The 72,089-nt window shown below is 44.2% G+C and overlaps 1 protein-coding gene and 1 long non-coding RNA gene across 2 annotated transcripts; one reads left to right on the plus strand and one right to left on the minus strand.

Annotated features, from left to right (window-relative positions):
• Positions 1 to 3,107: 3,107 nt before the first annotated feature.
• Positions 3,108 to 12,227, minus strand: LOC128411402 (uncharacterized). The gene is made up of 4 exons (XR_008329789.1): positions 12,203 to 12,227; positions 11,715 to 11,796; positions 5,322 to 5,448; positions 3,108 to 3,277 (listed from the first exon to the last, which is right to left on the minus strand). It is a non-coding gene; the product is annotated as an uncharacterized LOC128411402 (long non-coding RNA).
• Positions 12,228 to 15,992: 3,765 nt separating this feature from the next.
• On the plus strand, positions 15,993 to 30,496 carry LOC128411596 (uncharacterized). Its single transcript, XM_053384033.1, has 6 exons — positions 15,993 to 16,005; positions 17,089 to 17,178; positions 22,475 to 22,625; positions 27,990 to 28,100; positions 28,664 to 28,722; positions 30,264 to 30,496. The coding sequence occupies exons 1-6, from the start codon at positions 15,993 to 15,995 to the stop codon at positions 30,494 to 30,496; spliced, it is 657 nt and encodes a 218-aa protein (XP_053240008.1).
• Positions 30,497 to 72,089: the final 41,593 nt, after the last annotated feature.

The following is a 72,089-nucleotide window of genomic DNA, read 5'->3' on the forward strand; positions in this document are numbered from 1 at the left end:
AACAACAATTTTATCCTAAATTCATTCTCAATTGCATAATTCACCTCCTCTTCCTGCAGGTTTAGCCATCCTGCTAATTCCACAATCAATCTGGTCTTAATGAACTCTCCTGCAACTTCCAGTACTGCTCTAAATCTCAAATTAAGTTCTTTTTGCCTCACTTCCATTATCGCTAAAGAATCTCAGGTCTCCTCTTGTAATTTGGCCAATTCTGCAACTTCTGCTTTAACCTTCTCACCATCTTTTCTCATCTCTTTCACTTCTTTTTGTGTTTTTCTAATGGCATCATCCAGAGCTTGCATTTATATCTTAACATCTTGTACAGCTTTCCCTAATTCCAATGATTTAGTTGACAGTTCTCTAATTTGTCCCATCAAATCTGCCACTGAAGTCAAAATGAAGTCTCTTTGGCTGCTTCTATATGTGCCTAATGCACAAAAAAAGAAAGAAAGAAAGAAAGGAAAAAGAAAGGGGGGAGGGAAGCAAAACTTTCCACTGATTTAAAAAACAAACATTGAGAGGACAATTCACACACAATACGAAATCTACTTTCAATTTCTTTGTTAAACTGACTTCAGGGCATAGAAAAACAAAAGTGCCAGCTCAATACAAAATCTCTTTGGCCGCTTCTTTATTTGCCTAATGCACCGGAAAAAGAAGGGGGGGCAGAAACACCCACCAATGTAAAGGGCAAACAAAGGGGGGGAGGTGGTAGGAAAAATTGAATATATCCAAGAGAGCCCAAAGTCACAGTCTACCAATTACTTCAACCTAATCCGATTGATCAAAGGACTTTAAGATGCAAATTGGAAAAAGCTCTGTGTGTCACCCCACTCTCTAATCTCGGTGCAGCCTCCCCAAGGATGGAAGAGAAGCTGCCCCAGTTTCTGATTTGATTCCAGAATGTCCCACTTTTCCTTAGGATGTCCCTATTTTCATCGGAGAAATGTTGGAGGGTATTGAGTTATTGTGATCCAGCAGCAAGCAGCTATGACTCTCTGCAGCTTGTTTCTTTCCTTCTCCCCACTTGCATCACACCAAACTAGCTACACAAAGATTCTGCCTACAATATCTTCCTCTTTTAAAGCAATCCAAGTTGGTCGCCATGACTGCCTCTTATGGCAGCTAATGTCGTAGTTTAATTATGAGTTGTGCAGGGGTGACAACTTGAATAAAACATTCTGAGGGCCCCACATAATCAATCACATGATTCAGTGCACACATACCATTTGAATGGGAATGACCATCAACTTTGGGGGGCCCAGCCCCCTCAAATATTTTACTGTGGGGGCTGAAGCCCTCACAGCCCCTAGAAGTTGACTCCTATGGAGCTGTGTGAGGAAGTACTTTGTTGTGTATGTCCTGAATCTTCCATTGTTCAGCTTCATTGGACATCCTTGACTTTTGGGAGAAAAACTCTTTTCCACAACTTGAACTATTTTATAAACCTCTGCCATCAAGACCTCTCTAATTCCTCAAATTAGATGTTGCAACAAAAAGCCTCAGATGTTGCAACATTTCCTCATGAGGGACTTGCTCCTATTGCTCCTATTGCAATATTGTGCAGCTTGAAGCAGTTGGATGCATAAAAACTGACTGCTTTTGGAATAAAACATTGTCCAGACCCATAAGTTTAATTCAAAGCTTTAGTTGCAGAAGTGTTTTCAGAACAGAACAAAAAACACTAATTGATACATCCAAACGGTTCTATAAGACCTAGTGCATGTCCAGCACTGGCTCAACATTGTATAAGAAATTACTGTTCTTCTTCCAGAAATCAAAACTCTTTCTTTCTCCTATTCCAGCCTGCAATAGCCCACATCCTGCCTAGGGCTATGTAAGTTCCCTGGAAAGCTTCATTATCACATCTTACTGGCTGGGAACAAAAGACCCATATGATGATTTGCAAATGAATACCTTAATCACCTGATCTAACCCCCACATGCTAGCTAGCAGAGAACAATAACAGTTAATTTATCAACACATCTAGGTGCTCAGAAAGCTCTTCTTGATCTTCTTTAGCTTCAAGGGAATCTTCCAGTTAAACCCTTTCAGCAATACATGCCAGCATTCTCTATGGCGCTGTGGGTTAAACCACAGAGCCTAGGACTTGCTGATCAGAAGGTCGGCGGTTCGAATCCCTGTGACAGGGTGAGCTCCCATTGCTCGGTCCCTGGTCCTGCCAACCTAGCAGTTCAAAAGCACGTCAAAGTGCAAGTAGATAAATAGGTACCGCTCCAGCGGGAAGGTAAACGGCATTTCCGTGCGCTGCTCTGGTTCACCAGAAGTGGCTTAGTCATGCTGGCCACATGACTCGGAAGCTGTCTGCGGACAAACGCTGGCTCCCTTGGTCCATAGAGTGAGATGAGCGCCGCAACCCCAGAGTCGGTCACGACTGGACCTAATGGTCAGGGGTACCTTTACCTTTACCTTTAATACTAAATTATATGTAACAGCTCCACCCCTTGATCATTCTGGTTGCCATTTTCCAAACATTTCCCACCTCTACAATACCCTTTTTGAGGTGAAGAACTGTACACTGTATTCCAATTGTGGTCTCACTATAGATTTGTATGCCAGCATTATGATATTGGTGGCTTTCTTTTCAGACCCTTTCCTAATGATCCCTGGCATGGAAATCTCTCTCTGCCCAGCTTCCATATGACTTCATGAGCTACAAACTGGGTAACCAACTTCCCACTTCCTTCCACAATTTCCATTAAATGGGCAAACCTACCTTTCGAGTATTAAATCCCAGCTTTGTACCTGCAACTGCCCCCCCTCAATATATATATTGGGAGACGTAAAGTATCCCTATGTGAGAGAATCCCTGCACCTATTGTTGGCAGATTTCGTCCCCTCAGAAACTCCATCCATTTTTGGCAGAAAATTAGAGACTTTGCCTTTTCCTCCTTGGTTAATCTCCGCAACTACCCTGTGAGGTCAGATGAGAGACAGTGACAGGCCCAAGATTACCCAGTGAGTTTGATGGCCAAGAGAGGCCATCAATCCTTGTCACCCAGGTCCCAGTCCAATTCTCGAACCAGTACATGAAACCGGCTCTTATTTATTTATTTATTTATTTATTTATTTATTTATTTATTTACATCTTTAGTAACAGGATGGTGGAAAATGCTGCAGCAATGGAGGAAACTAACAGTGACCACAAGGGAGAGGAGGACTCTGTAAGGGCTTAGTGATGAATCTCATTCTTATTCTTGTCTCAGAAGAAAGTGTCCAGAGCTTCAGGAAATCATAGTGGTCCTTTTATCTGTAACTGACAGATGGAAACAGACATTAGAGAGCTCAACAAAACCCAGGGAACTCTGGTAGGGATGGTCTGGAGGTGGAGATGACTGTGTTCCTTTAACATTTCCTTCCTTGTCTGAGTCCAAGGTAATGACTATTGTGAAAGGAGTTCAGCTCTCTCTTTGTACCTGAAGCAATGGCTGTGGTGAGAATACACCTGTCAGGAGGCTGTCTGTGGCTTTCAGCTGATTGCCCAGGAAATTATAAAGACAAGGAAAAGTTTCTTACTGTCCTTTTTTATTTCAGTCTTTGCAGAGAGGCTATAGAACCCAGCCTCTTGCATAATGCCATTGTCCTAAGTGAATCTCCACCCCGTCTCTCCCACTTCCTCATTCATCATTCTCATCATCTCTCCTATGGGTGCTGCTACATGCCCTCTGTCTTTGAGCTTTTTGCTCTCCTATTTTTAAGGCTTGCCAGGTTCTGGGAAATGGAGGGTCTGGAATGCTTTCTAGTGACGTGTCAGCCAGGTGTTGCTCTGACTCTCCCATGATTTCCCAACTTTCCCTCTCACCTTCCTCTGAGCTGCGACCTCCCTCAAACCCCTGTTGTAAATCTATACTGTCTTCCTCTTCCTCCTCCCTGGAAGGGTCAGGCTGGGGAGGCAGTCTCCACCACTCCTCCTCTGCCCAGTCCCTGACAATACTATAGGGTAGAAGAAGACGAAGAGTTTGGATTTGATATCCCTCTTTATCACTACCCTAAGGAGTCTCAAAGCAGCTAACATTCTCCTTTCCCTTCCTCCCTCACAACAAACACTCTGTGAGGTGAGCGAGGCTGAGAGACTTCAGAGAAGTGTGACTAGCCCAAGGTCACCCAGCAGCTGCAGGTGCAGGAGCAGGGAAGCACACCCAGTTTAACAGATTACAAGTTCACTGCTCTTAACCACTACACCACACTCGCTCCCGTGTGAACATATATGACCACCACTGTTGGCTTATAAAGATTCGGATCGCCAATGTTTTTGTGTGGCTGCAGCATGTCCTCAAAGTGTCTTGGTTGTTGGGATGGGGAACAGAAATGGGGTGGTGTGATTGAGTGTAGGTAGTGAGAGAAAGTAAAAAATGCATTCACTGTTCCGCCCACTTTTGCCTTTGGCATCACCCAATACTGGTTTGTCTCCCTAGGATGGTTGCCCAGAAGGGAAGGTTGGTTTTGGACTGAGGAAGCTTCCCCAGCCCTGACCTAATGGTCAGGCCAGCTCTAGATGATCACCCCCCCACACACAGATACATCATTTTGGAGAAATGAGGGAGCGAAAGATCACTTCCCTGCAAAAAAAGAAAGGGCTAACATTTGCATGGTACTCTCTGCCTCGGGAGATTGAAGGCAGCTAGAGTGAAATATCTTTATGCAAACTTCACATAGGTAGTGAAGGGTCTGGGGATTATTCTGATCACCCAGTATTTTTTTTCCCAAGGGCGATGTTTTCACTCTATACATGGTAAACAGAAAAGGGATGGTAAAGGTAAAGGGACCCCTGACCATTAGGTCCAGTCATGGCCGACTCTGGGGTTGCGGCGCTCATCTCACTTTATTGGCAGAGGGAGCTTCCGGGTCTTGTGGCCAGCATAACTAAGCTGCTTCTGGCGAACCAGAGCAGCGCATGGAAATGCCATTTACCTTCCCGCCAGAGTGGTACCTATTTATCTACTTGCACTTTGACATGCTTTTGAACTGCTAGGTTGGCAGGAGCAGGGACCAAACAACGGGAGCTCACCCCATCGCGGGGATTTGAACCACCGACCTTCTGATTGGCAAGCCCTAGGCTCTGTGGTCTAACCCACAGCGCCACCCACGTCCCTGAAAAGGGATGAAGCAGGGACGAATAATAGGGTGGGTGGGTGTGCATTTGATCCCAAGAATTCCCTACCCTTGTTTCAAGTGAAAAACATCATTGCTGAATCTAGTTTTAGTGTTTCAGAGCCATCTTCTTTCTGCTTCACCAGTTTGCAAGCAGCCTTAGCAAAGCATTCAAGTCAAGGGACAAACTTCCTTATTTCATTACATACTCTTTGCAGCAGTAAGTGTCCAGTAAACAGTGGCCGATCTTTTTGCCATAGGGCTGACAAGGCAAATGTCTGCATATCCCCCGAGCGACCATACACTCTGTGTCACCATGAAGATACCTGGTGAATCCTGCACAACCAGAAGAGGACAATAACTGATCAGTCTGAAAAAGAAAGAGGCACTTCAAACAGGAACTAGTTATAGAATCATAGAATTGTAGAGTTGGAAAGGATCCCAAGGGTCATCTAGTCCAACCCCCTACAATGCAGGAATCTCAGCTGAAGCATCCCTGACAGATAGCCATCCAACCTCTGCTTAGAAATCTCCAAGGAAGGAGAGTCCACATCCTCCGGAGGGGGGGTGTTGAACTGTTGAACAGTTCTTCACGATGTTTAGTGGGAAGCTCCTTTCTTGTAACTTGAAGCTGCTGGTTCAAGTCCTACCCTCCAGAGCAAGAAAAAAGCTTGTTTCCTCTTCCATCATTTCCCTAGTCCATCGTTTCTCTAGCAAACTTGCAGAGGATTTCATTCTCTTCTCCCCTTGCCTGCCTGGGGAATAAAGGGTGGAAAAGTAAATGTTGTCCTCCACTGGGCCTCTCTGTTCAAGTTCTTTATGTGTCTGGCTACCTGTATTGGATTTAATTTATAGTCCAATATGACTCCCCTCAGCTCCAGAAAGCACAATCAATGGTGAGGGGTGATGAGAGCCACAGCTCAGCAACTTTTGGATCCCCACACCTGCTGTAGAGCACAGTCTGATGGACGCCAATATTAAACAAAACTAATATTTTATTGACTCTACTCCCTATCACATGGGGTTATTGTCTGTTCCTTTGAACACCATGGAGAATGCTCAGAAATATCCAGCAGCCTGTAAATCATATCAACAGCACAGGATCTATGACATCTTTAAAGGTAAAGGTAAAGGGACAGGGACCCCTGACCATTAGGTCCAGTCGTGGCCGACTCTGGGGTTGCGGCACTCATCTCGCTTTACTGGCCGAGGGAGCCGGCGTACAGCTCCCGGGTCATGTGGCCAAAATGACTAAGTTGCTTCTGATGAACCAGAACAGTGCACGGAAACGCCATTTACCTTCCCGCTGGAGCGGTCCCTATTTATCTGCTTGCACTTGGACGTGCTTTCAAACTGCTAGGTTGGCAGGAGCAGGGACTGAGCAATGGGAGCTCACCCCGTCCTAGGCTCTGTGGTTTAACCCACAGCACCACCCGCGTCCCATGACATCTTTACTCTCCCACAAACATTATTTTAATTTGTTTCCATTAAGTTTCCACATGGCCTACCTGGAGCAACCCAGAAAGCAATGTATAAGTTGCAACACTGGAGTCATTTCCAGGGGCCCTAGGGGGCCCAAGGACTCACCAAATTTTCCCTGTGGGTTCCCAGCTGCCGGCCCCTGCTGCCAGCCACTGCCTTCCCTCTGGCTCTCCAGGACCACAGTGGTGACTGGGCCTCTGACACGGGGCCTATGTTGGAGCACACTCTGGCCACAGACATGCTTCTGGGGTACGCCTGTGTCCGTGCTGGGCCTTGGTGGAAGCCTCGAAGCTGAGCCTCAGACGGGTCCAAGGCCTCTGTCACAACATGACACCATGACACTTTGAGGCAGCAATGCTTCTGAACAGCAGTTGCTGAAAACCACAGGAGGGGAGATTGTTCTTGTGCTCAAATCTTGCGTGTGAACTTCCCCCAGGCATCTGGCTGGCCACTGTGAGAACAGGATGCTGGACTTGATGGGCCATCAGCCTCATCCCGTAGAGCTCCTCTTAGGTGCAACAGGCTTTTGTGGTGCTCCAGAAGCCCCCACAAAACCTGTTTGATCACCCATAAGTATGTGATGCTCATGGAAATGAATGTCTACTGTATTGCCATTATCTCTGGAAAGCTCCTGTCCCAAGTGCTGATACAGAAGGAGCATTATGTTCCGAACTGTGTAACTCAAATAAGCCCCCACCCCAAGGCTGTATGATACCATGTTTACATCACATGGAACAAAATGCTTCCTTTTTATATTTTGCATTGCTTCTCTAAATTTGGACCTGGGTGGTGACATGTGAAGGCCAAATTAGGAAGCCTTGGATGCAACCACACCAGACATGATTGTGCAGGTTCACCATGTCCATGAACTCATGGATGGAATTAAATTTCTATAAAGAAACCATAGGCTCCCCCCACATACACCGTCTTTTGCACCGAATGAAGTCTTTTCTCAAGTTCAAACCTTAATGACCATACAGCATGGCTCAACTTCAGTGGCTGGCTCCTCCAAAGCCATTGACCTCCTCCAGACAGCCCACTGAATCCCGAATATTTCATCAGGTTAATGCACTGTTCGGTATTTCCTTGCTTTGGTACAATGTGTCTTCTTGAGTGGTTGCAGTCATGGACCACAATACCCAAAGCAGGAAATAATATATAGACAGAAACTTTAAAAAAAAAAAAGTGCTATAGAACCGCTGAGCTATGAGTGCACATCATGCTTAACGACATGAATTTTACTTCCTGATCTTTGAATATTATGGCTTTCTGAAGAATAATGTGCGACATATACGGTAATTAACTTTATTGGGTTCCTCTTGGTGAATAGATTTTGTCATCATGTCTTTCATGCCAGTTCATCCATGAAGGGGGCTTACGTGTCAGTATATCACGAATCCCTATAAATAGTTGGGCATTCAGAAGACACAGAACTCCCACCAGAGCATTCTGTTTCACTCTTGCTGCTCAACTTTGGATTATATAAGTGATGTGGTCCATGTCTACTACTGCTCAAGGAGACACAGTATACAGTACCAAATCAAGGAAGTGCTGATCAGTGCATTAACATTCATCATTCTGTGGGCTGTAAATTCAATTTCAGACCCTTTGCTTGGCAACTGAGTGCAATAATTAGGGAGGCTGCTGTCATATACAGGCCCACATGCCCTGGGTGCAGAAGTTCACTACTGAGGCAGAATACTTTGATTAATGTTCTGTGTCTTATGGAAGGCTGAATGCTGATCTATTGACGGGGTGTTGTAATGCACTGACATCTAAGCCCTATGAATGGATGATTCAAATGTACTGCTCGTGATGACATAAACTTAATCAAGGAGACAAAAAAAAGAGTTAATTGCCATATATTCTGTATTTTATTCATTGGGAAGCCATAATGTTCAAGGAGCAGACTGTAAAGTCCATGGCATTATCCATTATATTTATTCAGGGTTCTGGGGTTCAATAGCATCTACTGTTTAAAAAGTTTCTGCCTATATGTTATGTTCTGCTTCAGGCATTGCAGTCCATGCCTAGTATCCCTCAAGGAGACACAGTGAACCAAAGCAAGGAAATAATGATTTGACTAAATGCAATGTAGTTTCTTCTTGTTATGAAATCTCCCCCAGTTGCATTCAACCATATTGTGGATGCTCTCAAAGCACCAAAACAACATCTTTCCTACAGTCTCCTATGCAAACTGAGCACTTTTGCATTCAAGGCATTTGGTTCTGTGAAATCAGCCCTGAGTGCTCACTGGAAGGACAGATCCTGAAGCCGAGACTCCAATACTTTGGCCACCTCATGAGAAGACTTCCTGGAAAAGACCCTGATGTTGGGAAAGATTGAGGGCACAAGGAAAAGGGGACGACAGAGGACGATATGGTTGGACGGTGTTCTCAAAGCTACAAATATGAGTCTGACTAAACCGCGGGAGGCAGTGGAAGACAGGAGTGCCTGGTGTGCTCTGGTCCATGGGGTCACGAAGAGTGGGACACGACTAAACAACTAAACAACAACAACAATCACAACAGTTTTCTCAGATAATAATAATAATAATAATAATAATAATAATAATAATAATAATTATTATTATTATTATTATTATTATTATTATTATTTTATCATATATATCTTGCTCTTCTGGCTCAGCTGTCATCCAAAGGGTTATAAAATCAAATTTACAATGCACCGACTCCAGAAAACTTCCTTAAGTTAATGCACACTGTTCAGTATTTCCTTGCTTTGGTACTCCATGTTTCCTTGAGGAGCAACAACCATGAACCACAATACTGAAAGCAGGAAACTGTTAAAACAGTAGATGCCATTGAATCCTTGAACTCTTAAAATATTTCACGGTTAATGTCATGAATTTCACTTTATGTTCCTCTTTTGTATCCTTGATGAATAGTTCCTGTCATCATGTGCATCACATCCGGATTACCAATGCACAGAGCTTACGTGTCAGTATATCACAAAACCCTACAAATAGGTGGCTATTAAGCGGTCCAGGAGGCACAGAACGATCACCAGAGTATTCTGCCTCAGTAGTCTGCTCTTGCAGCTCAACTTGAGATCCGAGTAAAACTTCAGCAATGCGTTTGCGCTGGCTTTTCGTGGTTGCCCTTCTGTTTTCTGAGATGCTTCTGTTTTCTGCAGGTAAGACATGCACTGAAATTAAAAGCATAAATGACAAAAGAAAAAAAATGGGGCTGGAAGCATGTACTACTCCTGGTCCCCTCCAGTGTGGTGTAGTGGTTAAGAGCGGTAGTCTCATAATCTGGGGAACCGGGTTCGCATCTCCGCTCCTCCACATGCAGTTGCTGGGTGACCTTGGGCCAGTCACACTTCTTTGAAGTCTCTCAGCCCCTCTCACCTCACAGAGTGTTTGTTGTGGGGGAGGAAGGGAAAGGAGAATGTTAGCCGCTTTGAGACTCCTTAAAGGGAGTGAAAGGCGGGATATCAAATCCAAACTCTTCTTCTTCTCTTCTTCTCCATGAGACAGGCTGATGTTGGTGCCTCAGGTGGCATAATTCAAGGGGCCCCTCTGTGGGCACCTCCACAGTTGCCTCCTGTGCCAATGGAGAAACGAGCACAAATGGCTGAGGAGGCTTCTGGTTTCCATAGAGATCTCATGGGAGCCCCTTGAGATCTCACTGGCTTATGGAAGCCACAACTGCACAATCCAGGTTAGCTAGGCTTTGGTGGGGGCGCACAGCACGGGATGCCATCTTCCCTTTTCGCCTCAGGTGGTGAAACAGTATGGGCCACCCCTGTACATAGACATAGACAGTGGTACCTCAGGTTAAATACACTTCAGGTTACAGATGATTCAGGTTACAGACTCCGCTAGCCCAGAAATAGTACTGTGGGTTAAGAACTTTGCTTCAGGATGAGAACAGAAATCACGCAGTGGCAGCGGGAGGCTCCATTAGCTAAAGTGGAGCTTCAGGTTAAGAACAGTTTCAGGTTAAGAACGGACCTCTAGAACGAATTGAATATTTAACCCGAGGTACCACTGTATTATAAATTCCTGTAACATCAGTTTAAAAGTTATTCCGAATATCTTGCGCTGCCATTATGCAATGGTTATATTGAACCTGGGACATTGAACCTTAAAGAGAGAACTTTGTTCATTAGAAATCCACATCCCAATGCTCTGGCACTGAGCTATGGCCCTTCCTTATTATGTGTGGTAAACTGAGGGGCTTTATTGGAGCCTCTCCCTTCGGTAACAGAAGAGTTCGGCAACAGTCCTTCTCTCAACGACTCATATCTGCTCATATGCACACGCAAACAGCAGAGTAAACGAAAGCTTGGCTGCAGAAGTATGTAGTATCACTAATTTTATTGCTGTACATCAAATCAAACCAAATTTAAGCAAACCATAGTAAAGAAAATAACAACATTGTGAGGAGAAGCTCATGCAAACATCCTGTCTGTCCAGGAGACAGAACAAAGAGCCCAGAAACAAAAGCCCATAGTATGGAAGTGTTGGGATACAGCCAAGGAAACGGGGGCAATTTGCAAGCCCCCAGCTGGCGCCAGCCTACCGGCCAATGTGCCAGGTGATCTCCAGTCCTTGGTCCAGTGTCAGTGACCCCAGCTTTAGAAGCTGGAACATGCTCTAATCAGCAGAGTAAACTCTATGCAACAGAGGTGGCAGAGAGGCTGCGATGAGCATATTTATAAGCAGTTATTCAGCATAAAGTAAAGGGACCCCAGACCATTAGGTCCAGTCGTGACCGACTCTGGGGTTGCAGCACTCATCTCGCTTTATTGGCCAAGGGAGCCGGCGTACAGCTTCCGGGTCATGTGGCCAGCAGGACTAAGCCGCTTCTGGTGAACCAGAGCAGTGCACAGAAACGCCGTTTACCTTCCTGCCAGAGCAGCACCTATTTATCTACTTGCACTTTGATGTGCTTTCAAACTGCTAGGTTGGCAGGAGCAGGGGCCAAGCAATGGGAGCTCACTCCGTTGCGGGGATTCAAACCGCCGACCTTCTGATCGGCAAGTCCTAGGCTCGGTGGTTTAACCCACAGCGCCACCCGTGTCCCATGACATCTTTACTCTCCCACAAACGTTATTTTAATTTGTTTCCATTAAGGTTCCACATGGCCTACCTGGAGCAACCATGAGTGCTATAAACAGCATCAAGGAGAAGGCGCAAAAAATCTTCATGGCAAAGTGCTGACTCTGGTATCACTATGAGAAAAGAGACAGCAGTGGCATGAAGGGGTTAATACAACCTGGCTGATTGTAAGCATGCTGGGCTTTGAGCTAAGTTATAGACCAGGATAGCAAGCCTGTGGCTGGATTGCAACTCCTATCAGCCCTGACCATTGTAGTGGATATAGATAATAAGCCTTTTCCAGGAATATCTGCAGTTGCTTCACAACCTTAAATCAATAAATCCATACATAAATGTATCTTAATCCCTGGCAGATGTTCATATATAGTTAACTTCCATCAGAATTCTAGAATTACACCATTAAAGGACTCTTATCCCTACAACATTGATGGAGTTGTTAAGAACATCTATCAGTTCCAAACTAACAAGGACATGGAGAAAAAATGGTTAAAGATAAAATATCATTCTACAGGTACTTACCAAGATGTTTGAACACTATGTCACCTTCCAGCCCAGATGGCTTGCTTATATTCTTTGTCTTCACTTATATTCACATGTCCAATTAGACACATCCTACCCTTTCAGGACAGATTGATCAACTTAGGTTAATAAATTGGGGATTTAACTTTGTGGAGGGATGGAGAGGTAATGTTTACCCATGTTCCTGGACCAGCTTGTACCCATGTCCTTCCTGCTCTTCTGCTCGATGTTCAGTTTATTCAAATAAAGGAACACCCCTGATTTTGTCCTGTGTACACAAGGTACCAAGAGTGAGAGGGGAAATGAAGCAATTGCTACCACTTGCGTGCCAAGCCCCCATGCCCTGTTGATTAAAAAGCACACAGACACGAGTATTTAGGATTATGGGCTAAAACAGGCCACAACTTTATTGGTTACAGATGTGAGTAGTTTGGCTTAGGCATTGGGTGAAACCAGGCTATATATTGACTCCCGCACGTCTGCAGGGAGTCAAACTAAGGGTAAAATACCAGAAGGGGAAACCCTATGACTTACATCAAATAGGGGCACCCCAAGGGGTTCCCACTGGGGTCACGGCATGGCCCTAGCTTAGAAACAGTACAACCCAATGGCACAGGAAAATAAAAAGGGAAGAAGCAACAGGCATCGAAAACAGAGTAACTGATTACTCTTAGGACAAAGAAAACCCAGACCAGGCAGCCGCAAGCGGCAAGTAAGGATCAGTGGATCACCCAAGCCAGATCACTGTGAGGGCATGGATGCCCAGTTACGACACTGCCCACTGTGAAAGGTGAATGGTCTTGTCCCCACCTACACATGTCAGGCACTATAAAGCTTCTACAGAAGGTTTATATGTGTCCTTAATACTTGTTTCCTGCCTTATTGTGAATCCCCCTTGTCAGGGAACTGCCATCGGAGCCTAGGGTGGAGGTAAGGCTCCCTGACGATGCAGGAGAAGGGACCAGCAGGGAGAGAGAGAAAGCTTACTTGGAGGAAGGAAATAGGAGGGACACCAGGAAGCAAGGGGAGACTGCGGAGAGAGGGCTCCGAGACTCTTCCACAGAGAGCAGCAGCGAGAGCCCAGGACCTCCGTTGGGCACGCCCACTCTGCGCAGGAGACTTCCGCGCAGAGAGGCTAGGCGGAGACTTGGAGTGAAGGAATTTTTATGTTGGAAGAAGTTCAGAAAACGCCCACTGACGGATTCTGCCAGTGACTGACACAGCCATGGAGAAAGGGCTGTCCAGCCAGGGAAAGGTTTATCCAGGCAACGTTGCCTAGAGTTGCAGCACCCTTTACGCACAAGCAACCCCCAATTCCCTTTACACCCCTTACTAGAAAATACTAGTCCAACATCCTGTTTTCACAGTGGACAACCAGATGCCCATGGGAAGCCCACAACTCAGACTTTAGCACAGCAGCACTATCCCCCCTTGTGGTTTCCAGGCGTATACTGACTCTGATCATGGAGGCAGAGTATAGCCATCGTGATTAGTAGCTACTGACATCCATATACCTTCATGAGATTGTCTAATTCAATATGAGCTGAAGAAATTAACAGATTGAAGAACGGGGCTCCAGCTAACAAAATGATTTACAATAGGGAGGTTCTCCACTTAGGCAGGAAGAACCATTGTACATTGAAACCATAGTGTCATTCTTGTGGCTCTTACGATCAGACAGTTGCAACCCCTCTCTTATACAGTGGTACCTCGGGTTACATACGCTTCAGGTTGCAGACTCCACTAACCCAGATATAGTACCTAGGGTTAAGAACTTTGCTCCAGGATGAGAACAGAAATCGTGCTCCAGCGGCACGGCAGCAGCAGGAGGCCTCATTAGCTAAAGTGGTACCTCTTAAGTTAAGAACACTTTCACGTTAAGAGCAGACCTCCGGAACGAATTAAGTTCTTAACCCGAGGTACCACTGTATATTTAAACAATTTTTATAGCACTTAACTACAATCTTCTTAGCTGTTTAGTCTGTCCCACTCAACAGCCTTTTTGCACCAGCAGTGCTTTGCACCAAATGGAGATCTGTGATAGATAGCATGCTTGGCATGGATTTTCAGTTGTCAGCTTAATGTACTGTACAGAATTTCCTCTCTTTTGCCCACTGTGTCTTATTAAGCAGCAACACACCAACAGTTCTGGTTGTCATGCTAACTGCACCAGGATTGTTAGAACGCAGGGCTTACGTGTCCTTGTATCACCAAGCAGGGAAAGAGCAGTGCAGTCTTTCATAACACAGAGTACCTTCACAGTGCTCTGTCTCAGTTTTGTCCAGCTGCTGTCCAGCTTGATCTCTTGGTCAGGCTTCATTTTAAAATGATATAACTATAGCATGCTAAGAAGAAGTTGGAGGCCATTTAGAAGAGAGATGTCAATGTGTCATCTATGTACAGGAGGCATCCTCTAAATTGATGTCACCTAGCTTTTTGCAGTCTTGCAAAATATAACAACAACTACAACAACAAGTGATAAAACATTAAACATTAAAAGCTTCCCTAAACGGGGCTGCCTTCAGGTATCTTCTAAAAGTCAGATAGTTGTTTATTTCCTTGACATCTGATGGAGGGGCGTTCCATAGGGCGGGCGCCTCTACCGAGAAGGCTCTCTGCCTGGTTCCCCATAGCTTCACTTCTCACAGTGAAGGAACCGCCAGAAGGCTGGGGAAACCCGGCCAGATCACTCCTGGCCGAGTAAGTTTGTCTTCCATAAACACAGTTTTAACAATGAGTCCATAAATGACCGTGGAGGCCAATTCTGGATCCACACGTCCTTCCACAGTAGGGACATTGGTTTCTGAGTGGGAGTTGATCATGGTGTGGATCTGCCAAGCGTGCCTTCCTCTTAGCATGTTTCTCCCTTGTGTCCTGAGTTCGAGTGTCTTCAAAGCCCATGACACCTTTGGTAAAGGCTGTTCTCCAACTGGAGCACTTGCAGGCCAGTATTTCCTAATTGTTGGTGTTTATTCTACATTTTTAAAGATTTGCCTTGAGAGAGTCTTTGATTCTCTTTTGTTGACCACCAGCATTACACTTTCCATTTTTAAGTTCGGAGTAGAGTAGTTGGTTTGGAAGATGATAACCAGGCATTCAAACAACATGACCAGTCCAATGAAATTGAGGTTGAAGAATAATTGCTTCAACACTGGTGATCTTTGCTACTTCTAGTACCCTGGTATTAGTTCGCCTGTCTTCCCAAGTGATGTGTAGAAATTTTCGGAGACACCGTTGATGGAATATTTCGAGGAGTCGGAGATGGCTTTTATAAGTGGTCCATGTTTCACATGCATACCGTAAGGTTAGTAGTACGATAGCTCTGTAAACAAGCATTTTGGTTTCCCTGCGAATATTGACCCATTGATCCCAGCCTTTCATAGGATGAATCAATCATTAATTTACAGAGCTATATTAAGGCTCTCCAGAAGTCAGAGGCAGAACCAAATGTTCCAGGAAATATTGCAAATTGGTAAAATCATATCTGTGTTCAAAGGAGCATAACCAAATGAATAAAAAAAAAAGCCAACATAAGAAGTTATTCCAGATTCGAAGGTGAGCTTTCACTGCTTCTTTGTAAGGAGGTAAGTTAAATCAAGTCTCTTCAGGCTTTGTCAGCAGCTTGGACTTTTGATGGTATATTCGGAACTTGTATTGTAAAGAATTACAGATCAGAATACAAATGATCTGTATGAGGACCTGTACGTAAATGCATTGTAACAGGCACAGTTGTGTGGGTGGTATTCAATGCTAGTCCTACTCAGGAGTAGACCCATTGTAGTCAATGGGCATGACTAACTTAGGTTTGTTAACATAAACGAGTCTACTTTGAGTAGGATTTAGCTGAATACAACCCTCAATATTTTATGACAAAAGTATGTGTAGATTTATCTCAATGCACACATTTCTAAACAGATGTTATCATAAAATATGCATTTTGCTTCATTTATTGAGCAAAATACAGATCATGTATGTATGTATGTATGTATGTATGTAACCAACATAGTTTGTACATCACTTAATCATAAAACCCCCTCTAAGTAGTTAAAATTATTGAAACTAGAGTTAAAACAAGCTAAGCTTTCTCTCTATGTAAAATAAGCAGTTAAATAAATGTACATATTGAAATAAATGTCAATGTGATAGATATTAGGCTGGAGTATATTAATTTGGACAGTTCATTTAAAAATATGGATCAAAACAAATTAATGTGCGTTTCCAAGAAACAATGAGCAACTGCTATTGCTGTTTTTCCTTTTGTTCCCCCTGTGAACAATGCCATGGCCTTTGGCTAGCGCAATAAAGTTTATGAATGAATGAACAAAAATATATATAATAGAGTTTAGAAAATTGTTTGAGATTGCAATCCTCTTCCGATTTATTTGTGTATTTCCACACATTGGAAATTTTATCCAGTGTAGATAATGAGAGAATTGCTCTAAGTCAACACTGGGCTGCTTACATTGGCAAACTTCTAAAAAGAAATTTCCATTGTTTTGATGGAAAGGTTGTGCCTCTTCAGATCTAACTTTAATATACTAAACACAGACACACCCAAACATCATATGCATGCATACAAACATGCAATTTCCATGGAGTTCAACGGAACTTGCTCTCAAGTATTTGGCATGACAGGTGTGAATTGTTTGGATCTGTACTAGTTTGCAATTTACATGTCTTGGAGCCATGTTCAATTAACTCAACACGCTAGCAGAAGGATTCCCGCTAGAGCTATGGGTCTTCCCCACCACTCCTCACCCCTTCTTGGGAGGGTTGGGAGAACCTCCAGAACAGCACATGGAGCTAGAACAAGGGAGATTATTCGGCTGGGCAAGCAGAAAAGCTATGTGTTGAATACAACTCTTGGTACCCTTTCTCTCTTTCAGTGACTTCAAGATATCGGACAACTTTTGCCATGGAAAAAGCTCACGGCTTTCTTTTTGTTCTTCTCTGCTTGGGAACCCTGAGAGAGTCAAGTAAGATCTGTTTAAAGATGTCAGCAGAATGATGTGGGAGAAAACTCCCTTGGGAAGTTTAGTATGGAGGCTTAAACTAATTCCCAGTTAGACTGTTAATTCAGTAATGCATTCAAAGACGGATTCCAAGAGAGTCTATGAGATGAGAGGATATCCATTATGAGACACACTCTGGACCATTCCATCATATAGCCAAACACTTCTGCTACTTTCCATCATCCTAGCAGCTCACTGTCTCTTCCTCCAAGCAAAGACCTTAGAAACAGTTATTCAACCCATGCTTTTTTTTGCTGTGTGTAGAGGCCTCCTTGCATCTTATATGGAGCTATTCTTCTTTCCAGCACACAGTGTTGGGCTCCTCCTAAAACTTGTTCTTACTAGTTTTGTTGTCCGGTGCTGGCCTTAGGATTTTGAGACTATCTACCTCAATGTAAAGTTCTGCACCTTAGCTGTTCATTTTACCTTCATGCTCCACCTGTTGCCTTAATAATACAGTGGTACCATTAGGTCCAGTCGCAGACGACTCTGGGGTTGCACGCTCATCTCGCATAACTGGCTGAGGGAGCCGCTGACAGTTTTTCCAGGTCATGTGGCCAGCATGACTAAGCCGCTTCTGGAAAAACCAGAGTGGCACACGGAAACACCATTTACCTTCCGGCCGGAGCGGTACCTATTTACTTGCACTTTGAAGTGCTTTCAAACTGCTAGGTGGGCAGGAGCTGGGACTGAGCAATTGGAGCTCACCCCATTGTGGGGATTTGAACCGCCGACCTTCTGATCGGCAAGCCCTAATGGTGAGGGGTACCTTTACCTTTATATATACTAGAGAGGTTCATAAAAAACTTTTTTGGGGGCTCTCCGACGATGGCCATGCGGCTTCACTCCACGGAAGCGGTAGATGGCTCTCAGCTCCGCGCCGCTCACCCCCGTCCCGCTCCGCAGCCTTTAAAAAGGCTCCTTCGCAGTGGGGGGGGGCGCAAATGGAGCCTGCCGAGCCTCCAAGTTCTCAGGCTTCACTGCCTGCGATTTCTTCGGGTCCCCGCTTCGCCAGAGCGGCAAGATCCTGGCCCGTGGAGCCGATTCCCTCCGGAGCTCAGAGGGAATCCGCCATTCGTCGCTGGCGCTGACCGGAAGTCTTTTGAGCTAAACAGTATAAACTGAGAGCATTTGCAGATGACCTAGTTTTGACGTTACAAGAGCCAGAATCTAGTACTAAAAGAGTTTTAGAACTAATTCAAGAATTTGGCCAGGTGGCAGGATTCAAATTGAACGAGTCAAAAACTAAGGTTTTAGAGAAAAACTTAACATTGACTGAAAGAGAGAAGTTTCAGAGTGAAACAGGTTTAACTGTGGTTAAGAAAGTGAAATACCTGGGGATTAACATGACAGCTAAAAATGGGAATTTGTTTAAAGACAACTATGAAAAATGTTGGATGGAAGTGAAAAAAGATTTAGAAATTTGGTCAAATTTGAAGCTTTCCTTGTTGGGTCGAATTGCAGCTATAAAGATGAATGTATTGCCTAGAATGTTGTTTTTGTTTCAAACATTGCAAATTGTGGACAAGATGGACTGTTTCAAGAAGTGGCAGAAAGACATTTCTAAATTTGTCTGGCAGGGCAAGAAGCCCCGAAAAAAATTTAAGATATTAACTGATGCAAAGGAAAGGGGTGTATTTGCCCTGCCAGACTTTAAACTTTACTATGAATCAGCAGCGTTCTGCTGGTTGAAAGACTGGTTGCTTCTTGAGAACACAGACATTTTGGATTTAGAAGGTTTCAACAATGTTTTTGGGTGGCATGCATATTTGTGGTATGACAAGGTTAAAGCACATAAAGCATTTAAAAACCATATTGTTAGGAAAGCATTGTTTAATGTTTGGATTAGATATAAAGATTTATTGGAAAATAAAACCCCAAGGTGGTTGTCACCAATGAAAGCGAAAGCTCAGAAAAAGCTCAATATGGAGGCCAGATGGCCGAAGTATTGGGAAATTTTGGAACAAGAAGGAGATAGACTGAAACTGCAGAGTTTTGAGAAATTGAAAAACAAAGTGCAAGACTGGCTTCATTATTATCAGATAATGGAGGCTTACAATTTGGATAAGAAAGTTGGCTTCCAGGTGGAAAAATCTAAATTGGAAACAGAACTGTTAGAACCCAAAACTAAGATTTTGTCAAAAATGTATAACTTGCTGCTGAAATGGAACACTCTGGATGAGACTGTCAAATCAGTTATGATTAAATGGGCACAAGATGTTGGACATAACATTATGTTTGCTGACTGGGAACAGTTGTGGACCACTGGGATGAAATTTATGGCATGTAATGCCTTAAGGGAAAATATTATGAAAATGATATACAGGTGGTACATGACCCCAGTCAAGCTTGCAAAAATTTACCATTTGCCCGATAATAAATGTTGGAAATGTAAAGAAAATGAAGGTACATTTTTTCACCTTTGGTGGACGTGCCCTAAGATCAAGGCTTTCTGGGAAATGATTTATAACGAATTGAAAAAGGTATTTAAATATACCTTCTTGAAGAAACCAGAGGCCTTTCTTTTGGGTATGGTCGGCCAGTTGGTGTCAAAAAAGGATAGAACTTTCTTTATGTATGCTACAACAGCAGCAAGAATACTTATTGCAAAGTACTGGAAGACGCAAGATTTACCCACTTTGGAAGAATGGCAGATGAAGTTGATTGACTGTATGGGATTGGCAGAAATGACTGGCAGAATCCGTGACCAGGGAGAAGAGTCGGCAGAAGAAGATTGGAAAAAATTTAAGGACTATTTACAGAAATATTGTAAAATTAAGGAACGTTGAATGATGTTGGATTGAAATTAAGTGGTTTTTAGCTGTAATGGTATAAAGGAATATGAAAAAATGGTTTTTATAAGTAAAAATTTAAGGTTATAATAACTTAAGATGTTGGATAGAAAATAAGGTGTTTTTATAAGCTGTAATGCTTTGAGATAAGGATTTGCTGAACAAATAATTTGAATTGGACTACAAGAAGGGGAGGTATGAGGAGGTCAGGGAAATATGTCATTGAAAATTAAGTATTGTGAACTATATGTGTTTTTAAATTTTTTTGTTTGTTTTTTGTTTGTATAAAAATTGAAAATTTTAATAAATATCTTTTTTTAAAAAATAAAAAACTTTTTTTGGAAAATGTCTGCTCCAAAGGTCTTCTCTTACCACACTAGGGATTATATAGCTATATCTGAAATTTCATGCATATCAGTTAATATCTTGACCCTCCTCCATGAAAATAGCTGTCTACTTGGCCGTTTGCCTATGTTGTGAAGGTTGAAATTTCAATTCAGTGGAGCAGGGTCAAGATATTAACTGATATGCATAAAATTTCAGATATAGCTACATAATCCCTAGTTTAGTAAGATAAGACCTTTGGAGCAGGCATTTTCAAAACGTTTTTTATGAACTGCCCTAATATACACCCCACTTGACTTTCCTGCCAATACTGAAAGCCAAACAAGCAAATTAAAAACACCACTTCAAAAATGGGACTCCCAGCAGTAGGGAGTAGGTGAAAAAGAGGAGGGGCTCCTTAGGGCTCCCCCCCCAAAAAAATCCTACTCATCCCCCAAACATGCAAGTAGCAAAGTCCATGCCACAAAGGAAGGGAAGGGATCACAAAGAGAAGAGTAAAGTGTTCGGGGGGAAGCCATCTTATAAAGCCTGGCTTCTTCCCCATCCTGATTGGCCTGTCAGCTCACCTGACCCTTCCCCAACTCCTCTGCAGGGCTAAACCATTTTGAGTCATCTTCCCAGGGGAATTGAGCTGTGGCAAATCCACTTGCGCTCAAGGATGGGAGTGGCACTCCCAGAGCGGCTTAACAGTCAGTTCCTCTTTCCAAGAAACTCTGGTAATGGTAGCTCTGTGGGGGGGAATAGGTATGTAGGTGGCCCACAATTGAAATCCTCCCCCCCCCAATTAATTTTTATTGATTCTCAAAAAAATTAACAAAATAATGCCTAGTTAATTCAAATTTAACATAAAATCCTGTTGTTGTTTAGTTGTTTAGTCGTGTCCGACTCTTCGTGACCCCATGAACCAGAGCACGCCAGGCACTCCTGTCTTCCACTGCCTCCCGCAGTTTGGCCAGACTTATGCTGGTAGCTTCAAGAACACTATCCAACCATCTCATCCTCTGTCGTCCCCTTCTCCTTGTGCCCTCCATCTTTCCCAGCATCAGGATCTTTTCCAGGGAGTCTTCTCTTCTCATGAGGTGGCCAAAGTATTGGAACCTCAGCTTCAGGATCTGTCCTTCCAGTGAGCTCTCAGGGCTGATTTCCTTCAGAATGGATATGTTTGATCTTCTTTCAGTCCATGGGACTCTCAAGAGTCTCCTCCAGCACCAGAATTCAAAAGCATCAATTCTTCAGCGATTAGCCTTCTTTATGGTCCAGCTCTCACTTCCATACATCACTACTGGGAAAACCATGGCTTTAACTATACGGACCTTTGGTGGCAAGGTGATGTCTCTGCTTTTTAATATGCTGTCTAGGTTTGTCATTGCTTTTCTCCCAAGAAGCAGGCGTCTTTTAATTTCGTGACTGCTGTCACCATCTGCAGTGAATAAAATCCTATGCAGGTGTCTTCAACAGTAAGCCCCACCATGTTCTCTTATAAAGGGATGGGAACCTGACATTGCTCTAAACACTGTCAGAGGAATAGGGCTGCAGAGGGAGCGGACCACCCCCGGCACCACTATTCAGGTAGGGTGCCATCGCTGTGGCCCCTCTGGACACGCGCCATGCACACATACGCACGTTGGGCGCCACACACCCGCAGGCGGCGCACCACACCCCCAGAACACACTCCATGCCCCCCAGGGTGCATGCCATTCCCCCGCCTGCTCTCCGCCCCCAGTAGCGGAGCATGCAGCTTCACCACTGGCTCTACAAAAGAAAAGAAGAAAGGTGCTCAGTTCCCTCACCTCCCCCAACCCTGGCAAGCAGGGAGCATTTTAATAGGCAACTTTCAATCCGCCCTAATTAAAAACAAGGAGTAGCTGAACTATAAGCCTCATGTTTATATTTTAATGCAGACCTCCAGTTCAGAAACAAGTCTTAGAAAATGCATCAGCTTTTTTGAGGTATTATTTGCTCCTCTCAGATTTCCTCAAATGTCCAACCTGTTTGGGAAACTCAGCATTTGTTTAAAAAAGGTAAATTTTTTTTAAAAAAGTAGCCATTGTAGGAGATTCAAGAGGAATTGAATGAGAAAGTGTCCAGTTATTTGATTCTGGTATATTATGTTTCTTGAACAGGTTTCGTGTACAGTTATGTAAAGCCTACACACATCAATCACCAAGACTGTTTAAAAAAGGGTGGCCGATGCTTCGGAAGAAATACCTGTGAAGTACAGTTTGTTTTCTATGGACACTGTCAGAATGGAAGCAGAGGCATATGCTGTAAAAGGTAAATCCATAATATTGCAGGTTACGTGGCAGAGTGGAGAGTATTATGGAGGTGAAATCAAAAATTTGTTGTTGTTTAGTCATTTAGTCATGTCTGACTCTTCGTGACCCCTTGGACCAGAGCACGCCAGGCACTCCTGTCTTCCACTGCCTCCCGCAGTTTGGTCAAACTCATGCTGGTAGCTTCGAGAACATTGTCCCACCATCTCGTCCTCTGTCTTCCCTTTCTCCTTGTGCCCTCAATCTTTCCCAACATCAGGGTCTTTTCCAGGGAGTTTTCTCTTCTCATGAGGTGGCCAAAGTGTTGGAGCCTCAGCTTCAGGATCTGTCCTTCCAATGAGCACTCAGGGCTGATTTCCTTCAGAATGGAGTGGTTTGATCTTCTTGCAGTCCATGGGACTCTCAAGAGTCTCCTCCAGCACCAGAATTCAAAAGCATCAATTCTTCAGCGATCAGCCTTCTTTATGTTCCAGCTCTCACTTCCATACATCACTACAAGGAAAACCATAGCTTTAACTATATGGACCTTTGTCGGCCAGGTGATGCCTCTGCTTTTTAAGATGCTGTCTAGGTTTGTCATTGCTTTTCTCCCAAGAAGCAGGCGTCTTTTAATTTCGTGACTGCTGTCACCATCTGCAGTGATCATGGAACCCAAGAAAGTAAAATCTCTCCCTGCCTCCATTTCTTCCCCTTCTATTTGCCAGGAGGTGATGGGCCCAGTGGCCATGATCTTTGGGGGTTTTTTTAATGTTGAGTTTCAGACCATATTTTGCGCTCTCCTCTTTCACCCTCATTAATCCCTCCTCACTTGCTGCCATCAAGGTTGTGTCATCTGCATATCTGAAGTTGTTGATATTTCTTCCGGCAATCTTAATTCCAGCTTGGGATTCATCCAGCCCAGCCTTTCGCATGATGAATTCTGCATATAAGTTAAATAAGCAGGGGGACAATATACAGCCTTGTCATACTCCTTTCCCAATTTTGAAGCAATCAGTTGTTCCATATCCAGTTCTAAATGTAGCTTCTTGTCCCACATAGAGATTTCTCAGGAGGCAGATGAGGTGATCAGGCACTCCCATTTCTTTAAGAACTTGTCATAGTTTGCTGTGGTCGACACAGTCCAATTAAAATTAAACGTGTGTATTAACGTGTGCTGGCAGGATCGTAGGAGAATACATGTCAATGAAGGAAAGGAGTGTGAATAATGTATCCCTGCAGCATGGTGACATGCTTGGGCTGGCTTTCCTGAATTCAGAAATCACTTAAGAAACATGTGGATTTACAGAAGTTCAGGATATTACAAAGGTGCTGGTTCTGTGGTGATTTTAAAGGGAATGAAAAGGGAGTAGGGAGCTTTGATCAGGAAGATCCAAGTGTGTTGGGATGGAGAAATTTCTAAGACCTAGCAACTCAACAAATTCCTGAGCCCAGTGCTCCCCAGCCTGATGCGTTTCAGATGCTTTGGACTAGAAGTTCTATGAGCCCCAGACAGCATGGCCGATAGCCAGAGATGGTGGGAATTGTAGTTCAAAACATCTGGAGCAAACTGGGTCAGGAAAGGCTGCTTTAAACTTTCAGAAGAGGGAACCCAATTACTCTAGCAAGATGGGCTCCTGCTATATCATTGTCATGCCTTGTGCTGAGGTGAGGCAAGGCAAGGCAAGATAGAAGCTAAGCTGGGTGCAGAGGGTGGTACCAGGCAGGTTGAGGGACTAAGCACATAAAGGTTATCAAAACAGGGGCACAGAGGTTTCTTCGGTAGGGAACATGTTGAGCCACAGTGCTACGCACAATAGTGAGGCCCAGTGGCGTAGCGTGGGTTGTCAGCACCCGGGGCAAGGCAAGTAATTTGCGCCCCCTAACCCATGGATTTTAGCACTCGAGTCTCTTCCACTAGATTAGCGCGCCCCCCCTCAGATGTTGCGCCCGGTGCGGCTGGCCACCCCTGCACCCCCCACGCTACGCGACTGGTGAGGCCCACTCAAAGTGAAAGGTCTTAACTTTGCATACAGCCTTCTCCATTAGTCTCTCACTGCAATGGAGAGGGGAGAATGGTTGCACTGATTCCCCCATGGAATGTCATATCTTCTGATTGAAGGGCCAATCGTCCTTCAGGCTAATAGAGTGGCAATGTTTCTGAGATGTGACCTTCCCTTTCTGCTTTTGTACTCCTTCATCCCCCTAGACCTGAGTTTTGCTATAAAGCGGATTCATAAGTAGTAGTGGTAGTGGTGGTAGTAGTAGTAGTAGTAGTAGTAGTAGTAGTAATAATAATAATAATAATAATAATAATAATTTATTTATACCCCACCCTCGGCTGGGCTTCCCCAGCCACTCTGGGCAATTCCCATCAGAATTAAAAGAACAATAGAGCATCAAACATTAAAAACATTCCCTAAACAGGGCTGCCTTCAGATGTCTTCTAAAAGTCAGATAGTTGTTTATTTCCTTGACATCTGATGGGAGGGTGTTCCACTACTGAGAAGGCCCTCTGCCTGGTTCCCTGTAATTGGCTTCTCACAGCGAGGGAGCCGCCAGAAGGCCCTCGGAGCTGGACCTCAGTGTCCGGGCTGAATGATGGGGGTGGAGTATACCTTCAGGTATACTGGGCCGAGGCCATTTAGGGATTTAAAGGTCAGCACCAGCACTTTGAATTGTGCTTGGAAAAGTACTGGGAGCCAATGTAGGTCTTTCAGGACCGGTGTTATATGGTCTCAGCAGCCACTCCCAGTCACCAGTCTAGCTGCCGGATTCTGGATTAGCTGTAGTTTCTGGGTCACCTTCAAAGGTAGCCCCATATGGAGCGCATTGCAGTAGTCCAAGCAGGAGATAACTAGAGCATGCACCACTCTAGCGAGACAGTCTGTGGTCAGGTAGGGTCTCAGCCTGCGTACCAGATAGAGCTGATAGACAGGTGCCCTGGAGACAGAATTGACCTGCATCTCCATGGACAGCTGTGAGTCAGGGGTACAGTTGCCCCATTCAGGACCAGGGAGTCCTCTACACCTGCCCACCCCCTGTCCCCCCCAAACAATACTTCGGTCTTGCCAGGATTCAACCTCAATCTGTTAGCCGCCATCAATCCTCCAACTGCCTCCAGACACTCACCCAGGACTTTCACCACCTTCACTGGTTCTTATTTAAAAGAGAGGTAGATCTGGGTTTCCTCAGCATATTACCAGCCAACATACAACTAGCCAAAACCCCCTGCTGATCTCTCCCAGCGGCTGCATATAGATGTTAAAAAGCATGGGGGAGAGGACGGAACCCTGAGGCACCCCACAAGTGAGAGCCCAGGGGTCTGAACACTCATCCTCCCCACACCACTTTCTGGACACGGCCCAGGAGGAAGAAGTGGAACTATTGTATAACAGTGCTCCCAGCTCCTCTAAATGGTCCAGAAGGATGTCATGGTTGATGGTATCAAAGGCTGCTGAGAGATCCAGCAGAACTAGGAAACAGATTTCACCTTTGTCCCTATCCCGCTGGAGATCATTGATCAGGGTGACCAAGGCAGTTTCAGTTCCATGTTGATGCCTGAATCCCGACTGGAAGGGATCCAAATTGTCCGCATCCTCCAGGCATGCCTGGAGTTGTTCAGCGACCACCTGCTCAATCACCTGGCCCAAGAATGGAAGATTTGAGACTGGGTGATAGCTGGCGAAATTGGCCGGATCTGGGAAGGCTCCCTCACAGAGAGAAGCATTCACCACCGTGCAGAGCCCATCGCCCAGCCCTTCTTGGTTCACTTTTATGAGCCAGGATGGGCAAGGATCAAGGAGACAGGTGGTCAGTTTCATTCATCCAAGCAGCCTGTCCATCTCCTCGGAGGTTAACAGATTGGAATTGATTCCACGCACCTTGACTAGACAGGGCTCTTGCACTCTCCCGCCCTGCCCCTGCTCCCATGGTGGATTCTTTCTGAATCTGAGTGACTTTATCTGCAAAAAAGACTTTGCAAAATCGTGGCAAGAGATCCTGGGGCCCTTACCAGGCCCTGATAGCACTGGTGGTTCTGTTAAATTGTGAACCACCTGAAAGAGTCTCCTGCTGCTGTTTTCTGCAGATGGAATAGAGGCGGTGAAGAAGGTCCTCTTCGCTATTGCTACCACCACTTGGTAGGCTCAACATTGAGCATTAACTCATGTCCAGTCAGATTCAGAATGAGTTTTTTACCACTGCCACTCTAGCCATCTCAGTGTTTGTTTCATTGCCCTCAGCTCCGGGGGAAACCACAGTGCTATCTGGGCTCCAAGGAATCAAAGAAGGCACATCAGAGCCAGATGGTCAATAGCCCTGGTTAACTCTGGAGTCTGGAGACCAAAGCTTATTGAGAGAGTTCAGTATGTTTAGGCTGGAGAAGAGGAGAATGAGAGTAGATAGCCATCTTCAAATATCTTAGGGGCTTTTACATGCAAGCTTGCTTTTTCCTGCTCCAGAGGGTAGGACCTGATCCAATGGATTAAACTTACAAGAAAGGAGATTCCAACTCAACATCTGGAAGAACCTTATGATGATAAGAGCTGTTCAACAGTGGAATGGACTCCCTCAGAAGGTGGCGGACTCTCCTCCATTGGAGGTCTTTTGAAGCAGAGGTTGGATGGCCATCTCCCTTCATTGCAGGGGGTTGGACTAGATGACCCTTGAAGTAACTTCTAACTCAACAATTCTATGATTCTGTGACTAGCTGTGAGATCATATACAGTGGATGCTCGGGTTGTGAATGTGATCAGTGTGGGATGCATGTTCGCAACCCGTAGCGTTTGCAACCCGTGTCTGCGCACGCGCGGCTTGCAATTTGACGCACATGCGCAAAGCGTGATTTAGCGCTTCTGCGCATGGGCGACTGCCGAAACCCGGAAATAACCCGTTCCGGTACTTTTGGGTTTCGGCGGTCCGCAACCCGAAAAAACACAACCTGAAGCGGCTGTAACCCGAGGTATGACTGTATATCTGGCCTGTACCTGCATATTGGGATGTACCTGGCCAATCCTGGTTGATTGCAGCATCCTCCCCCCCTCCCCCCAAAAGCTCAACAACCTTGGCTCATCCTCCCCCCCTAAAAAGCTCAACAACTTTGATGAAGCTTTCCCCCAAAAAAGCACAGCAACTCTGGTCAATCCAATGGGTAGATCACAGCCAGTTTTTTTTTAATAATGGGAGTAGATTGCAGTCTCTTGGAAGTTGGTCGTACCTGATATATATGTTTTAAATAGGTTTTGGATATATTCAATCATTTTTCTTGTGTTGTGTCTGTAGCCCTGGGTTCCTCTGAGCGGAAGAACTATCAATAATTTATCAAACAAACAAATAAATAAATAAATACTACCACCTTTTCACTTAATGTTTTTTTCTTCCTCTGCAGAGACCCAGACGAGTACTGCAAATGGCGGGGAGGTACATGCACTAAAAATAAATGTCCTCCAGATAGTTCTTCCATTCACAAGTGCGCTAAAAGGTTTTTCTGCTGCAGAAAGTGAGTTGCAAAGCTTGACAGATAAAATGCAAAAAGGAAAGAAGAAAAAAATCGTCCAGATGACTGCATATCCTTAGTGGGGTATCTTTAGCAAAGGGTAAATTGCATAGCAGGAGTGGGTTGTAGGAGATACACTGTAAATGGTTGGCTGAGGAAATAGGTTCAGCTGCAATCTCTTAAACCAATATCCTTGAAATGCTGTTGACCTGGTCTCAATGGTTGGGTTATCTCTTTATTTGCATGAGCAGCGAGTCATAAGAAGAACCTGCAGGATGAGGCCAATGGCTCTCCTGGCCCAGCATCCTGTTCCCACAGTGGCCAGGCAGATACCTATGGCGCAGAACATCAGTGCAACAGCACTCTGAACATTTGCCATTCCCAGCAGCTGGCATTCAGAGGCATACTGCCTATGAAGTGGAAGCAGAACATAGCCACTGTGGCTAGTAGCCATTTATACCTTTATCCTCCATTCATTTGTCTAAGCCTCATTTAAAGCCATTCAACCTGCAGGTCGTCACTGCCTCTTGTGTAAATCAGACCGTTGCTGGGATTGAATGCCAAAGAGGACCATCAGAGCTCAAGTGCCAGACCAGTGAGAGTGAGCTAAAATATGGGAGCAGATGTATGGAGACCACCAAGCCCTTTACCAAGGGCTATATTAAAGCTCTTTCCCCCCAGCTGTGTGTGAGGCCAGAGGTAAAATTTCACAGAGGAAAGGATGCAATTTTTACTTAATCACAGTGTTACATTTCACATCCAATAAACACACAAGACGTAACCGGATGTACGTTTGAAAAAATAATGTATGCTATTCATTGGATTGGACGCGGGTGGAGCTGTGGGTTAAACCACAGAGCCTAGGACTTCCTGATCAGAAGGTCGGTGGTTCGAATCCCCGCAATGGGGTGAGCTCCCATTGTTCGGTCCCAGCTCCTGCCAACCTAGCAGTTTGAAAGCACATCAAAGTGCAAGTAGATAAATAGGTACTGCTCCGGCGGGAAGGTAAACGGCGTTTCCGTGCGCTGCTCTGGTTCGCCAGAAGTGGCTTAGTCATGCTGGCCACATGTCCCGGAAGCTGTATGCCGGGTCCCTTGGCCAATAAAGCGAGATGAGCGCCGCAACCCCAGAGTCGGCCACTAATGGTCAGGGGTCCCTTTACCTTTACCTTTTATTCATTGTATTGAATTGTAGATTTCAACAGCTCATAAAGGTCAACGAAAAAAGTAGAAGTCCCGGTGGATCAGTTCATTCTCTAATCAGTTTATGCATAAAGTCCATATATGTGAAAGTGTCTGTTCCACCTGTCTGTTCATAGAGTCCAGCAATCCACACGAAAGGTTGTTGTAGTTCCACAGAATCCTTTCACAGAGTCTAAGACAAGGATTTCTGGAATATTAGCCTTGTTTCGCCGTCCTGGGCTTCATCAGTAGTACAAACTCATATATGATATCACAGGACAGTGGATCTTATAGCATAGTAGTTGAACGTTATGAGCTACTTCTGTTGAAATCTACAATTCAATACAATGAATAGTATATATTATTTTTCAAATGTACAGCCAGTTACCTCTTGTGTGTTTATTGAATATGTTTCACGTAACCAGAGGTTTGTTGTTGTTTTGCACATTTCACATCCATGCAAAGGCTTGAGTTTGCCACAAATCTCCTTTCCCACCCATTTGTCTGAAATTTGGTGGACTAGCCCCTCGCAAAAAGGGGCTACTGCATTTGGGCACATTTCATCAAATTCATCCAAACAACTTTAAAAAACAACAACCGCAAACCCACCAATGAGTATTTATTAATTATTCCATTATGGTCAATAGGAGAGACACCTGAGGCTTCAGAAGTTTAGGCAAGACAAGCTCTACTTCATATTTAAGGTGTGAAGCCTGATGTTAGCCCAGGTAACTGAATCAAGGAGATCTGCTGTCTGAATGAAGGGACCCCTCCCCCCCACATGTGCTTAGTTTTTCTATGTATAATCGTGACAATATACAGTAAATTGGTATGGTCTGATGATACATGGCTAATGAGCCATGTTTGATTAGGTGGCAGCTTTTTCAGAGCCAGGTCAAAGTTACCAGTTATTTGAGAGCAGTAGGTTTATAAGGTTTTCCTCAGTGTTTTCTATAGTCACAAATTTCCCTGTTTACTCTTTCAGGCGTCCGAAATAAAAACCAAAGCATTACTAATAGTAACTCTGATCGTGTTCCAGCAAACAACCTTGAGAGCTACAGAAGCAAGGAAATCAACAACTGTGTCTTCAAAGGGTCCACAAAACCATCAAATATGTCGCTGTGGAATACATACAAGAAACATTTAGCCATCTGTTTGCCTTATCCCTATCCTCACCTTTCTACACTGTTTGATATGAACGTTGATATGAATGTTTAGATGATTTCTCTTGGGTCTCCAAGCTGTCATCACGGCAGATGTCTTGTAATAATGATTGCAAGCGTTTAGTACTTCACAATCCATTGGAAACTATGTTTCTTATTGAATTTCTGCAATCTGCTTTGTAGGAGCCAATGTTTTTTATTATTACTATTATTATTATTATTACTAAGTCTTGCTGCACCACTCAGACATAAATTTCAACCTTTGACAGTCTTGCCTTTCGACAGGAGTGGCCCTGCCATTTATTTATTTTTGGCCAATTATTTTTATTGATTTTCCTAATTATTACAAATCTTGCCAAATTAGATTAATTAATACAATTTCCCAAAACTGGCTTTCCACTCTCCTTATAAGGTATGTCCAAGATGAACCCGTGTTTCTGCTCATATTCTCAATTAATCTCTAGATAACACCCCCCCCAGTATTTACCAATATTATTATCCATCAGCTGCCACTCTACATCCCTGCGTACAGCAAAAAATCAAGTAATCCCCCATTCCTCTCTTTCTCTCTCTCTAATCAATAATAGCAAGTGTAGCTTGTTTTTCAAATTCAGATTCCCCCCCCCCCATTTTAGCTGTAACTCTTGCTCACTCTGCCCAAGATCACATTGATGCTCAGCACTACCCTTTTGCATGGAGTTCCTACCAGGAATTTTCAGAGTTGTCAGATGATAATCCATGGGACAATGCACTGTATTTATAGAAGAAACCTACTAATTGTCAGCTTGTAAGGCCCTGAATAGCTCAGGAGCAGACTACCAGCTCATTCATGGACACCATCAGAGGAGGACTTCCGGTTACATGCCTTCCACCCCTTCACCATCCTCTGTCATCCTGTGTCTATTCTCCGCAATGCCAACCTCTCCTTTCCCATCCCCGGTTTGCCCCAGTGGGTCCCAGTCCCAGCTGCACCCCTTGCTGGGATCCTCTTCCCCATTGTCCTGCCATGACGTCCTTCCAGTCAGGCTTCAGGCCTTGTCATGGCACTGAAACTGCCTTGGCCCCCTTAGTAAATGACCTTTATCCTGGGAGAGATAAAGATGGGCATAGTGACCTTGCTCTTCCTCCTTGTTCTCTCAGTGGCTTTCCATAATGTTGGACACAGTATCCTTCTGGAGTCTCTCAGGAGGTGGCTTCTAATTTTAAGGCAGGGATTTGCTGACTTATTTCAGCTTATATATTCCCACCATCTGTATAAAGTGCTATGATACCACCTTTAATGGTCACTCATGGCTTCTCCCTTACAAATTATGGGGACTCTTAGTAAGTGACACAGGTTAAAATCAAAAGTGATACATATCCTGCCTCGTGAATCTCACAGCCATGTTTGAAAGTCTCTGGAATCACTGTTCACCTGAAAAGTGCCTCTGGGTACTCACCATTTGTGTCTACCTAATGATAAAAAATACCAGGATGCAGGTGGTGCTGTGGTCTAAACCACTGAGCCTAGGGCTTGCCGATCGGAAGGTTGGTGGTTCGAATCCCCATGACGGGGTGAGCTCCCGTTGCTCAGTCCCAGCTCCTGCCAATCTAGCAGTTCGAAAGCACATCAAAGTGCAAGTAGATAAATAGGTACTGCTCCGGTGGGAAGGTAGACCGTGTTTCCATGCACTGCTTTGATTTCGCCAGAAGCAGCTTAGTCATGCTGGCCACATGACCCGGAAAAACTGTCTGCTGACAAACATTGGCTCCCTCGGCCAGTAAAGCGAGATGAGCGCTGCAACCCCAAAGTCGTTCGCGACTGGACTTAACTGTCAGGGGTCCTTTACCTTTAGCCTTAATGAAAAAAAGTGTGTGTGGGGCACCTGGAAACAAAGCAATGATAATCACATTTATTCACAAAAAAGACTACTTTGAATAGCCTATTTACGTGATATACTCTTGCTGATACAGGTTTCCAGGCCGTCCCAGTATCCCTATTTTCCAGGGACATCCCTGGAAGCTTTAGAGAAGCTGTCCCAGTTTCTGATTTGATTCTGGGAATGTCCCATTTTTCATTTGGATGTCCCTATTTTCAATGGATAAATGCTGGAAGGTATATTAGGATGTCCCTATTCTTACTGGAGGGTATGGAGTTATCCGACCCCCGAGCCGTCTGAAGGCAATCCTGTATAGGGAAGGTTTTTTTTTTAAAAAAATGTTTAATATTTTATTATGTTTTTAGGCTTGCTGGAAGCTGCCCAGAGTGGCTGGGGCACCCAGTAAGATGTGTGGGGTAAAAATAGTAAAATTATGATTATGGAATTGGATGTCCCTATTTTCATCAGAGAAATATTGGAGGGTTTGGGTTCCAAAGAAGGTGACATGGGTGATAATGGCCATTACCATTTTAAAGAATTAGCAGGCATGTTTTGGAAGACTTTTCAAATGCCTTTTGGGCTTCTGACCTTTAACCTTGGAAGGACAGCGATGAAACTTATCCCTTTGGTGTCTGACACCCAAAGCACTTTTATTTTTTCATCTCTCCTTCCATAACTGAGATAGAATTGTGACCTTTGGGAAATGGAAACAAGTAGAACTATAGAAACTCAAATAACCAATGGCCCTTAACAGGCCGGGATATAAAATGAATACTTGGTAACTTCCTGCATAATTTTGCATTTCATATGCCAATGATCTGATTACAGGTGACTCATACATTAACCTATTTTGAACATGTAATATATCCTTTGGGGAAAGTGAAGTGTAGGTGGCTTCCCACAAGGCAAGACACAGTGATAACAACAAGAACTTTTATTGAACTAACAGAACTGGACAACAGGGACAAAGCAACTGCTTATATACATTTCTGAAGGCCTGGGCCAATCCCACTCCCAATGTGATTGGCTGTCTAAACTTCCAAGCTGCGAATCATGACTGAGAGTTTGAGGGCCAATGGCAGAAGTCCAAATCCTGAAATGTTCTGTGATTGGATATTATGTATCTAATCAGAACACAGGAGCTCAGAATCCTTAGTCCAGACTCAAGCTCAGGCAAACACAGACCACTGAATACATAACAGAAAGGGCTTATTTTTCAGATCTATAACCCTTTCACCTCTGTCACACAGGTTCCAACTTCTATCTTTGTCCTAAACTGCACTGGGAAAAGGACCTAGGAAAACTTTTGAAAGATATCGAACGGGATAAGAATTGGGTTAAGGTCTCTTTTAAATTTGCTTCAGTAGAGACCTGGGGGCAGAGGCAGATTTAGGGCGGTGTGACCGGTCCTGCCACACTGGGTGCCAAACCTAGGGGGTGCCACAACTATGACCTAGTGAATTGAGCAGAATGGAACGCGAGAGAATGGTGGTTGCCAAGTTTTGGCCTTGCAGAGGTGCTGTTGAAATTTGAAAGACCTAAAATCTGCCCCTGCTGGGAGAATGCTATGGAGACACTGCACACTGTTGGTGTATACACACCCACTTAAGCTAAATAACTTCAGCACTTTGCTGGAGGAATTGGAATAATCCCAGCTTTTTTTATTCATATGTGGTGGTTCTTTCCTTGGGTGCCTTCTTCTGGGGAAAACAAAAAGCTTTTTCAGGAGGCTTGTTTTATTATGAAGCAAGATATTTCTCTGGACCCTAAATTTTTATGGTTGACATATTACAGAGAGGATGCCAATGGTATCTTGCGCAGAGACCTCACGGCACACTTAATGACAACAGCAAAGCTTGCCTTCACCAAATAAATATATAAATGTGCCACTATTTGAGATCTGGCTCCCACAACTTTCAGATATGCCAGTGTGGTGTAGTGGTTAAGAGCAGTAGTCACGTAATCTGGGGAACCGGGTTCGCGTCTCCGCTCCTCCGCATGCAGCTGCTGGGTGACCTTGGGCCAGTCACACTTCTTTGAAGTCTCTCAGCCCCACTCACCTCACAGAGTGTTTGTTGTGGGGGAGGAAGGGAAAGGAGATTGTTAGCCGCTTTGAGACTCCTGAAGGGGAGTGAAAGGCGGGATATCAAATCCAAACTCTTCTTCTTCTTCTTCTAATGGGCAAACAACCAGCATGTGTACATGAGAAAAGAACAGGCAAAAAGCTCAGAACTTTTCACTTGACCTGGTACAACTTTTTTACTTATGCAATAGCCAATGAACAGCAGCATAGACCCTCAGCAACATATGGGGACCTTTGGAATGACAGTTTTGTTTAACATGGAGAATAACATTCTGTAATCAAAACCCCACTGTCTCCAGTCTCAGCGCTTTGCATGGGAAGTAGAGTGATATAAGGCTGGTTGGTTTCACATTGTATGTCTTCCTTTTCCCCCCCTTCTGTATTACTATCAGAATTTTTTAAAAAATCTTTTTAAACACGGAAAATCTGCCTGCTTCTGCTCACTTCATTTTCCATCCCTTATTTACTCAAATTAAAGGAGCTTCCATAGTCAGAAATTCAGTCAGACTCCAACTTCCCAGTCCTTTACCGACAGGTCCTAAGCATTAAGGCAGTTTCATTATACACACTATGTACAGGCTTCCATTAGAGCCCCAGTAGAAAGTGCAGGTTTCAAATGCAAAGCAAGTACAACTCACAGCAGACATACAGCACAGAGTTCAGAGCTTCTTCAGAGCAAAGCTAGAAGGCAATGCACAGCCTTCTAATTAATATACCCAAGAATGACCACACCCTTGGCTGGCTGCCAGATCACAGTGACCTGCAGGTGCAAAGGAAGGGAAGCATGTGCAACAGATTTTACTTAACAGCAATTAAAGGTACCTCAACACTCTACACTCTCCCAGCCTTTGACATTGCATCACCCACAGTTACTTTGGCCTCACAGGAGAAGAGCCAATTACATCTTTATTTATTAAAAAGGGGGAGGAGAGGGTGGCGCTGTGGTCTAAACCACTGGGCCTCTCGGCAGCCAGTTGAACGCAAAACTATTTATCTATCTATCATCTATCTATATCTATCTATCATCTATCTATCATCTATCTATCTATCTATCTATCATCTATCTATCTATCATCTATCTATCTATCATCTATCTATCATCTATCTACCATCTATCTATCTATCATCTATCATCTACACCTATCACCTATCATTTTCTATTAAAAATACACAAAACAAGAAAAAACATCATAGCCCCAGCTCTTTACTTAAAAACATTTCCTATAGGCCTTCTGGAATAAAAAGGTCCTTGCTTGTCAGGAGAAGGACAAGGAGGGAGCCAGTCTAACTTCTCAAGGAAGAAATGTCCCTGAATATTATTATTATTATTATTATTATTATTATTATTACCCCATCCATTTGGCTGGGTTTCCCCAGCCACTTTGGGTAGCTCCCAACAGAATATTAAAAACATGATAAAACACCAAACATTAAAAACATCTCTAAACAGGGCCGTCTTCAGATGTTTTCTAAAAGTCAGATAGTTTATTTTCTTGACATCTGATGGGAGGGCATTCTGCAGGGCAGGCACCACTACTGAGAAGGCCCTCTGCCTGGTTCCCTGTGACTTTGCTTCTTGCAGTGAGGGAACTGCTAGAAGGCTCTCGGCGCTGGACCTCAGTGTCTGGGCTGGACGATGGGGGTGGAGACACTCCTTCAGGTATACTGGGCCGAGGCCATTTAGGGATTTAAAGGTCAGCACCAACACTTTGAATTGTGCTTGGAAACATCCTGGGAGCCAATGTAGGTCTTTCAGGACCAGTGTTATATGGTCCTGGCGGCCACTTCCAGTCACCAGTCTAGCTGCCACATTCTGGATTAGTTGTAGTTTCCAGGTCACCTTCAAAGGTAGCCCCAAGTAGAGCACATTGCAGTAGTCCAAGCGGGAGATAACTAGAGCATGCACCACTCTGGCGAGACAGTCTGCGGTCAGGTAGGGTCTCAGCCTGTGTACCAGATGGAGCTGATAGACAGCTTCCCTCGACACAGAATTGACCTGCGCCTCCATGGACAACTGTGAGTCCAAAATGACTTCCAGGCTGAGCACCTGGCCCTGAAGTAATTATAGCTGTGTCCAGTTAAAAGAAAATTGGTGGGTGGGTGGTGGAACAGTACAATCAAATGAACAATGAGGTATATAAAAAGAAAACCTGAGCAGATGCAACAGAAGCTACGAGGTACCATTTTGGTAAACAGCTGCAGACACGTATCTTGACCATCTGAAGCATCCTTCTTTTTCATTTTGGGATTGTGAGTATGCTCTCTCAAGTTTCACCAGAGATGAAATAATTGTACTGGTATCCAGGTTCTTTCTGGGCTTACCACTGAAACCCTGCATGGCTTCATGCCTCATCTGAACAAGTAACTGCCCTGTCTGTAAGTCCTCTCTGCAGGCCACTCTTCAAGAGCCTCCACCATTTCAGGTGAGGTAGGTGCTAACTAGGGTGCAGAGCTTCTCCGAGCTTCCCCTCCCGGCATTTATGGAATGGCTTCCTTTGGACACTTGTCTGTCACTTCTTTGTGGAGCTAAGCAAATACCTTTTTTATTTTTCATAACTTCTAATTAAACTGTGACATTTATTCTGCTGTTTAATTTGTTGTTATTGTTTAGTCGTGTCCGACTCTTCGTGACCCCATGGACCAGAGCATGTCAGGCACTCCTGTCTTCCACTGTCTCCCGCAGTTTAGTCAAACTCATGCTGGTAGCTTCGAGAACACTATCCAACCATCTCGTCCTCTGTCGTTCCCTTCTCCTTGTGCCCTCACTCTTTCCCAACATCAGGGTCTTTTCCAGGGAGTCTTCTCTTCTCATGAGGTGGCCAAAGTATTGGAGTCTCAGCTTCAGGATCTGTCCTTCCAGTGAGCACTCAGGGCTGATTTCCTTCAGAATGGATTGGTTTGATCTTCTTGCAGTCCATGGGGCTCTCAAGAGTCTCCTCCAGCACCATAATTCAAAAGCATCAATTCTTCGGCATTCAGCCTTCTTTATGGTCCAGCTCCCACTTCCATACATCACTACTGGGAAAATCATAGCTTTAACTATACGGACCTTTGTTGTCAAGGTGATGTCTCTGCTTTTTAAGATGCTGTCTAGGTTTGTTTAATTACAGTAGCTCTGTTTCCTTCTGTGTAGTTTGTGTAAGGTGTCCTTGAAGAGGAACAGCAGATTCTGAAAGACCATGTGTCTCCTACCTGGCTGCGGTCTCCACATCACCACTTTTGTGTTCCTCCTTGTAATGTTGTCTGTTGTTGATGCCACTGCAGAAACGTCTACTATCATAAACTTGGTTGCTTCCCTCAAACAAAAGGCTACTGAATGGGACCAAGAACTGTGTGCTGCGGAAGGTGCCTGTAAGCCTCGCACAGATTTTCAGCCTGAATTTAATATCCACCTTCCAAAGATTGGTAAAGAAGACAAATGCTCTCCCAATGATGGATTTGAAAAGGAAACCTGCCTGAGAGGGCTTTCAAGTGGACTTTATCAATTTCGGGTGTTTTTGGAATATCTACAAGAATCACTAAGTATCAGTGAGACACAACCAGTTAAATATATTTGGCCAACAACAGAGAACCTGGCAAGTAGTTTGATGTCAATGATGCAGAATTCTATGACTGTGACCCCTCTCGATCCAGATAAGGCAGACTTTTACTCTAAAAAGCTAGCAAGCTATAGCAACTGGAAGAAAATACTTATTCAGCATGTCATACTTCAAAAATATATTTCATTTATGGAAAAAATTGTAGGTGCGTTTAGATACATGTAGTTCTCATATCTACACAATGTAAATAAAGTACACCACTTAAAATTAGGGCTGCAAACAAGGGCTTGCAAGGGGTAGAAACAAATCAGTCCCTAAGCAGTAGGCACTTACCTATAAATTTATTTTAAAAGAAAGCCAATTAGTGAAGGAAGGTATGAACTGTTGTAAATGAATAAATACATAAAACAAATGCCTTAAAAATGGGATCTCTTGCTTTTTATATGTCCTCTGATGTCTAACTCTATACATCCCCAAACCACAGAGTTGCCATATTTCAAAAAGTGAAAATCTGGACACAAGTTGAGCAAAACCTCAAAACAACAAGAGTTTTTGAAGAATTAGATTTAACAGTCATCAGAGTCAGCAAGGACTTTTTTGAATTTAAATACTTGCTTTGTCATGGAGTGAAGCCATAGAAGCAGATGGCGGACACACAACAAAGATAACTATGCGTTTCATTTCACTGACATCATCAGGAGATTGTAGCGAAAAAAGGTGTGATATAACGACCACAGGGAAGCATATTTAAAAGATCTCGGCTTTCGATCTATATTCAGAACAGAAATTCCTAGCCTCTCCTCCAAAAGTGAAGCTTTCAAAACTTTATGCCTGATTTAAACAGAGGACATGCCTGAAGGAAAGTGGGGAGCTTGCGATCAAATGTTGGTGTAGGCGATAAGGTAATTAAGCGGGTTCTGAAAGGGCCTCCAAGGTGTAGGTTGTAAGGAATGTAAGAACGAACATTGCTCCTAGTGTCCTTAACTTAGCTCTGCCAAAAGCAGAAATAGTCACAAAATGGCCAGTGTAGGGACATGGCGATTTAGGGAATCATTGCTGTGGGAAGCACAGGCATTCACAAAATGGCTGCCCTTGCTGATGTGTTCAGTAATAAAAATTGCTGCTGTGACAAGGCACCCACTTCACTAAAGGCAAATTGAAGAGCCAGTGACCCCTTACCTATGTCTGGTGTTTCCTTAAAAGTTGCTCACAGAAGGGGATATTTGAAGAAAACTTTTTTAACCACCCCAAAAGTGAAGTCGGTCCTTGCAGAAATACCGTATGCGTCTGACGTTTGGCAGGATTCTTCTCTTCCAAAGAGGTTGTACAAAATTGGAAACTCTATACACCAAACTCACACCAATGACCAGGCTTCAAGAGCCTCACCCCTTTCAAATTATTGTTGAACTCTGCCAAAAAGATGGAACAAGGTGTAGCGTCTGGACCAGCCTTTCTCAACCTTGGCTAGCAGGACCAGGGATGATGGGAGCTCTAGTCCAACAACATCTGTGGACTCAAGGAAGGTTGAGAAAGGTTGGTCTATATTAATAGATATGGGTAGAGCTGACAGACTAAAGAAGATGTGAGAAGTCAATTGAGAGATTACTATCAATGAATCTCCTATTTACCCAACTGTTCTTGTCATTCATTTGTGGGGAAATGACTTTGTTCAGTGGACAAGACCAGATTTGTTCTCAGAGTGATTATCCCCATCATCAACATTTTTAATTTGTATACCGTCTTTCTATCTTACAATACTCAAGCTGGTTTACAAGCTGAAGAAACAAAAAATGTACATCTTATAACAATCTAATGCAATACAAAAATGTGATAATAAAACATAACTTTAAGACAAGCAACCTACATCAAAAAAGTAACATTCAACAATCATTAGAGTAGTATAAAATAATATCAGCATATAAAAGTTACAGAAATTCACCCTTAACAGTTATGATAAATAATTTCTAAACTATAATCAATAAAACAACGGCAAGCCACAGTACATGAAATAATACAATACAAATTGAGAAGCAGAGCCTAGAGGGTGGAGCAAGGCAGATGGAAAGAGGCCTTGCCTGATGGAGTCTCTCCCCTCACAGTTCTTCCTCCAGGCACAGCTTCCTTCAAAGATGGGCTCCTAACTTGTTCCTTGGGTGAGTCCATAAAGGTGGAGAGGACAAGGTGTGGTGTGAACACAATGGATAACAAGGTCCTTCTAACAATGGGGTGGACTTACATACCCCATGGCAGGATCAGGGACATGACTCCCCCCCTTTTATTTAGGGCTGATGGATTTCATCTTCCTGTTCAGGGATGTGAAATAAGTTTGGAAGATCTGCAGAGAGCCCCAGGTTCATTTTGGAGAGAAGGCAGGATATAAATTGAGCAAATGAATAAACAAAACATTGAGCAAAACAATGAATAAACAAAACAAAACATTCCCCGCCCCCCATGGAATGAGGTGAACAAGCTGGAAGTTAGGAATATAAGCATTAGGAACATGAACTGTGGTTAAGGGCATAGTTTAGGAACTAACCATTGCCTTCTGCATGGTGGGTCCTAGAGAGGCGCTCCCTTTATTTTAAAATAAATTTTTATTTGATTTTCAAGAATAAAAACATACAAGAAAACCAATTCTGAATCCAAATAACGAGATTACTCTGAATCTCCAGACTTCCCCCATCCCTTCCATGGGTCCTATTGCTCCTATTTCCCACTGCATATCAGTAGTTCTCCAATTTTTTCATCTTTCTAAATTATCCATACATTCTGTTACATTACAAGTGTGTTTAAAATCCTGCCAATGTTTTAACCTGCTTACTATAATATTGCATATAAATTACAAACTTTTCCCATTTTTTTTAAAGTTCTTGTCTTCTTGGTTCCTGAGCTTCCCAGTTAATTTTGCCATTTCGGCATAGTCCATCAACTTGGTTTGCCATTGTCTGGTCGGGGTTATTGCTTCCTTCCATCTCTGAGAGGGGCTCCCTTTAGACCTGACACACACAGTTCACTGAACAATGGAGTCTAGGTGTCTGTTGAGCTCACATACCCAAGGATCACTTAGCAAGGGCTTGGAAATTTTCTCCAAATCCTTAGCTAGGGGGTCACAGACTACAGCTTTTAACATGTCTAGAGGTACTGAGGGGAAGGCTTCCCTACCAGAGTTTGACAAAACAGTCTCCAACCTGTCCTTTCTGAATTTGGTTAATATGGATTGCAGATGTCCTCTTTGGTGTATTGATAAATATAACCCTATTAGCCAGGTTGCTCACCAAGGCAAGATGGTTTCAGCATGGCTCCCATTTGTACATCATGATCCGTGATGTTTGGAGGAGGGAACATTTATGAAATATATGAAGTGTGCTAAATCAGGAAGACGTAGGATTGGGATGTTCCTGAAATAAATAAAGTTGGATTCAGTTAAAAGAAAAATGGTGTGTTTGTGGTGGAACATTACAATCCAATGAATGATGAAGTATATAAAAAGGAAACCCAAGAAGATGCAGCAAAAGCTTCGAGGGACCATTTTGGTAAACATCTGCAGGAACCGATCTTGAGCATCTGAAACATCCTAATCTTTCATTTGGGAATTGTGAGTATGCTCTCTAAAGTTGCACCACATCTAGTCCAACCCCCCGCAGTGCAGGATTCTCAGCTAAAGAATCCATGACAGATTCAGCTTCTGTTAAAAAACCTCCAAGAAAGGAGAGTTCATCATCTCCTGTGGGAGTCTGTTCCACTGCCGAATTGCTCTTACTGTCAGAAAGCTCTTCCTGATATTGAGTCAGAATCTCCTTTCTTGTAACTTGAAGCCATTGGTTTGAGTCCTACCTGTTGCGTTCGCAAAGTAAAGGAAGGATTGAACTCTGATTAATAAGAATACACACAGAGGCTTGAACCAGCAAGACTCTGGGAAGGGTGCATATAATCGTGTCTCTCTGTGCTTGTCCGAATGCAGCAGCCCCTCGCTCAGGCCATTTTATTCACAAAAGAGCTTTTTACAGAACCAATCAGATTTCTTCTGAGCAATTCCACAAACCCACGTGGGGAGAAATTAAATTACTAAAACTAATTAAGCACAAATATTTCTGGGGTAAACAAAGAACAGAACTACAAAGAAGAGTATCTGGCAACCCCGGAGGTAATAAACAATCAGTACACATGATAAGAAGGATGGCCAGGAGGACAGTGACCATTATCCCCTTAATGTGAGATCTGTTTCCTGGCCCTAAGATTAGCATCGTAAGATTAACAACTACAAAGACGAAACTGCCCAGTCTTTGAGGACACAGGGCGCCTGCCTGTCTAAGTGTGTACGTGATTTGTCAGGCAAGGAGAAATGGGCAGCAGAGGCCAAAGGGCATGAAAAGGGCACGAATGTAGAATCTTATGGGATTTAATCAGAAGTTATCGTAAATATATCAAACCCAGTCAACACAATGCTTTCATCGTGGACACGATGGCTTGATGTATATTTTATAGTTCCTCATGGTAATCCCATCTGATCCCTACACTACCCTCCAGAACAGGAGAAAACAAGGATGCTCCCTCCTCTATGTGACAACCCTTAAGATATTTGAAGATGGCTGTCATGCGTCCTCTCAGTCTCCCCTTTTCCAGGCTAAACATACCCAACTCCTTCAAGCTCATAAGGCTTAGTTTCTAGACTCTTGATCATCTTGGTCGCTCTCCTCTGCACACGTTCCAGCTTGTCAACACCCTTCTTAAATTGTGGTGCCCAGAATTGGACACAGTATTCCAGGTGTGGTCTGAGCAAGGCAGAATAGAGTGGGACTATTACTTCCCTTGATCTAGACACTAGACTGCTCTTGAGTTCCTCACTTCCTGTACCCAGCAGCGGAGGAGGTGCTGCTCTTCCCTGGGGTGGCAGAGAGCTTCACCGCACCTTCCTGAGGAAGTGGGGGGCTTTAAAATGTAAGGAAGTAGTAGATTTAATAAAAAAAAATTAAATAAACTTCCATATAATATATTTTCAACTGTTTTAAGAGTAGTTTAAGTGATTTACTGGGATGCGGGTGGCGCTGTGGGTTAAACCACAGAGTCTAGGACTTGCAGATCAGAAGGTTGGCGGTTCAAATCCTCGCGATGGGGGGAGCTCCTGTTGCTCGGTCCCTGCTCCTGCCAACCTAGCAGTTCGAAAGTGCAAGTAGATAAATAGGTACTGCTCCCGCGGGAAGGTAAACGGCATTTCCTTGCTCTGCTCTGGTTCACCAGAAGCGGCTTAGTCATGCTGGCCACATGACCTGGAAGCTGCATGCCGGCTCCCTCGGCCAGTAAAGCGAGATGAGTGCTGCAACCCCAGAGTCAGTCACGACTGGATCTAATGGTCAGGGGTCCTTTTACCTTTTACTTTACCTACCCTGAATATTACCCTGAGCTCCCAGCCATTTTGATTTGAGAGCTTCCCACCCACCCCTGGGTTAGAGCCATTTGGGGTCACTGGTTGACAGGGTTAGAAAGGTCCCCCCCCTTCAACCTGATTGACACTTGGTTGGGATTCCCCCCCTCCTTTCCCTCAGTGAAATTCCTTTGTTGGGTGGGAGAACGTTGTTTGTATGAGGGCAGAAATGGCATTGGGCAGGATCTACATAGTATAAGGGGCCTGTGAGGGGAGGATTGACCACGGCAAACCTAAGCGTGGGTTTGGTATCTGCCTGGTTGGAATCTGCCCTCTCGTCCCCCAGTAAGACCTCGCTTGTTTGGCTTGCACCACGGCAAGGTTCAACACTGACCGACTCCCATCGTTCAGGTTCGGAGGGGTCCAAACCCAGTAGATCATTCCATTGTGGAATGATGAACTGATCCTGGAACCCAATGTCATGCCAACCCTTGCCCTGCCTGCTGCTGCCAGGAAATACTTGGCCTGGTTTTATTCCATTACCGTTGTACAGTCTGGTTAATTTTGCTGCTCTCGTGGGTCACATAATGCTCTTGCCTGGGCCAAAGGCTTTTTTGGGACACTGGCTTGGCAGAAATTTTTGTGTTGTTTATGGCGCCAAGCAAGGGCCTTTTTTAAATGTCCCTACTATACTTGCAAGGGACGCAGGTGGTGCTGTGGGTTAAACCACAGAGCCTAGGACTTGCCGATCAGAAGGTTGGCGGTTCGAATCCACATGACGGGGTGAGCTCCCATTGCTCGGTCCCAGTGCCTGCCAACCTAGCAGTTTGAAAGCACGTCAAAGTGCAAGTAGATAAATAGGTACCGCTCCGGCGGGAAGGCAAACGGCGTTTCCGTGCACTGCTCTGGTTCGCCAGAAGCGGCTTAGTCATGCTGGCCACATGACCCGGAAGCTGTCTGCGGACAAACACCGGCTCCCTCAGCCCATAGAGTGAGATGAGCGCCGCAACCCCAGAGTCGGTCACGACTGGACCTAATGGTCAGGGGTTCCTTTACCTTTACCTTTACTATACTTGCAGGTTTTGTTCTGCTGTTTATTTGCTGTTGTTGTCTCCCATAAAGGAATCCCAGGATTTAGTCTGTCATCCCCACAAGCAACAAAGCAGAGAGAGAAAGAGCGAGAGAGGAGGAAATCCCAAACAGAAGACAATGTTCATTGTACATGGACGCGTTCTCCGCACTGCCACCATCCTTATGCTGCTCCTTGGAACTTTGTCTGTTGGTCAGCCTGACAAGCCCCAAGCCATGAATTTGGCTACTTGGCTCAAACATGTGGCTACTGAGTGGGATATAGAACTGTGTGAGAAATCTGGTGGATGTGAATTCCAGGGAGATGATCATCCTAATTTCCCCTTCGGCATTCCCGAGATCACCGCAGCAGACAGATGCCAGCCTGAACATGCATTTGACAAGGAAACCTGCCTGAGAGCACTTGCAAGTGGGCTTTTTCACATGGAGGTATTTCTGAAATATATAGAACAGACTCTAGTCTCTGAGCGGCCACCTACATATTCGTGGAGAACAGCAAAGCACCTAGCAAATACGCTGAAGTCCCTGATGGAAGACCCTGAGACTGTGACCTATCCGGATCAACAGGTGAAGAACTCTTATTCTCAAATGCTAGCAAGCTATACTGACTTCAGAACTGTAGTCATCAAGCACCTCATTCTCCAAGGTTACATTTCGTTGCTGGAGAACGTTCGAAACCTGTATACATACATGGAGGCCTAACAATCTACATGCCACAGATGATGCCCACCAGCTAGCACGTATGCTCAGGGTGGCCAGTGGGTGTGCATAGATCAGGCCCCACGGATTTTAGCTATGATTTTATCTTTAAAAGTAAGCCAATCATTGAAATGCAGGTGTGAAATGTTTTAACTCATGGGTAGGCAAAATGAGATCCAGGCCAATCGCCTTCTAAATCCGGCCTGCGGACGGTCCAGGAATCAGCGTGTTTTCACATGAGTAGAATGTGTCCTTTTATTTAAAATGCATCTCTGGGTTATTTGTGGGGCATAGGAATTCATTCATCCCCCCCCCTCAAAATATAGCCTGGCCCCCCACAAGGTCTAAGGGATAGCCCTGCTGAAAAAGTTTGCTGACCCCTGTAAAATTTATGTGAATAAACACATGAGAAGAAACAGCTTTTAAATGAATGTGATCTCTTGCTTTTGTGTGTGTGTGTCCTCCAACATCTACCCATAAATATTTTCAAAAAATCACCTTCCCAAATGGATGCGTTCTTTTTATCACTTATACGGCAAGATGGGGGCTGGAGCCTATATTAAAAAGAAGAAATGGCAGGCATTAATTAATGGGATAAGACTGCTATTAACTAATAGGGAAGGTCTGCTGACTGCCCCTGGCAGAATTTCGTTTGACTGTCAGAGACAGTAAGGATTTTTATTTATTTTTTTAAAGGAAAATGTGTTTTCTTTTTCACAGAGCAAGGCATCAGAAGCAGATGACAGTGACATGACAAATATTGACGTGGGTTTCATTTCACAAATATAATTAGTAGTTGTGAGAAAAGGTTATTTACAACATTCCAGCTTTCTGCCTATATTTAGAACAGAAACACCTTCTTCACCACCACCTGCAAAACTAAAGACATGCCATGGAAAGTGAGAGTCGTAGGGTTAAATGTTGGCAACTGGTGTAGCTGATGAAGGTTCTGTAAGGGCATGCAAGGTGTAGGCTGTAAGGAATGTAAGAAGGAACATTGCTACTTGTGTCCTTAACTTTGCTCTGTCAAAAACAGAAATACCGTATTTTTTGCTCCATAAGACGCACCCGACCATAAGACGCACCCAATTTCTAGAGGAGGAAAACAAGAAAAAAAAAATCTGAATGAAACAGTGGATGTATGATTTTTGTGGTTCATGCTGTGGCCACAGCCATGTGATCTGATGGTGAATTTGGGGTGACCCAATGCAAAAATCCTGAAGACCGTGTTTTGTAACCACATTTTTGCACCATTGCAGCCCCAGGAAACAGTGGATGCGTGATTTTTTTGGTACAGGCTGTAGCCATGGACATGCTATGTGATCTGATGGTGAATTTTGGGTGACCCAATGTAAAAATTCTGAGGATCCATGGGCTTTTACCTCCCCCCTCCCAGGCAGCCTCCACTAGTGTACCTTATGTCTCTCCCAATCCCACCGATCAGCTTCCTTTTAACACTCCCTTCCCTCCTGTTTGCCTTAGTGTCTTTTACTTAGCTGGAGCAGTTTTTTGCTCCTCCTCTTCTTCTAATTTCTCTCTTTATTGCTTTAGTCTTCCTGTTTTCCCCCTTTGCAAGTTTGCTGTCTTTACCTCCCCCCTCCCAGGCAGCCTCCTTTATCTCTAGCGTTCCTTATCTCTCTTCCCGATCGACAAATGATCAGTGGCTTTGTTTCAACAACAACAACAACAAAAACATGATCTGCTTTTTGCCCCTGGGCAATTTGGCTCCATTGGGACGCGGGTGGCGCTGTGGGTAAAAGCCTCAGCGCCTAGGGCTAGCCGATCGAAAGGTCGGCGGTTCGAATCCCCGCGGCGGGGTGCGCTCCCGTTGCTCGGTCCCAGCGCCTGCCAACCTAGCAGTTCGAAAGCACCCCCGGGTGCAAGTAGATAAATAGGGACCGCTTACCAGCGGGAAGGTAAATGGCGTTCCGTGTGCTGCGCTGGCTCGCCAGATGCAGCTTTGTCACACTGGCCACGTGACCCGGAAGTGTCTACAGACAGCGCTGGCCCCCGGCCTCTTGAGTGAGATGGGCGCACAACCCTAGAGTCTGTCAAGACTGGCCCGTACGGGCAGGGGTACCTTTACCTTTAATTCGGCTCCAGGGACCACACATTCGCTCCATAAGACACACAGACATTTCCCCTTACTTTTTAGGAAGAAAAAAGTGCATCTTATGGAGCGAAAAATATGGTAGTCACAAAATGGCCACTGCAGGAACAGGCATGCATAAAATGGCTGCCTTTGGTGATGTGTTCAGTTACTTCCATCGCAATGAAACACCCATCTCACTAAAAGGTGAAGTGGGGAGGCTGTGAAGGAAATAAAGCAGGTGCTAGAAAATACCTGCCCATGAGCCATAAGCTGAATTTATGGAGAAAGGCATTCCACAGACCCCTTATGTTGCTAACAGAGGTAGCACAAACATGGGAGCCATAGAAAGAAAGATTTTTAAAGTTAATGATGTAGGGATTTTTTTTTATTCATTGAGCCCCAAATCTAACTTCCTCTTGGTCAAGGATAGCATCATTTCTACTTCTATGGGGTCAAAGGATTTGCAGGTGATAAAAAGGAAGGAGCATAGAAGATTGAACAAGTCTAATGGGGAAACAAGTCAGGCTGAGTGCCTCTCCCTTTCAGGTGAAGTTATTCTTTGCATCATAATCATCATCATTTATTTATACACCACCCAATAGGCTGGGTTTCCCCAGCCACTCTGGGAAGCTCCCAACAGAATATTAAAAATACAATGAAGCATCAAATATTAAAAACTTAACTAAACAGGGCTGCCTTCAGATGTCTTCTAAACATCAGATAGTTGTTTATTTCCTTGACATCTGATGGGAGGGCGTTCCACAGGGCGGGTGCCACCACTGAGAAGGCCCTCTGCCTGGTTCCCTGTAACCTCACTACTCGCAGCAAGGGAACTGCCAGAATGCCCTCAGAACTGGACCTCAGTGTCCGGGCTGAACGATGGGGGTGGAGACACTCCTTCAGGTATACTGGGCCGAGGCTGTTTAGGGCTCTAAAGGTCAGCACTGACACTTTGAATTGTGTCAGCAGCAGAATTAATTATATTTGTATATGGCCCTTCATCTGAAGATCACAGCATTGAGAAGCCAAGTGAGAGAATTTCAGAAGACTGAACATTTCAAATTTGCTCTAACTTGGAAATTTTGCAATAAATCTTCATAGCACATACATTAAAGCAGGATAATGCATTCCATTAAGCTAAGGCAAGGATGGTCAACCTGTGGCAATTCAGATTTTCTTGGAACCTCAGAAGCACTGTGTAAGGCGCTTTGCAAGCAACCAAACAGCTGATTGTCATAGAATTGTAGAGTTGGAAGGGACCCTGAGGATCATCTAGTCCAACCCCCTGCAGTGCAGGAATAGGCAGCTGTCCCATATGGGGATCGAACCTGCAACCTTGCCATTATCAGCACCATCCTGTAACCAACTGAGCTATCCAGCATCTTTTTCTTTCTGAAGGCAGGAGTTTGTAACTCAAAGCACTGGGGCAAGTACTGTTAATGCAAACAGAATCCTGTGAAGTGTGTGTATTGGGGGGGGGGGTAAATGTTTTGGGTGCCCATAAGGTTTTCTTCATGAACTCTCCACTTTTAGGAGGGGGTCCGAGATAAGGATGTAGCGAGCTGGCCAGATCCAGCCCCCACTCCTATATGAAACTGGACACGAACTAGTGGATATACAACAAGAAACAGAAATGGAATACTGACTCAGTTTGTGATCTTAGTGGAGAGACTTTAATATGGACAAGGACAGAAGAATTTAGTATTATTCCACATGGAGTAACGGTGGTAGGAATTAATAGAGGTAAAGTGAAAAGTAACAATATGGATAACATTTATTAACAATAATAACTATTAGGGAAGCTATCTTGGACTTTTTTTGGAAAAAGAAATGAATGATTCTGATACACCTTGACTTAAAAGAAATATTGTTTAACAGAAAGCGGAAAAGATGTATGTATGCATGAACTGAAGGCTTTAAATAATCAGATTTTCCTTTTTTATGTAACTGACAGATGGAAGATTGGAAGTTCTTCTTTCTTATCTTTTGTTAACGTTTCTTTTTCTTTTCCTCTTCCTCTTCCCTCTTTTTCCTCTCTTTATTTCTATTGTATTGTATTCATCTTCTTTTCTGTTTCTATGCTTTGTTTCTTCTTCTTTTGTAGTTGTAATCTTATTGTGTTATGAGAAAATAATACTAATAGTAAAAGGAAAAGGGAAAAGGAAAAAAAGAAATCCAGCCCTACCCTGCTCTTGTCGGCTACAGTGTGAATTCTCTATCATTTTCTTCTTGTAAGTGGCATCCAGAGCACTGTGTCAGGATCTTTTAATGTAGATATATGCCCTTACAGTTGCATCTAGAAACAACATGCACCTTTTAAATATGACATGCCTGATAAGTGTAGGTGTCGAGCTACTCTGCTCTGCTAGCAGTGCCTCCAAGTCTGGAGCCACAAACTCGACAGTCTCAGGATTTTTCATCAATGACTTCAAGGTACCTGCGAGGATCTTTATTGCTTTCCAATAATAATTGCTTTCGTGTGGCTCACTGGCAAATAAAGTTTCTTTTAAATATTTCAAAAACGTGCTATATACGAAAAGCCCACGTGAAAGGACCCCCAGGCATGTTTCCTTTTCGAAGTCAGGAGGGAAGCATTTCGCTTGGGGAGTCATTTCTGGTAGACCGATAGGAATTTCCTCCCAACCCATCTGACATGTGTCTAGCTTCTGACATATTTCTTCATTCAGACTGCTAATCCTTCCCTTGAGCCAAAAAGCCAAGTTCATGCCTTGGGGTATTTCACCTAATTCTTTTGGAAAGGCACTATAAACAGGCCAAACTCCTGCAGTGATGAACAATGCGGCAACAGTGTAAAGGTGGAATCCAAAAAGGACATTCATTGCCTTCCTGTCTGGCTTTCCTCTTCTTCTATATACACTTAGTATCTTGAGGTGATGATTGGCTGGAAATGGGAACTCCTTACGTGGGAAGGATTTCTGCATATACTCCTCAATGGCACCTGACACAAACAACATGGATGAAAATACAGCAGTGAATGAAGACTTACTAGCAGTACATGTGAAAAAGATCTAGGGGTCTTAGCAGACCACAAGCTTAACAGGCGTCAACAGTGTGATGCAGCAGCAAAAAAGGCCAATGCTACTGTAGGCAGCATCAACAGAAGTCTAGTGTGTCCAGATCAAGGAAAGTAATAGTACAGTGGTACCTCGGGTTACATACGTTTCAGGTTACACACTCAGCTAACCCAGAAATAGCGCTTCAGGTTAAGAACTTTGCTTCAGGGTAAGAACAGAAATCGTGCTCTGGCGGCGCAGCAGCAGCAGGAGGCCCCATTAGCTAAAGTGGTGCTTCAAGTTAAGAATGGTTTCAGGTTAAGAACAGACCTCCAGAATGAATTAAGTACTTAACCTGAGGTACCACTGTACTACTCTATTCTGCCTTGGTCTGACCACACCTGGAATATTCTGTCCAGTTCTGGGCACCACAATTTAAATTAAGATTCCTGCGTTGCAAGATTGCTACATTGGCTCCCAGTATGTTTCTGAATACAATTCAAAGTATTGGTGCTGATATTTAAAGCCCTAAACGGTCTCTGCCCAGTATACCTGAAGGAGCATCTCCACCCCCATCGTTCTGCCCAGACACTGAAGCCCAGCACCAAGGGTCTTCTGGCGGTTCCCTTGCTCACTGCAAGAAGTGAGGTTACAGGGAATCAGGCAGAATCTCGGTGGTGGCACCTGCCCTGTGGAACGCCCTCCTATCAGATGTCAAAGAAAGAAACAACTATCTGATGTTTAGAAGAAATCTGAAGGTAGCCCTGTTTAGAGAAGCTTTTAATATTTGATGAATTATTGTATTTTAATATTTTGCTGAAAGCTGCCCAGAGTGGTTGGGTAAACCGAGCCAGATGGGTGGGGTATAAATAATATATTATCCAAGTTTTCCAAGTTTTATTATGGCAAAAGCCAGTGACACTAAACACCACAAGATCAAACAAAAAGAAATCAACAACAACATCAGAAAAGAAAAAAAAAAAGATTACACAAGGGAACTTCGCAGTGTGCCATTCAACAGGAGAGATTTACGCTTCCTGATATATTATTATTATTATTATTATTATTATTATTATTATTATTATTAGGCAAAATGACCCCCAGTGTCCCTTCCAATACAAAACATCACCACCAGCAACAACCTCTTTTTATTTGTTTCCTCCACCCCATCCCATGCATGGATCATTCCCCTTCCACCAGTTCCCCTGTTGGAGAGCATACTCACAATCCCAAAGAGAAAGATGTCTCAACTGGTTGTCATAGGTGTCTATAGCTGTTCATCAAGAGGAATTTGGAAGGCTCTGTTGGGTTTCCTTTTTATATCCTCCATCACTCATTTTATTGCACACCCACCACTTTTCTTTTAACTAAGTCCAACTATAATAATTTCAGGAACATTCTATTCCTATACCCTTTTGACTTTTCCCTTGAGAATCATCATAAATGTTTATACAAGCTACCTACCACAGACCTGATAAATCATGATGTATAAATAGGAACCCTGATATTCCATGTTTACTTAAATTATCTTGTGCCATTAACTTTGATCAGTGACTATTTCTGTTTCTAACAGATCAGAGCTAAGGGCACAAGGGCCAACATATGTTCCTTCTGATGTTCTTTGTGGCCCACGTTTTGGAGGCCGTTACAGAACTTACTTTAGTTATCAGATTGCCTACTCCAGTTCCAAACATCTGATTCCTCACTTCCCACTTTCCCTGGCACAACTTCTACTGGCCCTGTATACCTGAAGGAGCGTCTCCACCCCCATCGTTCAGCCTGGACACTGAGGTCCAGCGCCGAGGGCCTTCTGGCAGTTCCCTCCCTGTGAGAAGCGAAGTTACAGGGAACCAGGCAGAGGGCCTTCTCGATGGTGGCGCCCACCCTGTGAAATGCCCTCCCATCAGATGTCAAGGAAATAAACAACTATCTGACTTTTAGAAGACATCTGAAGGCAGCCCTGATTAGGGAAGTTTTTAATGCTTGATGTTTTATTGTGTTTTTAATATTCTGTTGGGAGCCTCCCAGCGTGGCTGGGGAAACCCAGTCAGATGGGTGGGGTATAAATATAAATCTGCAGGCTCTCTATTGGCAGTGTGTTCCACAACACCGGAGTGCATACCCTCCAACCTTTCTTTGATGAAAGAGGGGCATGTCTCTGCTGAAAATAAGTATATCCTATTCCATACCCACCAACATTTCTCCAATGGAAATAGGGACATCCTAAGGAAAAGCGGGACATTCTGGGATCAAATCAGAAACCAGAACGGCTCCTGTAAATTCAGGACTGTTGCTGGAAAATAGGGACACGTGGAGGGTCTGGTGGTGATGACAGCAACGTGGAGAAGGAGTAATGACCCTGCTGACGATGATCTCAGTGATCGGACCAACATTATTCAAGGCTTTGTAAATTAATTCAAGGACCTCGAATTTGACTTGGTAGTAGATGTGACAGATGTTTTAACAATGGTATCCTATGTTCTTGGCTAGATGCCTCCATTAGCAGTCTGGCACTGATGGAGTTTCCAAGCCAGGCCCAAGGACAGCCCCACATAGACCACATGGCGGTATTACAGTTTTGATGTTACCAGTACATGGAATACAGTGGTCAGGCTGTCCCTCTCCAGTAATGTCGGGCTTAGGGGAATCAGATCCCTTCCATGGTAGCAGTCAAGAAACAGAGAAACGATAACAGTTCTTACCAAGCAATTTATTCAATAATTCACACAGAGCGATGAAGGAATGCAGTCTTCCCTAAATAATGCCGTTGCTCCACGTATAGTCCCACCCCCCTATGTCTCAAGAAACGAAAATAAAAATCTGTATGTTTTAACTTTATTCCCTTCTTTGAGGTTCTTATTGTTAAGGATACCGTATTTTTCGCACGATTGGACGCACCGGACCATAGGACGCACGTAGTTTTCAGGGGGGGAAATCAAGGAAAAAATATGATTCCCCCCCCCAGCTCTGGGAGCAGTGGACAGGCTGCACGCAGCCTGTGCGCTACTCCAAGACCTTCTCCCTGCTTTTGCGGGAGGTGGCAGAATTCCCCCATCTCCCGCAAAAGCCCGCAGGAGGGAGAAGGGACTGACTCGGCCAGTCAGTCCCTTCTCCCTCCTTGGGGAAAAGCCCCCAAGAGCCGCTCGCTCTTTAAAGGGTGCGCGGCTCCTGCGGGCTTTTCTAGGAGGTGGGGGAATTCCCCCACCTCCTAGAAAAGCCAGCAGAAGCCACGGAGCCCCTTTAAAGAGCGCCTGGCTTTTGCCTGCTTTTGCGGGAGGTGGGGGAATTCCCCCATCTCCCCCAAAAGCCCACAGGAGGGTTGGAGAGTAGCGGGATGGCGTCGCACGCCTTCCCGCTGCCCCCCAATCTCTGGGGCTGGCGATGGGGGAAGCGCTTTTTTCCCCCACCGCCAGCCTCAAAGCCGGGTTGGAGAGTAGCGGGAAGGCGTTGCGCGCCTTCCTGCTGCCCCCCATCCTCTGGGGCTGGCGATGGGGGAAGCGCTGCTTTCCCCACCGCCAGCCTCCAACCCGGGTTGGAGAGTAGCGGGAAGGCATCGCTGCCTTCCCGCTGCCCCCCAATCTCTGGGGCTGGCGATGGGGGAAGCGCTGCTTTCCCCACCGCCAGCCTCAAACCCGGGTTGGAGAGTAGCGGGAAGGCATCGCTGCCTTCCCGCTGCCCCCCAATCTCTGGGGCTGGCGATGGGGGAAGCGCTGCTTTCCCCACCGCCAGCCTCCAACCCGGGTTGGAGAGTAGCGGGAAGGCATCGCTGCCTTCCCGCTGCCCCCCAATCTCTGGGGCTGGCGATGGGGGAAGCGCTGCTTTCCCCACCGCCAGCCTCGAAGCCGGGTTGGAGAGTAGCGGGAAGGCGTCGCACGCCTTCCCGCTGCCCCCCAATCTCTGGGGCTGGCGATGGGGGAAGCGCTGCTTTCCCCACCGCCAGCCTCCAACCCGGGTTGGAGAGTAGCGGGAAGGCATCGCTGCCTTCCCGCTGCCCCCCAATCTCTGGGGCTGGCGATGGGGGAAGCGCTGCTTTCCCCACCGCCAGCCTCAAACCCGGGTTGGAGAGTAGCGGGAAGGCATCGCTGCCTTCCCGCTGCCCCCCAATCTCTGGGGCTGGCGATGGGGGAAGCGCTGCTTTCCCCACCGCCAGCCTCCAACCCGGGTTGGAGAGTAGCGGGAAGGCATCGCTGCCTTCCCGCTTCCCCCCAATCTCTGGGGCTGGCGATGGGGGAAGCGCTGCTTTCCCCACCGCCAGCCTCCAACCCGGGTTGGAGAGTAGCGGGAAGGCGTCGCATGCCTTCCCGCTGCCCCCCAATCTCTGGGGCTGGCGATGGGGGAAGCGCTGCTTTCCCCACCGCCAGCCTCAAACCCGGGTTGGAGAGTAGCGGGAAGGCGTCGCACGCCTTCCTGCTGCCCCCCATCCTCTGGGGCTGGCGATGGGGGAAGCGCTGCTTTCCCCACCGCCAGCCTCAAAGAGCAGACTCTCCTGGCTTCAGCGGAAGCAACGCAAAGCCTCCGGAGCGCAGGCTTCGGAGGCTTTGCCTTGCTATCGCTGAAGCCAGGGAGCCTGCATTCGCTCCATAGGACGCACACACATTTCCCCTTCATTTTTGGAGGGGAAAAAGTGCGTCCTATAGAGCGAAAAATACGGTATGTGATTCTTGTGACCAATTTGACACCACAATGATGAAACTTACAAAGCAGGAATGTGCTGTAGTGTGTGCCATTTAAACTTCTTTTTGTGACCATTGTATCTTCTTCCCTGAAAATTACTAACAGGTTACTAAAATCCTTGTGCTTCACAGGTCTAACATTTCTGCTTCTGCACATCGTATAATGATCACTGCAGATGGTGACAGCAGTCACGAAATTAAAAGACGCCTGCTCCTTGGGAGAAAAGCAATGACAAACCTAGACAGCATCTTTAAAATCAGAGACATCACCTTGCCAACAAAGGTCCGTATAGTTAAAGCCATGGTTTTCCCAGTAGTGATGTATGGAAGCGAAAGCTGGATCATAAAGAAGGCTGATCGCCGAAGAATTGATGCTTTTGAATTATGGTGCTGGAGGAGACTCTTGAGAGCCCCATGGACTGCAAGAAGATCAAACCTATCCATTCTTAAGGAAATCAGCCCTGAGTGCTCACTGGAAGGACAGATCGTGAAGCTGATGCTCCAGTACTTTGGCCACCTCATGAGAAGAGAAGACTCCCTGGAAAAGACCCTGAAGTTGGGAAAAATGGAGGGCACAAGGAGAAGGGGACGACAGAGGACGAGATGGTTGGACAGTGTTCTCGAAGCCAATAACATGAGTTTGACCAAACTGTGGGAGGCAGTGGAAGACAGGAGTGCCTGGCGTGCTCTGGTCCATGGGGTCACGAAGAGTCAGACATGACTAAATGACTAAACAACACATCGTATAATAAAAAGCCTTGAAGCTGGTAAAAGTATTAAACATGATTATCACGGCTTGACCTGGGGGGAAAAGCATTGGATTGGATTTGAAAGGCAGCTAGCTAATGAACAAGCAGGCAGTGGCTGCTACCAATACTTTTTGTCTATTGCTTCACCATTGTCATGGCCAGAATGAAAGGCAACAAACTAGTAGGTTGCAATGGTTGCAAACTAGTAGGTTGCACAGAGGACTAGAAGGTCTGGGGGTTCTGGTCAGTGTGTGGCATGGCTGTGAGCCCTCAGCAGATTATATTATTATTATTTACTCAATTTATAAACTACCCTATACCCGGAGGTCTCAGGGCGGTTCACAAACAAGACCACCGCATATAAAATCAAACCACAAACAATAACCTAATTAAAAAGAACCCCAAAGGAACCACATTCTAAAAGGGTGTTGGATGTCAGTAAGCCATGCTGATCCTTGATGCTGTCCTGATCTTAAGGTACTTGACCTGGGCAAACTGGCTCGTCTACTCACCTGGAGTACTGTGTCCAGTTCTGGGCACCACAGTTCAAGAAGGACACTGACAATCTGGAACGTGTCCAGAGGAGGGCAACCAAAATGGTCAAAGGTCTGGAAACGATGCCTTATGAGGAACGGCTAAGGGAGCTGGCCATGTTTAGCCTGGAGAAGAGGAGGTTAAGGGGTGATATGATAGCCATGTTCAAATATATAAAAGGATGTCACATAGAGGAGGGAGAAAGGTTGTTTTCTGCTGCTCCAGAGAAGCGGACACGGAGCAATGGATCCAAACTACAAGAAAGAAGATTCCACCTAAACATTAGGAAGAACTTACTGACAGTAAGAGCTGTTCGACAGTGGAATTTGCTGCCAAGGAGTGTGGTGGAGTCTCCTTCTTTGGAGGTCTTTAAGCAGAGGCTTGACAACCATATGTCAGGAGTGCTCTGATGGTGTTTCCTGCTTGGCAGGGGGTTGGACTCGATGGCCCTTGTGGTCTCTTCTAACTCTATGATTCTATGATTCTACTGGAAATGAGAACTGAGCATCTCAGGAAGCTCTGGCCTTTTTACACCTGCTCTAGAAGGGTGGAGCCTGAGGCTGCTGAGGTGTTGCTGGGGAGGGAGTTGAGCCAGCATGGTGTAGTGATTAAGAGCGGTAGACTCGTAATCTGGTGAACTGGGTTGGCGTTTTCAAAGGTGACGTTTTCACTCTATACATGAGAAACACTAAAGGGATGAAGCAGGGGCAAATAATACGGTGTGCGGGTGTTCATTTGATCCCAAGAATTCCCTACCCTTGTTTCAAGGGTCACTGAGAGCCAGTGTGGTGTAGTGGTTAAGAGCGATAGACTTGTAATCTGGTGAACCGGGTTTGTGTCTCTGCTCCTCCACATGCAGCTGCTGGGTGACCTTGGGCTAGTCACACTTCTTTGAAGTCTCTCAGCCCCACTCACCTCACAGAGTGTTTCTTGTGGGGGAGGGAGGGAAAGGAGATTGTGAGCTGCTTTGCTACTCCTTCGGGTAGTGATAAAGCGGGATGTCAAATCCAAACTCCTTCTCCTCCTCCTCTTCTTCTTTTTCTTCTTGCTGCTGGGTTGTTTTTTTTTGTATCATTTGCTGTGATTTATGTGGAAATTGTTCCGTTTGGTTTTGTATTTTTGTATTTACTATTGATGGCTGATTTTGTTATGTTGTAGCTATGTATTGTTTTCATGATGTAAGCCGCCTTGAGCATGGCTTGAACTGTGGAAAGGCGGCATACAAATAAAATTATGTACGTGTGTAATATCAGGAGAGCAATTTGAGGCCCAAGAAACTGGCACGAAGCAAGCGAGTGTAAATTAAGCTGGAGTAAGTTGCACCAGATCCAAATTAGGTTCAGCAGTGGGGCTGCTTCGCAGAGGGAAAACAAGGCTTTAAAATAGTTTTCTATGGCGGGTCTCTAGGTCACATGACTGAGCTGATGGGTATAGGATTCAGCCTAAGTCCCCCTCTCTAGTTCTGTCCCCTCCGCTTAACAAAGGAATAGTTTGATGTAAACTGGTGTTCAAATAGTATTAGCAACAACACAAAATATTATGTAAAGAAGCTTACAAATGTTGCACTGGTCACCACGGAATCACCCACATGCCTATTTTTGAAACTGACTTTATTTTATATTTTGAAATCTTGTCTTTAGCATCTCTTTTCATTGGTTTATTTAATGTATATTTTATGTAACCTGCTTAGAGGTTCTGATGACTGAGTGGAATATAAATCCTGCTGGATGAATAGCCAGTAAATAATATGTAGTTTGCATTCATAGCTCAAGCATAGCAAGTTTACTATATTTTGTTGCTTGCCCATGCAGACACATTCTGTTGTTCACAGCGACTGTGGTGAAATAACTGAGACAGGCACTAGAGTTGGGAGAAATCAGGTCAGATCTTTATTGACTACAGGAGGAAAGCAGGGTTGGCATGGCAGCAGAACGCAGATCCAGTTCTTCATTCCAACAGCCTTTGCTGTTGCAATGGCACTCCATTGTTGGTGGTAAGGGCCGAACCCCTTCCAGTGGAGACAACCGGTGTTGAGCCCTGGAATGGTGCAAACCAAGCACCCAGGGCCTCATTGGACATCCAGGGTGAGAGATTCGAGTTGGGCAGAGGCCCTAACCCAAGCTTAGAGTGTGCCGTAGCCAATACTCCACCCCCAACCTCTCATGGGGTTTCCCTTTCTGTGCTGATCCTGCAGGAATATACAAAATTCCAAGACTGACTAACATAAATAAGCCATATGCTACTGAGGGGAAGCCTGGGAAAGCCCCCAACCCAGGAGCCAATTAAGGTTGGAAGGGGGGTGGGAAATAATTTTTGACCCCATCAGCCAGTGACTTCCCCAGTGAGGCTTAACTACCTGGGCCCTGCACCACTGGGCAAAGTCAACGTGTGTGCAGGTTGTGTCCAGATCAAGGCATTCTGAAGCTAACTTAGACTTCATAAAGGATAGTGCACATTCTACTCCTATGAGGTAAAAGAATATGCAGGTGACCAGTGGCAAAAAGGACTGGGCAAATCTAATGGGAGAAGAAATGAGGCTAAGTGCCTCTCTCTATGATTTCTGCTGTATTTGTGTTGTTCTATCATGTTTTATTATGTTATCGTTATTTATTGTTTGTAAGCCACTTTGGGCAAAGAAATGCAATCAGTCAAGCAATCCTATAACTTTCACATGAAGTGATCGTTTGCATTTGGAAGGCAAGTGACATAATTTCGGAAGGTTAAACATTTAAAATCTGCCCTCACTTGCAAAATATATAATAAATCATCGTAGTAGTACAGAAGTTAAAGCAGAATAATGTTCTGCACTAAGACAGGGATGAACAACTTGTGGCACTCTAGGTGTTATCGGAGCCTAGGAAGAACTTCGCAAGCAACCAGTCAGCTGATTATCAGGGGGTTGGGAAGCGCTGCCGAAAGGGCAGTGAAAGCTTTTTCTGCAAAGAAAGAAAGAAAGAGCCCTTTTATTTTATTTTTTTAAAAGCACGTGTCTTTCTTTCTTTCTTTCTTTCTTTCTTTCTTTCTTTCTTTCTTTCTTTCTTTCTTTAGTGGTGTAGAGGTTAAGAGCGGTAGACTAGAAATCTGGTGAACTGGGTTCACATCCCCGTTCCTCCACATGCAGCTGCTGGGTGACCCTGGGCTAGTCACACTTCTCTGAAGTCTCTCAGCCTCACTCACCTCACAGAGTGTTTGTTGAGGGGGAGGAAGGGAAAAGGAGATTGTGAGCTGCTTTGAGACTCCTTAGGGTAGTGATAAAGTAGGATATCAAATACAAACTCTTCCTTCCTTCCTTCCTTCCTTCCTTCCTTCCTTCCTTCCTTCCTTAAGATGGTAATTCATAACTCAAAACAATGGGGGAGGTGCTTTAGCTACAAACTATTTTATCTGAAGTGGGGGAAATCTGGTTTTAGGAGCCCTTTTGGATTTCTCCACAAACTCCTCACTTTTATGAGAATTATGCCTCTGCAGATACATCAGGGAGGCTGTCTCTAACTGATAATTTGATTGATGCTTAAGGGGAGCCTCATGGAAGTTGTGCTTCCAAAACTTGTCAGTGTTGGCCCGCTGACCAGAGATAAGGATGTGGGCTACAGTGTAGATTCTAAATCATTTTACTTGGTGAATTCTGGTTCATTTTCTCCATAGTTGATTTCTCATAAGCTGCTGTCGGTGCACATGATTACTCGTTATCCATAAACTCTAGTTTCTTTTAACGTAGATATAAGCTCTTGCAGTTGCATCCATGAATTCAATATACTTTCTCAGTATCAGGTGCCTGAGAATGGAGGGTGTCCAACCAGTGTGAGCTGCTTTCACTGCCTCAACAGATTTTGCAACATTTACATCTGGGAAGATCAAAGTGGTAGGATGATCCATCAACGACTTCGTGGTCTGGGCGAGCTTCTCCGTTTGTTGCCAAAAATAGGTATGCGGTTCGGTGGCATACAAATGTTGATGCAAATATTTCAGAAAGGTACTAAATACATAAAGTCCCCTGGAAAGGCGTCTCAGGCAGACTTCCCTTTCAAATTCAGGGGGGAAGCATTCTTCTACGTCATCAATGTCTGGAAGGTGGAGACTCATCCGAGGGAGATCCTCCCAGACGGTTTCACATGTGCCCAGCTCCTCACACACATCTTGGTTCAAACTGTTGGCTTTCAGTTTGAGCCAGATAGCCACATCCTGGGGTTGTTCTGCTGTTGCAAAAGCAACAGGCCAAACCTCTGTGCAAATGAAAAGCATGGCTGCAGTGGCAGTGCAAAGCCTGAATCCAAGTAGAGCATTCATGGCCTTTTCTTCTTGCTTTTTTCTTCCGTATATCCCTCTTGAGAAGTGAAGACCTTGAGGCCTTGATCGGCTGGATGTGGCAATTCCTGGATGTGAGGCAGTGGTTTCAAGAGCACCTGATGCGAATTGCATGGATAAAAGTAGAACAGCAGTGAATTAAAAAGCAAAACGAAACAGAATAAACGCAGAAACTGTAACAGTTCCAGCAGAGGTACATTTCTCAGGGAAGTTCTTTTTCTGGCGACAGAAACACCAACGAAGTGGATAGCATTCATTTATAAATAATTTCCTCGGTCATTAGAGCATGATCTAATGGGTCATGGGTTAGATCTCTTCTGATATGACTAGATCTCTTCTGATTCTACAATTCTATGGTTCCCCCCTCCCCCCAAGGTAACACTTGTGGAAGCAAATCAATTCGTACCTAAACTCCCTGAGGGTGAGGGACAAAGCCTTTAACAACAGAGAAAGAAAGGGACAAGAATTTCCAAACACTGTGCCTGCTATTGTGTATTCAACCCTTGCCTGCTATTGTGTATTCAAGGAGAAATCTTTCAAGGAAGCTTCTCGTCTTCTGATTAGGGCCTCTTTGTTTATTGTCAGGAAAGCTTTTGAGGAATCACACAGTTAGGAAGCCAATGTTGCTTCCCCCTAGCCCCAAAATGCAGGTTACCTGCTACGTATATTATTTTTCTTAAAGGTAAAGGTAAAGGTAAAGGGACCATTAGGTCCAGTCCATTAGGTCTTGACCATTAGGTCCAGTCGTGGCCAACTCTGGGGTTGCGGCGCTCATCTCGCTTTACTGGCCGAGGGAGCCAGCGTACAGCTTCCGGGTCATGTGGCCAGCATGACTAAGCCGCTTCTGGCGAACCAGAGCAGTGCACAGAAACGGTGTTTACTTTCCCGCCGGAGCGGTACCTATTTATCTACTTGCATTTTGAAGTGCTTTCGAACTGCTAGGTTGGCAGGAGCAGCGACCAAACAACTGGAGCTCACCCCGTCGCGAGGATTCGAACTGCCGACCTTCTGATCGGCAAGTCCTGGGCTCTGTGGTTAAGTCCTGGGCTCTGTGGTTTAACCCACAGTGCCACCCATGTCCCATTATTTTTCTTAGTCCTCCAATAAAGAAGGTATTGACAAAGGAACTTGGCATCCTCCTGAAGGCAAGCAAAGGCCCATTTGATCTTTTTCCTCACAATGGCCAGCCAGAGGCATGTGGGAAACCCACAACCAGGACACAGGATGTCCCACAACCCACAACAGGCCCTTTGTCTGTTGGGAAAAGGACCAGAGTTGTCTGAAGAGGGTCCAGGTTTCAATACATAAATTTATTTAGATTATTATGTAACTTTTCAAAATGATGACTATTATCCACCGGATCTTTATTATTCGATCCACTCCAATACCTTTTGGAACTTTTCTTCTTTTTCTTTAAAATAGTTTGGATTGATTTTGAATTATTTATATTTTTTTAATTGGAAATAAATTTAGAACATAAGACACAAGAGCATTATTGCCTCTAACTTTAAAAGACCCTGGTGAGCCACAAGTATTATTAGGTTCACCTATTTTTCTAAGTTTCATGCTTTTCTATGTAACATTTATTATGCTAACTTTATGTTACACACTTGTTTATTAAAAGGAATATTGTCTTGTTAGCAACATATATTTTAAACTAAGCTTGTTCTCAGAAAGGTGTTCCTAGAATAAAGATATTTATGGTAGTCTAATTGTAGTTTAAATGCACCTTTGGTGCAATTTCCCTTCATTTTATCTGTCCTGATCCTGAATTTTCCCAATTTCAGCTTCATACTATGATCCTATCCACCTTCTCCACCTTTTGCATCATGTAAGTGCATACATTGTGCAGGGTGACACCTGAAATTAACGCTGTTGAACTTTCAAAGTTTAATTCAGCGCATAAAGCACTGTGTAATAATATGTTTCTTCCTTGCCGTGGAGCATTAATCAATGAAGAATTGAATAGGATACAGTACCTGCCTCTTCCTCCTGCTCTCTGATAGACCCTCAAGGGCAGAGGAGAGGATGAGTTGAATAGGCTCATAAGAAGTTGGCCAACCAAGGGTGAGTGAAAGGAGAAGAATAGTGTCTTGTTGAGTTTCTTTGCTCCCACCCTCCTGAAACGGAAAATATCAGTCTCCTTCCATCTCATGCAACCTGAGAGAGCATACTCACAATCCCAAAATGAAAGAGAAGGACGTCTCAGATGGTCAGTGGGCTGTTTACCAAAGAGGTACCTGGAAGTTTCTGTTTCTTCTGCTTGGCTTTCCTTTTTATCCGCTTATCAGTTCCTTTAACTGTACTGGTCCCATCCTACTCCCACCATTTTTCTTTTAAGTGAGTCCAACTACAATAATGTCAGGAACAGTCCCATCCTGTGCCTTCCTGATTTGTCCCTTGACACACACTATATACCTCGTGTCTCATGCAAAGAGCTTAGACCACGATGCACAAAAAAGGAACCATGATCTTTCATCTTTACTTAAATTATCATAACTCTTGACTTTGGCTTTTTTAATCTTTGCCCCCAACACCCACAAAGAGGATTCATGAGGCAAAGCATTGGTAAATGAATTATATTTATTAATACACCTAATGGAAGACCCATAGAACAAATTATCCAAAACCTGAAAGTACAGGCAGATGAGGATATTATCTGATTTGGTAGGAAAACATCCTTTCAGTCTTCTGGACATGTAACATACTGTGCTGTATTATGTGACTGCTCAGCAATGGACTGGGAGAAAATTACAGTGGTACTTCGGGTTACAGATGCTTCAGGTTACAGACTCCGCTACTACATAGTTGCCAAATGAGCCTTGGGTATGTGAACCCAACACACACATTCATGCACAGGGCTGGATTTAGGTTTGATGAGGCCCTAAGCTACTGAAGGTAATGGGGCCCTTTATATGTCCAGCTGTCCTGTGTCAACAACAAATTGTCGCTGTTTGCGTGTGTTGAAAATATGCTATATGGTAATTTATGGACCTAATAGGTATCTAAAGCCATTTGTACATATCAAAATATGTATTTTAATATTAGATAACTGGTACAACAGCTTGACCTACATTCAACTGTGCTGCCCTGCAGCTGCATGCTACATGTTGCCCTGCAACCAGTCCATGCAGAATGTAGGCACCCTATATATAGAAATGAGCAAACCAGTGAGATTTTAGGGAGCAGGCTAGCAGGCGGGGCCCATGACTTACATCATAGGAGCCTACACAACACAAAACACTGTTGCTGTATGTAGGTTTTATTTTATTTGTTTTTTATCTTATATTTTGAAAATGTACATCCAGATTTTCTCCCTTTGAAATTTTTTGGGGACCCCAATGAGGTGGGGCCCTAAGCTGTAGCTTGTTTAGCTATATCTGGCACTGTTCATGTATGAGTCTCCCGTGTTCATCTAAATGAACATGACAAGCCTAAAGCTCACTCTCCTGCGTACAAGACCCTCCATGCAGAGGAAAGGGTACCTAAAATGTACCCTTAACCAAATGATGCTTCAGTGTGTCTAATGTTTATGTTCTTAACTTTCTGACCTGCCTGCACGAAATGCTACTAGAGGTTATGAGCTCCCGTTAGTTTGCCTCATTCCCCCAGAAAAAAAGACGGCTCAAGATGATATTCATTTATATTATTTATTCCATTTGTATCCCACCCTGACTGTCTTTGTGGTCGTCTTCCTAGGGGCTTTGTGCCATTGGTGAAGTTTACATTGAAATATTTAGTGATGGACCCCAAGCCATGAACTCTGTTTATTGCCTCAAAGGAAAGGTTATCAGTTTGGGTCAAAAAGCTGTGTGCAAAGCAAGGCACATGTAAATGAAGAAGAAGAGTTTGGACTTGATATCCCACCTTTCACTCCCCTTAAGGAGTCTCAAAGCGGCTAACATTCTCCTTTCCCTTCCTCCCCCACAACAAACACTCTGTGAGGTGAGTGGGGCTGAGAGACTTCAGAGAAGTGTGACTAGCCCAAGGTCACCCAGCAGCTGCATGTGGAGGAGTGGGGAAGAGAACCTGGTTCGCCAGATTACGAGTCCACCGCTCTTAACCACCACACCACGCTGGCTCCCCACAATGCTGTTCGTTTGTTCAGTTTCTGCTTTCTCGAGTTCACAGCATTAGAAACGACACCTCAATCTACACACACATTGGAAAAGTAAACCTGGTTGATATGGCTTTCAAGTGGTCTTTTTGCTTTCCAACATTACTGGAATGTGTGCAAGAAACTTTAATTAGCAGTGAGACATATATGGTCAGCAAGAGAGAACCTGGCCAATGGCTTAAAGTCGCTGGTGGAGAATCCTTTGCCTGAGCATTCAAGATCTAGATGTTAAGCAATCTGTTTCTAAAATGCTAGCAAACCATAGCAGAAAACTACACTTACCTCATACTACAAAATTATATTTTGCAAGTGGGAAGAGCCCACCTGATTCAGCCCCAAATCTCTCTCTCTCTCTCTCTCTCTCTCTCTCTCTCTCTCTCTCTCTCTCTCTCTGTGTGTGTGTGTGTGTGTGTAAACTACTATTTAGCCCTGTATTGGGATGTTTTTAATGTTTGGCATTTTATTATTATTTTTATATTTTGCTGGAAGCTGCCCAAATAGGCTGGGGGGACTCAGCCAGATGGGCAGGGTATAAATAGTAAAACTGTTATTATTATTTAATTAAGGTTAGTTTGACCTGCCATGTTGATTCAACATGGTGTCTGTTGTCCAAATGTAGACAAAGGCTATCTCCTCCACCTCAGGAATCCCCGTGTCAAATTTAGTAAACGTAAAGGGACCCCTGACTATTAGGTCCAATTGTGGCCGACTCTGGGGTTGCAGCGCTCATCTTGCTTTATTGGCCAAGGGAGCCAGTGTACAGCTTCCGGATCATGTGGCCAGCATGACTAAGCTGCTTCTGGCGAACCAGAGCAGCACACGGAAACGCCGTTTACCTTCCCACCGGAGCGGTATCTATTTATCTACTTGAACTTTGACGTGCTTTCGAACTGTTAGGTTGGCAGGAGCAGGGACCAAGCGATGAGAGCTCACCCTGCCATGGGGATTCAAATCGCCAACCTTCTGATCGGCAAGCCCTAGGCTCTGTGGTTTAACCCACAGCGCCACCCGTGTCCCAAATTTAGTTATAGGCATTTAGTGAAGTCACATCAATCCAAGCAAACATGTCTTCAGAGGCATGCAAATAGGCACATATTAATATGGATTTCATTTCACTGACATTACTAGGTTGTTGTAGTGAGAAAAGATGGGATGTAAAGATTACACTAAAGCTTATTGGGAAGATTCTAGTTTCTGCCTATATTTAGAAGAACAACATCTTCCCCAACCTAGCATCCAAAAACGGAACTTTATGCCTGACCAAAATAGAGGACACACCGGTGAAAGTGGGAAACTTGGAATCAAATGTTGAAATCTGGTGTAGGTGATAAGGTACTTAAGTAGGTTGTGCAAGGGCCTCCAGGGTTTAGGCTATGAGGGACAAAAGAAGGACAGTGATCCTTGTGTCCTTAACTTTGATCTGTTAAAAACAAAAATAGTCACAAAATGGCCATTTGCCAGGTTCTCTGTTGTTCGCCATAGATATTTAGGCAGTTGTGACACAGTTTCTTGCAAATATTGCAAGTTTCTTGCAAATATTCTGGAGATGTCTGAAAAGCAGTAAGACCACTTGAAAGGCTTATCAGGTGGTTTTCTTTCTCAAACGCTGTGGGAAGGGGATCTGTGGTGATCTCTGGAAGGCCAATGTTGAAATCCAAACAACCTTCACATGTGCCTTCCTTTGGACACAGCTCTTAATCCAAACTGATTTGAAGCAATGAACCAAGCTTGCTCAGAAAGTCAAGTTGCTCTTCAGTAAAACATGTTAAAGTCAAAGATTCCTGCCTACTTTGGGACACTATATTCTTATAAATGATGAATGTTTCTTTAATCAATGATTAGATCGTGATATTCAGTAGATGTCTCTTTACCCCGTTTCCAAATTTTGCAAATGCCTGCACATCTGAGAACAGAGCATACAACAGAGAGTTGAGTAAAAAAATAAGTACTCCAAAAACATATATTCAACTTCCTTTATATCCAGAATTAATAGAAGCAGTAAAGGTAAAGGGACCCCTGACCATTAGGTCCAGTCGTGACCAACTCTGGGGTTGCAACTCTCATCTCGCTTCCGGGTCATGTGGCCAGCATGACTAAGCCACTTCTGGCGAACCAGAGCAGCGCACGGAAACCCCATTTACCTTCCCACCAGAGCTGTACCTATTTATCTACTTGCACTTTGATGTGCTTTCGAACTGCTAGGTTGGCAGGAGCAGGGACTGAGCAATGGGAGCTCACCCTGTTGCGGGGATTCAAACTGCTAACCTTCTGATCGGCAAGTCCTAGGCTCTGTGGTTTAACCCACAGCGCCACCATAGAAGCAGTACCTCAATGTAATTAAGTGAAGTTTCTTTCTAGTCTATATTAATTCACCACTTGTCTTGGGATCACTAGATAGAGTCTTAAGAGCACCATATTTGCAGGTAGTGACTAAGATAGGTAGGGAGAGTCACATTTATAACTAGTCACTTAGATAAAAGCGAGAGATTAGATCGTAATTTTACTTGGTCTTGATCAAGAGCCAAGAAGTCACTTATTGCATCATTCTGAGGATTGGCATTTTCTTGTTCAGGAGGTAGCTTAGGCACCAGTTCCTAGGCATTGATGTACTTTTGGCCCCCTCAATGTTTTTTTTTTTTTTAGAGGGATGGGGCTCCCTCAGTGTTCAGAGGGCATTCAACTCTGCCCCCGGCTCTTTACAACATTGCATGCATGGCATCAGGACGTCGTGTTGGGCCCCCTCAATCATCTTGAGAAGCTGCCCCCCCGGGTGGTAGAGAGGGAAAACTAATGTAATGAATAGCCTTCCCTTATCAATTCAATTCAATTCAATTCAAAATCCTTTATTAGGCATATCACACCTCACATTAACAAACAAACATCATATACAGACTGTATAAAATACGGGCTCAGCGAACACAATTTATCCCAGTCCTAGCCTTCCCTTATCCGTTCTGAGATGGCTTGGATTTTTTTGATTGTACAAACTGCAGCTTCTGGGGCAAGCATGGGACGAAGCCCCACATAGAGTGCATTGCATTATTCTAGTCTTGAAGTAACTAACATGTGAGCTACTGTGGCAAGGCTTTCCCGATCCAGGAAAGGTTATAGCTGTCAAACCAGCCACAGCTGATATAAGGGGCTTGTCAGCACTCCACTGGCCTCAAACTTTGTCAAAAACATTTTAAATTTCTAGGAGTTATCCTTTGAAGGAGCCTCCAGAATTTTGAAAATTTTAGTTTTTGTTGGTGATCCAAAAACTAAAAACCTGGAGTACAGGAACACTGCCTTGGTTGGGCCAAATTGCAACTATAAAAATGATGGTACTGCCATACCTCCTATATTTCTAGAGGTTTATCAATAGCTACAGAAGATAGAAAACAACAAAACTGGTAAAACATTATTTGAAAAATTATACATCCCAATAACAGTTCAAGATTACAATATAAAAACATTATATTAACTTCTTCTTTGGCGATGACTCATAGCCAAGTAAGAGTGTCTTCCACAAACACAGTATTAACAATGAGTCCGTAAGTGACTGTGGAGGCCAATTCTGGATCCACACATCCTTCCACAATGGGGATATAGGTTTCTGGGTGGGAACTGATCACAGCGAGGGTTAGCCAAGCGTGCCTTCCTCTTAGCACATTTCTCCCTTGCGTCCTGAGTTTGACTATCTTCAAAGCCCATGACACCTTTGGTAAAGGAGCACTCGGCAGGCCAGTGTTTCCCAATTGTTGGTGTTTATACTACATTGTTTTAGATTTGCCTTGAGACAGTCTTTAAACCTCTTTTGTTGACCACCAGCATTACACTTTCCATTTTAAAGTTTGGAATAGAGTAGTTGCTTTGGAAGACGATAATCAGGCATCCGAACAACATGACTGGTCCAACGAAGTTGATGTTGAAAAATCATTGCTGAAACATTGGTGATCTTTGCTTCTTCCAGTACACTGATATTAGTTCGCCTGTCTTCCCAAGTGATGTGTAACATTTTTCGGAGACACCATTGATGGAATCTTTCTAGGAGTTGGAGATGGCGTTTATAAGTGGTCCATGTTTCACAAGTACACAGTAAGGTTGGTAGTACATAAGAGGCAGTGTGGCTGTATTTAACATCATGTAGAAGCATGCAGCAATCCACCTCCATAGGATGCCGCTGTTAATTCAGGGACCACCAAAAATAGCTTGGTCAAATCCAAATCAGTAGAATTCAGTAAGAGAGGTCCTGTTGGGAGGTTAATAATAACAACAAACAATTCGTGAGACAGATAACCCTTCTCCTGTAACACCATTAGTATAAACAAAATTTTTTTTTCCTTCCAGTAGCACCTTAAAGACCAACTAAGTTAGTTCTTGGTATGAGCATTGAGCCACCATTAGTATGTCATCCTATTTTCTATAGCACAGATAGAGTGTTCCCTTTTGACAAATGGGAAAAGGTGGGCCAATAGGGCTTAAATACATTTACAAAGGAGGCACTCCTTTGTCTGGAATAGCTATACAACAAATGGTTCAAAACATCTACAACTGCATGTTAATCCATCAAGTCATTTCCATTCTGCAGACAAGGGACAAAGTCATTAACCATGTTTGGAAATTGTTTTCTTTGAAAATGCTTTATACTATATATGTCAGACCCTAGAGGCAAAGTCTTAACTTATTTACCGTATTTTTCGCTCCATAAGACACACTTTTTTCCTCCTAAAAAGTAAGGGGAAATGTCTGTGCGTCTTATGGAGCGAATGTGTGGTCCCTGGAGCCGAATTGCCCGGGGGTGAAAAGCAGATCATGCTGTTGTTGTTTTTAGAAAGTGGGTGTTGAAACAAAGCCTCTGATCGGCAAGGATTGGGAAGGAGATAAGGCTGCTGGTAAAGGAGGCTGCCAGGGGACTGGGGGAGGTAAAGACAGCGAACTTGCAAGGAGAGGAGACAAGAATACTTAAACAAGCAACGAAGAGAGAAATTAGAAGAAAAGGAGGAGCAAATTTTTGCATTGGGTCACCCCAAATTCACCATCAGATCGCATAGCATGTCCATGGCTACAGCCTGCACCCAAAACATCACGCATCCACTGTTTCGTGGGGCCTCAATGGCGCAAAAACGTGGTTACAAAGGACAGATCCATATGGATCCTCAGAATTTTTGCATTGGGCTACCCCAAACTCGCCGTCAAATCACATATCATGTCTGTGGCCACAGCATGAACCACAAAAATCATACACCCACTGTTTCGTTCAGAATATTTTTTTTCTTGTTTTCCTCCTCTAAAAACTAGGTGCGTCTTATTGTCAGGTACGTCTTATGGAGCGAAAAATACGGTAATTTATAAAGTGTTGCTAATCTTTCAATGGCAAAATTATCCAAGTGGAAAACAAGACAGGAAAGAGACTTGGGACAAGAGATTGATGATACTTTATTGGAAATAATGTGGCCAAAAAAAATCACTTTTGAACTATTTCTGTTCGTGTATGAGAAAACACCTTAAAGCTAACCCACAGATGGTAACTGCACAACACATTAGTAAGTAAAATGGACAAAATGACCTCTCCACAATGTTGGAGAAACTGTGAGAATGATGGAACATTTATACACATGTAGTAGGACTGCCCACTGATTGATCCTTTCTCATTGCAGATAATTCAGGAAATAGAGCACATTACATCTTAGTTGACTACTTTAGATCCCAAAATGGCACTAATTTCAGTATTTGAGGATGAAATACTCAAATAATATCTATTATTAGGGTCAGAGACTTAATTTTGCATCTTACAACTTGCATTGTTATGCGAACTAATATCCAGATAAAATTGATGGAAAGGTTGTCAATGTAAGAATCTATAAAGCTTTTATAAAACATGGTTCAATTTCATTTCATCTCCAACGAAGAATGAACATGCTTATAAACCATCCAAGACACACGTGAACCCATGGAATGACACTTTTTAGATTGGCAGCTATTGAATTCATGTGTTTTTTTATGATTACTAATACAACAGGACCTAGCTGGAGTTGTTATGGGGGACAGGGGAAAACTGCAATTTGTTGTATGTTTGTTCAAAGGTATTTTTTTTTTTTTTGAAAATGCTTTCCTAACAAGAGGAAATTGGGTTTAAACCAAACCCAATTAAAGAGAGCTGATAATTTAAATAAAGTAGAAAGAGGATGGTTTCTGTGATCTGGTACATTGGTGGGAGATAGAGGCTATCAAAGAAGTGAGGTGTGTCGAGGAACAACAACAACATCCCACAGGAGTGGAATGTTCCTGAAATTATTAAAGTTGGATTCAGTTAACAGAAAAATGGAGGGGTGTGTGTAGGATGAAATACTACAATTAAATGCACGAAGTAGCCTATAAAAAGGAAACCCAACAAAATCTTCCCGAATCTTATTTGATAAAGCTGAAAACACCTGTTGTGACCATCAGAGACATCTTTTCCTTTCTTTTTGGGAATGTGAGTATGCTAGCTCAGGTTGGAAGCGAATATCCTTTCCCTTGAAGCGGGAAATTGAATCAGCAGAATGCTCCTTTCAGAAGTGCTTTTGTTCAGTCAGGACACAGAACAGGGAAAGGGGATTCAGCCTATGCTAGAGGGAATAATACTTCTCCTGAAGACACGGGTTCACGGTCTGGGCACGCTCCTGGCTGCAGCCCTGAACGTGGCTGTCTAGGTTTCTGCAGTGGATAGGAGTGGATTTGCAGTTAAGGCTAGTGCACCAATTCCGCCTGTTCCTTGAGGTGAATGAGTTGCCCAAAGTGACACATGTCTTCCCTACATCCCGTTTGGATTATTGTAATGTGCTGTATGTGGGAATGCCTTAGGAAGGTGCTCAGAAAGTTCAACTGGTTCAAAGACCTGCAGCCAGACCGTTGACAGGGGCTGGTTATGGGGAGCATGACACTTCATTGCTAGAACAGCTTCACCGGCTAGCAATCTGTTTCCAGGCAAAAGGAGACTTGCTGTGTCAAAAGTTATGGCTTAGCACCTTGTATAAGTTTGTGGAGGCTAATATACGCGTAACAATGTGAGTTCGATTTCACTAGGCTCGGTAGATTCTTTTGATGAAACTTTGGCTTTGAGGCAACTACTAGTCCCAAGTCCCAGGTGCGCAGGAGAATTTGTCATAAAAGGTTTAGTGATAGCAATGGACAAGGGTGGATTTAGAAAAAGATTAGACTTACTCATGGTGGATAAGTAAATACATAATTAGAGGTGGCCCAAGGCATTGTACTGCCCGAGACAAGCTAAACAGTGCCCCTCTCAAATATGCTACCTGAGGCAGTTGCTTTATTTTATCTAATAAAGTGGTACCTCAGGTTACAGATGCTTCAGGTTACAGGTGCTTCAGGTTACAGACTCTGCTAACCCAGACATAGTACCGCAGGTTAAGAACTTTGCTTCAGGATAAGTACAGAAATCATGTGGTGGCAGCGGGAGGCCCCATTAGCTAAAGTGGTACTTCAGGTTAAGAACAGTTTCAGGTTAAGAATGGACCTCCAGAACGAATTAAGCTCTTAACCCGAGGTACC

Source organism: Podarcis raffonei, chromosome 3 (assembly GCF_027172205.1).
Source record: "Podarcis raffonei isolate rPodRaf1 chromosome 3, rPodRaf1.pri, whole genome shotgun sequence".
Classification (NCBI taxonomy): domain Eukaryota; kingdom Metazoa; phylum Chordata; class Lepidosauria; order Squamata; family Lacertidae; genus Podarcis; species Podarcis raffonei.

What these genes read in the sequence shown, in the direction of transcription:
- LOC128411596 (XM_053384033.1), top strand. An exon ending in AGGTTTTTCTGCTGCAGAAA is followed by an intron (nt 28,101 to 28,663) that starts GTGAGTTGCAAA and finishes TGAATGCCAAAG; the next exon opens with AGGACCATCAGAGCTCAAGT. An exon ending in GCTAAAATATGGGAGCAGAT is followed by an intron (nt 28,723 to 30,263) that starts GTATGGAGACCA and finishes TTACTCTTTCAG; the next exon opens with GCGTCCGAAATAAAAACCAA.